The sequence below is a fragment of the Rana temporaria genome, chromosome 7 (genome assembly GCF_905171775.1).
Source record: "Rana temporaria chromosome 7, aRanTem1.1, whole genome shotgun sequence".
Classification (NCBI taxonomy): domain Eukaryota; kingdom Metazoa; phylum Chordata; class Amphibia; order Anura; family Ranidae; genus Rana; species Rana temporaria.
In genome coordinates this window covers 171,196,978-171,265,495 of record NC_053495.1, presented here as the reverse complement: position 1 = coordinate 171,265,495, position 68,518 = coordinate 171,196,978, and the positions used below count along the sequence as shown (strand labels likewise).

The following is a 68,518-nucleotide window of genomic DNA, read 5'->3' as shown; positions in this document are numbered from 1 at the left end:
ATTGGGGCTAATACCGTTATAGGCATCTTGATCTGAACCCTATTGGGGAAAGGAAACATCCCTGGCGGATATCGTTACAGGCATTAATTACATCTTGGTCTAGTGAGCGCATATTTTGTAAAAAGGTGTGAAAAGTCACAAATATTTGATTGATCTTCCTATGGATATTCTAGTGGAATTTGCATCTAATTTTATCTAAAGAGAAATGGACTGTTTTTTTGGCACTTTTATTTATTGATTGAAATAATACCGTTTATGGGCTGGATCACATTGTTTGAGCACATTGGTTATTTATTTATTCACTTATTATTGATTAATTTACTTATAAGAGCTGTAGGTGTATTGCATCATATATATTTTTTCACGGAATTAGCGCAGTAATATGTGTATATACATATAAAAACAATTTTTCACTAAGTGAAGGAAAACAGAGAAATAAAATAACAAAATGACATGCAATAAAAATTGTATCTAATTGGTTGCTGTTAGAAAGATTACATATTTATTTTTGCTTTGGGTTTTATAAATGACTACCAAAGAACCTTATGATGGAGTGTACAAAGCACAGAAAGCATCTGTTTCCAGGGTGGCTTCATTTTGTCAGGAGGGTCCCGTCATCTCCCCCTTTCTGATGATTCACTTGTAGCACATTTGATTTTACAAATATTTTCCGCTATAAAGTTTTCTCAGAAAACGAATTTGATTTCCAAACAATGGGGTTGGTCCAGCACTGCAAGCGTCACGCTAATAATGTCATAGTCTTTCAGGGCAGGTCATTCAGGGACAGACAGGAAACAGCTGATGACTGAATGACAGGATGGTTTGCTGTGAAAGTAACGCCAACACATATATACATTCAATGAACATTTTATTTGGTGCAACTGGTCACTAACACAAATGACACATAACACATCCAACCGTGAAGAGGAAGGGCTGTAGCAACAGAGCTCAATGCCAAGTTCTGAACTAAGGAGGCTACACTGAGATCATTAAAACTAAAGACTGAGGTATTGGGGAATTGTTGCCTGAATTTCTTATAACAGTAAATAACAGTAAATTTGTGAAAAAATATATATATACCGTATTTGCCGGCGTATAAGACGACTGGGCGTATAAGACGACCACCTAATTTTCCAGGAAAAATGTTGGTTTTGGGATATACTCGCCGTATAAGACGACCCCCTTCCTTCTAGTCTTTCTGGAAGCTGAGGGTTAGCCGGAACAACCACTGACAGGAACAACCGCTGACAGAAACAGGCTTTTTTCCAATCTCACTGATCCATTACATGCCTCACTGTGCCATTACATTACATGCCTCCACTGTGCCATCACTTGCCTCCACTGTGCCATCACTTGCCTCCACTGTGCCATCACTTGCCTCTACTGTGCCATCACTTTCCCCCACTGTGCCATCATTTGCCCCCACTGTGCCATCATTTGCCCCCACTGTGCCATCACTTGCCCCCACTGTGCCATCACTTGCCCCCACTGTGCCATCACTTGCCCCCACTGTGCCATCACTTGCCCCCACTGTGCCATCACTTGCCCCCACTGTGCCGGCCAAGACGATCTCCCTACCTTATGTTTTTGCAGATTCTGTCTTCCAGGCTGCGGGCATCCATGATTCAAAAGCCGCGCCTTCTCCTCAGACTGTTCCGTGATAGGCGGAACACAAATTTTCCCAGCAGGGCCTCTGTTCAGTGTTCCGCCTATCACGGATGTCCTCTCGTCCGAGGATGAGAAGGCATCCGAGATAGGCGGAACAATAAACAGAGGCCCCGCTGGGAAAATTTGTGTTCCGCCTATCACGGAACAGTCTGAGGAGGAGGCGTGGCTTTTAAATCATGGATGCCTGCAGCCTGACGGAGACTGTCCTTGGCGTATAAGATGACCCCCCACTTTGGATGCATTTTTTTGCATCCAAAAAGACGTCTTATACGCCGGAAAAAACAATATACTGTGTATATATATATTTATTGTGTATATATATTTTGTGTTTATCCCTGAAGAAGTCACTGAAAATTGATTCCCATGACTCTGGATGCCAGCGACCTTCCAGGCAATGCCACACCCTCTCTCCCACCAAGGCTGGAAACGGTTCATTTATTTTTGCAACACATGGTAAATCAATGACCAAAAATGAAAATACACTATGAAGGGGTATACTTATGCCCCGTACACACGATCGGATCTTTGTCCGACCAAATTCACATCGGAATTCCCACGGAAATTCCATCGGAGGAAAAGAGAACATGTTCTCTATGTAAACTCTGATGAAATTCATCGGAATTTCCGATTGAATTGCTCCGATGGGGCATACACACGGTCAGAATTTCCATCTGACTTTTTCCATTGGAAATTCCGATCGCGTGTACGGGGCTTAAGGGGTTTCCTAACAAAAGGGAGATGCAAAGAATAGAGGTTTGTAAGTCTCTGTCAAACCTCCTCCCACTGGCCACTGCGTTGGTGTACGTTGGGACCCAAATTTCCAGAGTTGGAGCGCTCAACTTGCGTGAGTCCCACAAAACCAGGCTTAGGTGCCCAAAATGTATTCAAAACAGGTAATAATATTTCTTTAAATAGTGGGTAGAAGGTTGTGGCCAGCGGCCTCTTACCACTGAATCATGACTCACCTTACCACCTCTCTGTGTGGAATCCGTGACGTCAATTATGTCACAACTTGGTTATGATCTCTCAGCAGACCAGGTGGCAGCACTGGACTGAACCACACAACTGCCTCAAGGAACTTATCCCCTTTTCCTCCACTGCAGATCCCTGCTCTACTGGGACTGGTTGTTCCAAAATAGCTCTACAGCAGTAGGCTTAGTCTCTCTGGGAACTACATCCCCCACAAGTCCTTGCTCCTCCCAGCAGGCTTTGTCCTCTCCCAAGGTGCACAGCATTCCATTAGAGCAGGGGTCTCCATACTTTTAAAGCAAAGGGCCAGTTTACGGTCTTTCAGACTTCAGGGGGGCCAGATCGGGTATAAAAAATGCCCCAGGGCCGAGCATCGGTGAGAATAAACATACCCCCACTGTTGGTGGGCAGTAGGAGGAGGAATAGTGCTCCATCATTGCTATTAGTCTAAGAAATAGTGCCCCATTGTTGGTGCCATTGGGAGGAATAGTGCCTCATATCATTGGAAGCAATACTGCCCCAAGGGCCGGATGAAGGCCAGCAAAGGGCCACATCCGGCCCTCGGGCCGCAGTTTGGAGACCCTTGCATTAGAGCTTCCTCTACTGTCTCCTTCTCTCTGCTCCTCTTTTTGGTGGCATTGGCAGCCAGGCCTAGCCGTGTGTGTGGTGGCTGCAGCATCAGTGACAGCTTGGTCTACCTACACAGACACACCCACACCTTTCTCAACCTTTTTACCCCCGAGAAACCCTTGATATACTCTCATCTTTCTGTACCACGACACACTGGTAATTAAAGTATAAACATAGGGAAAAAATAATTCCCCTGTTGTCCATGGCATGTGACTCATTCACATGAATTGGGCCACACCACAACTGCTCTGCAATCATATGTCAAACACCCTCTGAAGAGCTACCCACTGCAGATTGCTCTGCAGAGGGCACCAATGTTGAAAGGAACCCTAAGGGCATTGGAGAGGTGGAAAAAAAAACATGCAAAGTGGCGGGAGAGGAAGTGGCGGGAGAGCAGACCACACAAGGCTGACATGTCCATTCTTGCATTCTTGCCCCCTGGGACTTGGTCATCTAAAAGGATATTCTAATATGCATGCAGGCCAGTGCAGACTACTTTCTCCACTGCAGGCGGTACTATCCGCAGGGGCACTGCAGATGGAGAGGAGGTCAGGAGGAACATGGTTCTTCTCTGGTTTCCTGGGTCACCGGGGAAACGATCCGAGTGAATGTTGCCACCCCATATGACTCTGACGACTATCTTGGGTCAGGCAGGGCTTTTTTAAGGCCCTGGCTTTCGGGTTTGCCATGCTTTTGGTGGGTTGGTAGAGTAGGGACAGGTCAGGAGGGAAAACGTAGGGTTGCATCTCTTCTGCACACCTTTCTGACTGGGCACGAGATGACTGACCAGAATGCATTCTGCCCCCCCTCAACAGATTCCGTCAGTCCAGCTGGAATCTGCTCCTACACGTTGTTGGAAACTGTGAGTGCACCCGGGTGGGTAGCTTGCCAGCAGCTTTGTTGTGAACTGTTACTACTGTATATTACTTCAATACAAGTTTTATGTTGCACCTGCCTGTGTCAGGTGTCAGTTATTGCTGCCGCACACGCTGCCCCCCCCCCCCCCCCCCACACCTACAGCAAGTTTTATTGTCAGGGGGTAAAAGGTCCTCATTTCTATTGCTATTAACATCTGCCTATACATGCTAAGTTATAGGCATATGTGATTGTATGCTTCTTGTGTTCTGCTATTGATAATTGTTCAAACTATTTGTGTGAATTTGTGTGGTGTTAGCTCTTATTTCTAGGAATTATAGCACTTGGCTGAAAGAACAAATCTTACCCAGAGATTGGCTGACCAGGGGTATCAGCAGATGTTGCATACGATTATATCCTCATCTGACAGTAATCTGTTGAACTGGATAACATTCAGCTTATATTTTGCAGGGATCTTTACACTTTCCAAAAGTGGCAGGTGGTTTATCTTGAGCATGAAAGACAACTATCCCAGGTATATACAGCTTCTTGATCTTTATTTGCAGTTCCATTATGTTTTAGAACTTATGATAATCACATATCTTTTATTTTTCATCTTAAAGTGGATGTAAACCCACTCTCATCCTTTCTAAACTACTGCCATAGTGCTGATGTAAAAGGATATAGATGCCTCCTGCATGTATCCTTACCTGTCAAATGTCTCCCCACTGTCTGTTATAAGAACTGTAAAAAACAAAGATTCTGTGGGTGGATCTGTTGTCTGGAGCTCGGTAGGTGGAGTCATGTAGACTCCCCGCCCACATCTACACTCCCCTTACACTGCTATGATCACTAACATCCAGTCAAAATCCAGAAAAGTAACCACATGACTTCAGAAAAGGAGTGGGGGTGGGAATTAAAAAAATAATGCCTGTCTCCAAGCTAGTGCATGAGATATGTAAATAACCTGTCACTCACAGCAAGGGGGCGGAACAGACTAAGGCCCCGTACACACGACCGGGTTTCTCGGCAGAATTCAGCAAGAAACTCGATGGGAGACCTATTCTGCCGAGAAAACCGGTCGTGTGTACACTTTTCGCCGAGAAACCCGTCGAGGAACTCGTCGAGTCAAATAGAGAGCATGTTCTCTATTTCCTCGTTGGGCAATGGGAAAATTTGGCTCGCCGAGATCCTCGGCGGCTTCACAAGGAACTCGACGAGCAAAACTATGTGTTTTGCCCGTCGAGTTTCTCGGACGTGTGTACGGGGCCTTTGGTTTTTCTCTGTAAATCCGTTTTATTTCACTGAACAATAAAAGAGAATTGCTCAGAGCTGGATTAACTCTGTGTGGCAAGACTGGGCACAGATGATAGGAAATCGTATACTGTACATTGTGACAGCAAAGGAAAGAATTTATTTTTGGGGTTTACATCCATTAGCTGAACTCCATGCAGATACAAATTATTGCAGCTCTGCATTCCTTAATGCAATATTACATGTTTTCTTTTTAAATGCAACTAGTTTAATACTAGGGCTGGGGAAATTAAAGATTAATTCCTCGATTAATCTTTAATTTTTTTGATCGATCAAAATTCTTGACGTCACCGGACAGCCTGGACAGTGAGACTTACTCTGCTGGATGCGAGCAAACTGCACCCATTAGATTGAGGTACCTTTGTATCTGTGGAGCAGGAGGATGCATCAGGCTCCATCAGGGGAAGGGGGCAAAAATAATAATTGTTTTCCTGTCCTAAGCAGTTTTGTGCAGACTATTCTTTGTGTATCTGCAACATCTGTTCCGTGCGAAAGACTGTTCAGTTCTTCAGGGTATACTGTCAATAAAATGCGATCATGTCTGCTTCCAGAAAATGTAAACACTCAGGTATGTCTGCGTGATTGGCTAAAGTGATGCCTACTTGCCTACTATAAAGTGACTGACAGTCAATATACTAGATACGTTTTATAATTAAAGTTAAACTAACTTTCTACGTTTTTCTTAAAGTTTAATAAGAAGAAATTTCTTACGTCAGTGCTACAGTTTGAATTTAAAACGTATTTGTGTGAACTGTGAAGTTAAGTCATGGAATATGGAAACTAACTAGTGTCGGGTGATTGTATATAGTGTATACCACATTTACCACTGACTAATGCAGAGCTGCAATGCAAGGAGGTCAGCTAAAAGTAGTTGGATCTGTATGTGCAATATAATTAATCAAAATTAGTCGATTAATCGAACACGAAAATTTTAATCAGTAACAGCCCTATTTAATACCTAACTTTGACTTTAAATTAGTAACTTAAGTGCCCCAGAATAGAAGCATTCAGATTGGGAGAGAGACTGCATGTAAATGTGCTGGTAAGGACATCCTGATAGGTGGAGAGAGCAGAATTTGCAGGAGGATGATGTTATGGGGTTGATTTGCTAAAGGCAAATAGACTATGGGGGTTATTTACAAAAGGCAAAGCCACTTTGCACTACAAGTTCAAACTACAAGTGCAAAGTGCACTTGAAATTGCACTTGGAAGTGCAGTCGCTGTAGATCCACGGGGGACATGCAAGGAAAATAAAAAACAGCATTTTAGCTTGCACATGATTGGATATTAAAATCATCAGAACTTCCCCTCATTTCAGATCTAGCCCTCAGATTTACAGCGACTGCACTTCCAAGTGCACTTTCAGTGCAATTTCAAGTGCACTTTGCACTTGTAGTTTGCACTACTAGTGCAAAGTGGGTTTGCCGTTCGTAAATAACCCCCTATGCCCTTTGCAAAGTACAGTTGCTCCAGAGACTAGAAAATGAGCAGAAGCTCTGCTGACTACCCTCATCCAATCATGTGCGAGCAAAAATAAAAAAAATTCCTGCATGTGAATGTGTACGCTTTGCAAAGTGAAACTACCTAATTTACTAAGTTCTGGAGCAACTGCACTTTGCAAAGAGCACAGTCTATTTGCCTTTAGTAAATCCACCCTTATCTGTCTGCTGATGCTCTTTCTTGGTTTAGTCAGCAGGTTGATGGCGGGATGATATCACCACTGTAACCCTTAATTAAAGTCCAACTCCAGGAAAGTTGAAAAGTCTCCCTTGCAGTAGGGCTGCACCAGCACTTCAAGGGGTAACTGCTTTTTTATTCTTGGGGAGCGTAAAAGCACCTTTACTTATCCGATCCTCCATTCCCCTGGCAGATGGTGCTCCTCCATGCTCTGGCGGTGGACCCTGTATTGGTCCTAAGGACGCCAGGCACTGCCCACATCAATTGTCCCCACTGTGCCCACATCAATTGTCCCCACTGTGCCCACATCAATTGTCACCACTGTGCCCACATCAATTGTCACCACTGTGCCCACATCAATTGTCCCCACTGTGCCCACATCAATTGTACCCACTGTGCCCTGTAAAATGCTGCCAGTCAGATCAGATTACCTCCCCGCCCGTCCATGCTCTGGCGGTGGACCCTGTATTGGTCCTAAGGACGCCAGGCACTGCCCACATGAATTGTCCCCACTGTGCCCACATCAATTGTCCCCACTGTGCCCACATCAATTGTCCCCACTGTGCCCACATCAATTGTCCCCACTGTGCCCTGTAAAATGCTGCCAGTCAGATCAGATTACCCCCCCGCCCCGGCACTTACCTTTCTGGGGTTCGCCATCCTCCTTCCACGGTCCCTCGATGTCTTCTGCCGCCCTCAATGACGCTTCAGCCAATCAGGTTACTGATAACCAGAATCAGTGAACCTGATTGGCTGAGATGGCTGTCAGTCTTATCCAAGGGACGTAGCCCCCCTACGTTCCCTGGAGACACCTGGGAGCCGAAGGGCCACTGGCTCTGATAGGCACTTCCGCACAGCCAACCAGCTGCCGTTATTCAGATAGCCGGCGCCCTATGTCCGGTTTTCTGAATAGACCAGCGTCAGCTGGCCACAATAACATACACTCATGCAATGCATGAGTGTATGTTATTTGCGCGGCGCTGCAGAATGACATTTTAAAAGCCTTAAAGGGCCCTTTTTTTTTAAATGACTACAGGGGGGGGGGGGCGGCACCCGGGACGGGCCGCCACTACCAGGACCTTAGACCACTGGAGCATGGGGGAGAAGCAACACAGAGGATCAGGCAACGAAATCCTGTTTTCTGTGCCCCCCTAGACCTAAATAAGCAGTTAACCCTTGCTGTGAAAACGCAATCCCCATTGCAAGGGAGAAGTTTCCTTGAGTTGGTGACATCTACCTGGCTGTACTGTCTCATGGGACTGGATAGACAGAAACACAAATCCTTTGGAAATATTATATATTCAGCTTTAATGTTCACTCCCTTAGTTAAAATTTAATTTATAAAATAGTAATAAAGATATTTTTGTAAAAAAAGAATCATAAGCAAGTGCTTGGGCTGAGGTATAAGGTCCAATTTTAGTCCTTGTCAATGAAGTTCAAAGATAAAACAGAGCATAGTGACCACATACTTACCTATCCATACCACATTTTGTATGATAACCACATAATTCTGTGTGTTGTTTTACTGGCTAAGCATTGTTAGAGGCAAAATAACTATACAAATAATTTATGTCATGCTTGGAAGTAAGGTCTCTACCATGTAATATAATATCTGAAATGAAAAGATCTTGTTATTACAGACTGGAAGATTACCTTGTCTATGGATTTACTTCTTAACATGTAATATAATATAAAAATATAACAAAAGCCAGCTTTTGCAAGGTCCATAAAGATCACATTTCTTATGCAGATTCATTCTGATCCCTCATTTTGAATGGCCCGGGACAACCACTGTGCACACAAATGAAGGCAGAGGGTGCAAATCACACTAGATAGGTCATTAGAACGAAGATGGTGTTGTATGACAGTCTTTATCTGTTCACTAGACACCTGAAAAGGAAAAACCTTTATTAGGTGTTACTGTCACGGAAGAAAAAATACAAAATTAGTGTTAGCAAGCCATTTTAAATAAGCAGCCGTCTCCTTCCTAGCTGTATTTTTGGAAAGCCATGTAGGGAAGAGCTGTAGCCTGTGAATCTTCACAGCTATCTTTGGGGGCATAAACCCCTCTTAATTTTGGTGATGAATATGAGACTTTAGATCTCTTTTAATAAGGCTCTACTGTAAAATCTACAGGGTTCACCCTAGTGTAGTAAAAGGCTTTTTGGTTCATTTTGGCCCAATATAATCTGGTTAAACTGTTTTATTGAACGTACATGAAGTACAGGTTTTATCTTTATCTGTCTTCCTCCTCCTCCTCTTCCTCTTCATCATCATAATTTTCTGTTTCTTTTTCCTTTTTCTGCTTGGTCACCTTTGGTAAGGCTAAATGACTTTCAATGTCCAGAACTTGCAATTTATCCAGTCCATGGAATGCACTTTCTTTTACGGCTTCTGGAGTTAGCAGGTTGAACCTAAGAAAGACAGAACAAAAACACAATGTTGAGAATTCCAAAATGTTGCCAGTTTTATTCATGCTCCTAAGGCCTCATGGCCTTAAAGCGGGGTTCCACCCAAAAATGGAACTTCCACTTTTTGGAATCCTCTCCACCTCCGGAGCCATTTGGCACCTTTCAGGGGGAGGAGGGAGCAGATACCTGTGTAATCCAGGTATTTGCTCCCACTTCCGGGCATAGATCACTGGCGCCTACTCCGTCCTTCCCGCTGTCTTCTGGGAGACACACTGGTCCCAGAAGGCAACAGGGACCATTGGGATCACTCAGCGCGACTTGTGCATGCGCAGTAGGGAACCAGGGAGTGAAGCCGCAAGGCTTCACTTTCTGATTCCCTTACCGAAGATGGCGGAGTCCTGTTGTACGTGAGATTACAGAAAGCTAGCATAAAAACATCGGGGCGCTCATTCTAGCTCAGTTGCTCTCAACCTGCTAGTGCCGTGACCCCTTGATAAAATTTCCCAATTTGTGGGGACCCCTAACAGTAAAATTATTTTCGTAGCGTGGGTTGTCAGCACCCAAGGCAAGACAAGTAATTTGCACCCCTAACCCACGGACATTTAGCGCTCCCTGAGTCCCTTCCACTCGCACAGTATTAAAATCCCTTATGGTACATTTTAGGATGTACCACTCTTTCTCTTTGTTCTCCTTTCTTTCCCTTTTATCTCTCTCTATCCTAATTTCTTGTTCCCCCCCAATCCCTCTTTCTAGCCATTTTTCTTGTTCTTTCTCTTATTCTTTCTCTCCTTTTTTCTTTGTTCCTTCCCCTCTTTTCCTCTTCCTTCCATGTATTCTCAATTTGTATTCCTTCTCTTACTCTTTGGTGGGGAGAATGGGATGAGTGGCAGTGCTGGTGGGAATTCTGATCAGCCAACTTAGGTGTTCTTGATTAAGGTTATCTGCTGATCTGACAACTGTAGTGGGGATTTTTAATGACAACTCTAATCACAGGCAGTGTTACTCAAAGTGTCTCTAGCTTCATTGTGTCTCCAGCTCTGTGGTGTCTTGCAGCAGGGACACCTATGCCGAAATCAGGACATAGGGGCTCCTCAGCCCCTCCCACTTCACATTCCTCACCAATCAGCTGACCTCTAGTCTCTGCCCCCCACCCAGTCCGTGAACTGAATGGGCAGCTGTGAAAAGGCTGAGTGGGCAGCCACGGGCTCCAGGGACAGCCCTGCTTGGCAGCTACGAAAAGGCTGGGAGAGCGGTGTGGGCTTCAGGAACAGCCCAGGATTTGGTGACCCCTGGCACATCATCATTCGACCCCCGAGGGCAGGAATGGACTGGCCATTGGGACTACAGGGAGTTTCCCGGTGGGTTGATGGCTCAGTGGACAGGCTTCAGTGACAGCGCACCGCTGCCCCCCTCCGCTCTTCTGTCTCTCCCTTCCTGCAGCGCTCACCTCCTCTCCCTCCCCACAGCGCTCACCTGGGGGGAACAGAGAAGCAGGGGGAGGACCAAAGGAGCAGGGACGACGACAGAGGAGCATGGGGGAGGGGACAGACAGCTGACTCAACAGCTATGGCCTCACTTCTGCCTAATCTTGTCCCATAAGGGGGAGCACCGAACTGATTCCTTGCCCCAGGTTAAATAATGTCTAGCTTCCCCACTGGTACTGCCTATAAGAGTACCAGTACCAGCCGTTCTACTCTAATAAAGTAGAACGGCTAGTGAAGGGGGAGAGGGGGTGCAGGAGTTGTCCGGCCGCCATGGGAGAGACCTGTCAAAGTGGGCCAGTCTGGATGAAGTCCAGGGCCAAATTTTTGTCCCAGTCCAGCCCAGCCCGAGGGGGTCCCGACCCCCATGTTGAGAACCACTGTTCTAGCTGCACAACAGCTGTATTTTTCTATAACATGACTGGATTAAACATAATGTTTTATAATTTCATTGCATTCAATTTTAAATATACAAAATATTACATGGCAGCATATATACAATATTAATGTTGGTTTCTGTTACCTGAGGAAGATCCCTTTTATATTAGGAATGGATTCAAAGGCGCTGTCAAACAATGTGGCAATCCTGTTGCTCTGAAGGTACAGGTACTCAAGGCTCTCAGGTAAGTCCGATGGGACGTAAGACAGCTGATTTGTTGACAGATCAAGCAGCTGCAAGACACGTGGTATGCATATATCAGCCTTGGCTACATTTTCAACTTCAGATAAAAAATAATTCTAGATTAACTGTTTTTACATTTGGATCATTCATACACTGCACAAATGAAAGGAAAATTCTAACATTTTAATTCTGGGTGAGAAACAGTGCTCTACTACAAAGATGGAGGCAAATTTTCCCAGATTTAGTTCTCATGGGTTTTTCAGCTGGGTCCCCAAGTTTTTTTTATTTCTATATTATGGGGAATCCATTGCAGCAGTGTCATACCATAATTTGACTTGTAACCCTTTCATGACCAGGGTTATTGAAACCTGGATGCCCAGGCCAAATTTAGCAGTTTTTGTATGCATTAGGTAAACTCACAATACCCCATGTGACTGTTTTGATTAACAAATAACCATGGTACTTTATATTAACCTCTTACCACCCATGTAACTTGTGTGAGGGTGGGCTTTAATGCCCACATAACACACATATAATTTCATGGACACCCAAGATATCTGTCTTGAGAGTGTACAGTGACTGAATTGTCATAGGCAGCGCTTGGTCTCTGTTTATGATTGGGAGAAAGGGGGACAGGTTCCTGATCATGTGACCACTGTAACAGCCAATTACAATGGCCACATGATGGGTCAGTCTATTTAGGCCCCTGCATGTAAAGACCCACATAAAGGGATGCCGGGACTGGATGGCAAGTGGTTATTAATGAGTGTTTTTAAAAATACAGCAGCGTCCCCAGGATGCGACCAATAATCACATAAAACCGAGCTGCCTTACCTGGAGACTGCTGAGCTCTGCCCAGGCCCCTGTATAAATAGAGCTGATCTTAAGTTTATTGAAGCTTAGGTACAGTTCTTTTAGCTTTGACATCCCAGCCAGTGTGTCTTGTGGTATAGAGCTAATTTCATTTTCTTTCAATTTAAGGATCTCCAAGTTCTTTGGAAGCCCATATGGAACAGATTTTAATTTATTGCCTGACATGTCCAACGTTTTTAGGAGCCTCAGTTTGCGGAACGCCTCTTTATGTACTGAGCTACTCATAATTTTGTTATAGCTCAGATTCAGGTCCTCAATAAAATATGTGGTGTTAAAGTCATCCTTGGAAAGGCCAGTGATTTGGTTGTGAAGAAGCATCAGTGTCTTGACTCTACGAGGAAGTCCTCCAGGTACCTTCTCCAGCAAGTTGTTGTACATGTGAAGAGTGTGCAGCTTCTTTAAACCTTGAAAAGCTGATGGATGAATGCCCCGAGCCCTCAGTCTGTTGTTATGGAGCAAAAGATACTCCAGGTTTTTAATCTGCATTAAAACATCAACCGCTATAGACCGAATGTTATTTTTTTCCAAATGAAGTATGACAATGTTACGCGGTAGCCCACTGGGAACATGAGTCAGGCCATTGCTCGATAGATCTAGGTACTCAAGTCTGGTCAGCTTCCTGAAGAAGAGAAAGATTTAAAGGGTAAAAAAAGAGCACATGTCACTGCAAGCAAAGATTAGCTTGTGCCAAGTACAAGGATATATTAATTGGAACTTTGGCCAAACAGCTATACTCATAATATACATTAGACATGTGCATTAATTTTTGTCCGAATGCATTTTCGTCTGAATTTTAGGTATATTCGTTATCGTTTTGACAAAAGAAAACGAACGCACAGAATCCGAAATCTGAAAGATCCGACATAAAAAAATGCTTTATTTTAGTTTTCGTTGCTACAACAGTTCGATATAGATAGGAGATTCGACGTGACGCTCACAATAGCAATCTGTGTCTATCGAACCTGTGGTCGAATGTGCCTAACCTTAACTATATTAGTCCAAGATTATTCTACATAGAGAGGAAAGATTTGACATTATAGAGACAGTGTTGGGGTAGACGATTCGACATGAACGATGAAGATTCGCTGACAAACGTTGAATCTGTCATTGAAGGCTTTTGGTGTCTGTTGAAAGTTCTAAGAAGATTCGACAAGCAGCTAAACTGTACGACGTCGCAATGGTACATTTCCGGGCCATAGGCTATAGAAGAATTTGAATGTTGGTTGACTAGTAATAATAATTTATAAATATAATTATTACTAGTGTCATACAACATTAGAATGCTTCTATAGCTTTTAGGCTGAACATTCGACTGGAAATATACGATTGCGGCATCGTACAGTTTAGCTGCTCCGTCGAATCTTCTTAGAACATTCGACAGACACCATAAGCTTTCAATGACAGATTCGACCTTAATTCATTTGGATTTTCGGACAAATTTATTTTTTAACGAAACAAACTAAAAACTAATTTCGGGAGTAACTAAATAAATTTATTTTTCGGACAAAAACTAAATTATGAAACAAAATATTTCATTGTGCACATGTCTATTATACATACATATATGTGAACTTTGAATGGAACTGGCTTTCTATTCTTAACTACGTAGGCACCTTTAGTGCCTATAGTAGCTTCTTTCTGTTGGGGTCACACAACATTTCCTTGTTTTATTGGTATTGACATACAAAACTAAGGGGCTCATTTATTACATGGAGCAGATCCTCCATACTTTGTAGCAATTTGTGGCCAGTTAAAAAAAAAAGGCAGGCCATGGTTTATAGTCTGCAGTGTCCTACGGAGTCCTCCAATTTCTCTCTGATTGTCATCAGATCAGTCATATGACTTTGATAGGTCCCACCTTTTTATTCTTATTCATTTTTATTGTGCTCCTTAAGGCCTCGTACACACGATAGGTTAACCAGAGGACAACGGTCTGAAGGACCGTTTTCATCGGTCAAAACCGATCGTGTGTGGGCCCCATAGGTTATTTAACCATAGGTTAAAAAAAAGCCAACTTGCTTTAAAATTAACCTATGGATTGGTAACCGATAGGTCAAAACTGATCGTTAGTAGGCACGACCATCGGTTAAAAACCGACGCATGCTCAGAATCAAGCATTGAACTTCGTTTTTTTCAGCACGTTGTTGTGTTTTACGTCACCGCGTTCTGACCCGATCGGTTATTTAACCTATGGTGTGTAGGCGTGACGGACCATCAGTCAGCTTCATTGGTTAACCTAAGACAACGGTCCTTTAGACCGCTGTCCTCTGGTTAACCTATCATGTGTACAAGGCTTTAGAGTCCCAAATACATAAACAGTCAGGCTGCACCACTGTTGCCTATTTTAGTTTTCCTCTTTCACTTGTCTGTTCATTGGACAATCAAAAAGCACTGTGATGATGCCGACTGATTGTTCATTGACAGGACTGAAGCAGAAGAGGTGACATCTGTAAAGCAGGAGTAAGAAATAAGGCTATCGAACTGTGCACAGTGATGTCAAATGTAGGGATATTAGTAAAAGTAAAACATTTTGCAATCAGAGAAATTTCCAACAATTTCGCTCACCATAAAAGTGTTTATTAATTTAGTGTACTTTGTATTTCATTTTTTTCCCTACTATTGTGTATGTGATCGATATTAGACTGTAGATCTACATTTTTTCCACTGTTTATTTTTTTGACCTTAAAGACATTAAAATGGTGGTTGCCATACAGTGTTTCGAAATAAAAAAATCATATTTGAAAAATAAAACAGACAGTAAAAAAGCACATTCTGAAGGAAGCAGGATTGCCTCCTGAGAGCCTAGAGGGGGGAGTATAAACTGCCACCAAGGGGAAACAGGGCTAACACCAGTTTGGAGACTGCTGATTAGGATATTTGATCTCTTTACGAGCTTTTGCTGTTAAAGAATTTTCATTATGCAAAACACTTCATATGCCAATCCTCTGCTGCAATCTGTGGTTCTATCTGTTGTCTCCTTCCTACAACACTCTTAGGTAAAGGCTTCAGTGGCGGCTGGTGCTCAATTTTTTTTGGGGGGGGGCAAAGAAAAAATTGCAGCCTCACTGTGCCCATAAAATGCAGCCACTGTGCCATCAATTGCACCACTGTGCCATGCCATCAAACGCAGCCACTGTGCCCATCAATTGTCGCCACTGTGCCAATTGTCACCACTGTGCTCTTTAATTATCGCCACTGTGCCAATTGTCGCCACTGTGCCCATTGTCGCCACTGTGTCCATGGGCGTCTGCGTAAATTTTTTCAGGGGGGGCGCGCTTCGGCAGCGGCGATACAGTCTCATTTTACCCTTTCTTCTACTGCTAGCAGGGGTTAAAAACGCACTTCCCCCCACGTTACAATGTAAAAACACTCCACTGTGCCCCCTTTCAATATGTTTGTCCCTTCTGTGTACCCCCTCTCTACAACTGCACCTCTGGACCCCTTTACATTACACAGCACCTCACAGCTCTGGACCCCTTTACATTACACAGCACCCCACAGCTCTGGACCCCTTTACATTACACAGCACCCTGCATCACTGGCCCCCTTTACATTACACAGCTCCCTGCATCACTGAACCCCTTTACATTACACAGCACCCTGCATCACTGGACCCCTTTACATTACACAGCACCCTGCATCACTGAACCCCTTTACATTACACAGCACCCCTTTCCATTGACTGAAACACTACACTATATTGACAGTATATTTATTTCAGGTCTAAAAGAGGAACCTTTTGGAATGAGGGACAGATGGATTTGATTCCAGAAGAGGGACAGGCACTCTAAATAAGGGACAACTAGAAACTATGCCGTAGGCTACAACACTGTTTGGTTTGCTCTGCGTTTCCAGACTTGCTAAAAACACATCAGAAAATAGTCTAGTGTTACCTGTGGCAACAGATGTTGGCACAAACAAAGCACAGGCCTGGTAAACGATATAAAACGGCGCTCTCTGTCCTCTGGCGCACGTATCGTATGTCACAGAGCTGGGTCTGTGTGCAAGGTCCCGCCCCCCCTAGTTCGGCTCGTGTGATAGGCGGAACACTAGAAGACTATCAGACGAGCCCAACTAGGGGGGCGGGACCTTGCACACAGACCCAGCTCCATGACATATGATACGAGCGCCGGAGGACAGAAGGAGGGGAGCGCTGCAGTCGCTGCTTAAAGCGGCTCCAGGCTCCTGGCTCTCCCTTGCGATTCCAGGGGGGGGGTAAACGACCCCCCTTGCCCTATGGAGCGGACGCCCATGACTGTGTCCATTGATGCCACTGTGCCAATTGTCACCACTGTGCCCTTTAATTGTCACCACTGTACCCATTGTCGCCACTGTGCCCATTGATGTCACTGTGCTCTTTAATTGTCGCCACTGTGCCCATTGTCGCCACTGTGCCAATTGTCGCCACTGTGCCCATTGTCGCCACTGTGCCCATTGATGCCACTGTGCCAATTGTCACCACTGTGCCCTTTAATTGTCACCACTGTACCCATTGTCGCCACTGTGCCCATTGATGTCACTGTGCCCTTTAATTGTCGCCACTGTGCCCATTGTCGCCACTGTGCCAATTGTCGCCACTGTGCCCATTGTCGCCGCTGTGCCCTGTAAAATGCCCCCACCCGGCACTTAGCTTTCTCGGGTCAGCCATCCTCCTTCCACGTCCCTCGATGTCTTCTCCCGCCCTCAATGACGCTTCAGCCAATCAGGTTACTGGTAACCAGAACCGGTGAAACTGATTGTCTGAGACGCCTGTCAGTCTTATCTAAGGAACGCACCGCTGGTACATCCTGAGGATAAGCATCAGGAAGCCGACTACAGCCTGGCCCTGATAGGCACTTCCACACAGCCAACCAGCTGCCATTATTCAGGTGGCCGGCGCTCACCATCCGGCCATCTGAGTAGTCGGCGGCAGCGGCAAAAATACATAGATTCATGCATTGCAGTGGCAGTGCGAGAGCCAGAGGGGGCGGCACCCCCTATGGACGAACCACCACTGAAAGGCTTGTATGTTAAATGACAGAGCACAACAGAGGATGGGGCTTCCTAATATGCCAGTTATGCCTCATTTGTACCCAAGGATACCTTATATTCATAACTCCTGAAATATAAAAATGTTCTATTGAAGAGTGATTGTCATTGTCGTTGTCTCACCCAAATGTCTCATTGTTCATCCCGTCATTTGTCAAGAGATTGTGCTGCAGGTAGAGCTCTCGCAAACCAAATAGATGACTAAATGCGCCCTCTGGAATCTTTTCCAGCTTATTGTTCTGCAAGATAGAAGAATATTATGCTTTGGTGTTGCATGCTAATCGAACAAATGAACCAAACAATTTTTTATATAATATACTTATAAATATTGTATATATATATATATATATATATATATATATATATATATAAAACTAAAGGCAAAACTTTTTCCTTTGTTTGGACAGAGTGGTCCCCAGGTTAAGGAGATTTACGCTCTTTATTTGTCCTGTTGACTGTTATCACAGAATGTGAAAGAGAAAGAAAATATCAAATGTTGGGTTGTCCCTAGAACAGTAATCAAATTAAAATATTCCAATATTGGTCTGGTGACAACCAGAGATTCCCTCACTTTGAAGGGATATCCCCTCACTTACCTCTTTTGGCTATGGGGCAGTAAGTGAAGGGAAATCTCCCCAATGGGGATGGCAAAAAAAATGAATAGGGTGTCCCACTTCTCTCCTCACTTGTCCTTATTTTTGGTGTATTTTATATTTAGACCTCAATAAAAAATGCTAAACTACACTAAACGCTTCTACCAACTTGTCTAATGTTGCATCTATTATTTTGAAATCAAAATATAAAAGAAAATCATTGGTGGTAAAAAAAAATCCTTGTTGGTTTAACCAATAATTTTTTGTGCATTAATTATTTATGGTCCTGATAAACTGGGGTGTGGCAGGGGTGTGTCCTTTGCATCCACATTTTATGCTAAAAGATGTCCCTCTTTCTCAGCTCATAAAGGTGGTATGTCTACTTCCTCTATTAGGCAGCCAAACACACAGGGCCAGATTCTCGTAGTTTGGCGTATTTTTGTGCGGGCGTAACGTAACCTATTTACGTTACGCCTCCGCAACTTAGACGGGCAAGTGCTGTATTCTCAAAGCACTTTCTCCGTAAGTTGCGGCGGCGTAGCGTAAATAGGCCGGCGTAAGCCCGCCTAATTCAAATTTGAAACAGGGGGGCGTGTTTTATGTAAATAACTTGTGACCCGATGTGATTGACGTTTTTCACGAATGGCGCATGCGCCGTCCGTGGAATATCCCAGTGTGCATTGCTCTAAAGTACGCCGCAAGGACGTATTGGTTTCAACGTGAACGTAAATGACGTCCAGCCCCATTCACGCCCCCCAGCGGCCAGCGTAAATATGCAGTTACGATCCGACGGCGTAACAGACTTACGCCGTTCGCATCTAATAGAAATCTATGCGTAACTGATTCTAAGAATCAGGCGCATAGATACGACCTCCCAGACTCTGGAGATACACTGTCGTATCTCTTTTGAGAATCTGGCCCACAATGTTTTATTGCTGAGTTGCTGACCATAACTTTCTTTCTCGATGATGTCCGCACCCCCTTTTTTTTTTTTACACATGACACAGGGAAAGATATCAAGGGAAAAAAAGTTAAAGACAGAAATTTTACCTGTTCCATACTTAATCTAAAACAAATGGCTGGAATTTGGCTTTAAGATTGGTCCCATCTTCATATATTGTATAGGTTTGTTGACTAAACATACTCAGTGTTGCAAGACTACAATTTGCCAATGATTTATATACATTTTTGGAACATTTCAGAATTCCAACAGGATTGTACTGAATTTTTTGTACCCTCAAATGCAGCTTGTATAATGCAGCAGGCAGGTTCCTGGGAACATACTTCAGGAAGTTGCTGGACATGATAAGGGTCTCCACGTTGTTTGATTGGTTGAACATGTTGTCCGGTAGACCAGCATCTGTCAATTTATTGTTGTGCAGATATACAGACCTGGTAAGAGAGACATTGCCATCATTTTGAAGGGCATTCTGCTATACGATACAATACAAAGGTATACATTATTTGTTCTTAATAGATTTTCCATTAGCCAATCTAAAATGGTTTATTGGCAAAGAGGCATTCCAAGATTTAAACCTTTAGAGACCTGTCAGGGTCCCTTCGAAAATTATATTTTAGAGATTGGGTTTATATAAAGTCTATATTTAAGTGGATGTAAAATTTAGGTAATTCATACTAAATACAGTCAGGTCCATAAATATTGGAACATCGACACAATTCTAATCTTTTTGGCTCTATACACCACCGCAATGGATTTGAAATGAAACAAGATGTGCTTTAACTGCAGACTTTCAGCTTTAATTTTAGGGTATTTACATCCAAATCAGGTGAATGGTGTAGGAATTACAACAGTTTGTATATGTGCCTCTCACTTTTTAAGGGACCAAAAGTAATGGGACAATTGGCTGCTCAGCTGTTCCATGGCCAGGTGTGTGTTATTCCCTCATTATCCTATTTACAAGGATCAGATAAATGGTCCAGAGTTCATTTCAAGTGTGCTATTTGCATTTGGATCTGTGGATCTGTTGCTGTCAACTCTCAATATGAGATCCAAAGAGCTGTCACTATCAGTGAAGCAAGCCATCATTAGGCTGAAAAAACAAAACAAACCCATCAGAGAGATAGCAACAACATTAGGTGTGGCCGAATCAACTGTTTGGAACATCCTTAAAAAGAAAGAATGCACCAGTGAGCTCAGCAAACACCAAAAGACCAGGAAGACCATGGAAAACAACTGTGGTCGATGACAAAAGAATTATTTCCCTGTTGAAGAAAACACCCTTCACAACAGTTGGTCAGATAAATAACACTCTCCAGGAGGTAGGTGTATGTGTGTCAAAGTCAACAATCAAGAGAAGACTTCACCAGAGTGATTAAACAAAAGTGTAGCCGAGGAACAAGCCAAAGGTCGGTAACAAATGGTTGTAGGTTGGGATTACCGTATTTATCGGCGTACACCGCGCATTTTTTTCCCCTTAAAATAAGGGGAAATCGTGGGTGCGCGATATACGCCGATACCCGCTTCCCGCTCTCAGTTTGAACGCCTCCGCCGACATATACCGAGCGCAGTACACTCGGGTACATTCGGGCAGGCTCGGCTTCGCTCGTGGTCACGCTCTGTGACGTTTGTTGATGCGTGAGAAGCCGAGCGTGGCCGAACGTTCCCAAGTGTACTGCGCTCGGTATATGTCGGCGGAGGCGTTCAAACTGAGCGCGGGAAGCGGGGATTCGACTCGGAGACAGCGCGGGAGAAGCCGGGAGGACACAACCGAGGCCGCAGACGGACGCCGGACCGGACAAGGCCGCCGATGGACGCCGGGCAAGACACCAAAACTGTAAGTAGTAAAAACATTTTTTACAGGAATTTTGGTTCTACATTAGGGGTGCGCGCTATACGCCGGAGCACGCAATACCCCGATAAATACGGTAAGTAGAAGCTTAGTCGAGGAACAAGCCAAAGGTCGCTAATGAATGGTAGCGAAGATACATACGGCAGCAGGAGAGGCGAAAGCAAGATATTGCCTGGAGGGAGCACAGTAATCTGGCAACCAGGAAGTGCAGAGACATGGCTTAAATCAGGAAGTTCATGTGAGGAACAAAGAGCTCAATGTTCAAGACAAACAAGATTCAAGGCAGGATCATTCAAGAAATTTTCCAGGGAACTGTCTAACATTCCAGGTAGCTCAGCAAGCAGAGTCGTTGACAGACACAGCAGAGGTCCCAGGTTTAAGTTCAGGCCCTGACAGTGCCTTTGAGCTTGCTATAAAATGTCACCACTTCAGGAAGAGTCAATTTCATAGCCCTTCCTGCACATCACAGCCCCCTTTTATTCTGGTGCTGTCTACTAACTGTCTGCCCTGCCCAACTCCTCCACCTCTCCCCTCATTTCTACATAACTGTTTATGTAGCAGCAGGGGAAGGAGCAATGAGGAATACTATAAAGTGTCAATTGACTGAGTCTGCTGGGGCTGTTGACATTACATTCAAGATGGCCAAGTTCAGCAGCAGTCTCACTGCTTTTGGATACCTAAACACTGGAGGATTTCTGGGTAAATAACTTGCCTAAAATCTGATATTGGCACATATAATCTTATGGGAAAATTGTTGTTAGAAGTACAACAGGGTTTCTTTAAAAGACCAACTCTCCCACAGGCAGGGGTCAAGTCCTGGGGAAAAAAGTGTGGGAACTCCCACCCAAGATCCACTGCCCCACCAAAAAAAATAAATGATACGCTCATATGCATAATTACTAAACCGCATGGTTTTTTTTTTTCGATCCACTGTACCTTAGTAATCCTTTGTTACTGGCCGCGTCCTGTATATGGATTCATCGGGTAGTGTGCGGGTATTCCGTCACTTCCTCGATGCCGCAATGTCTCCTGGGAGTTTTTGTCATTGTTCCCAGGAGACATTGCGGAGGTCTGCCGCAAATTAACGCGGGATTTAGAAAGAACTTTAAGCAAGTGACTCGAGCTGGGCATCGCCGCTTAGTGAAGGATTGGCTCGGGCGGCTCGGCTGCTCTCAGCTGCTCTAGTCCTGCAAAGGGAACTGAGTACCTGCTGTGAAAAAAAGTGCAGGAACTCCGTTCCCACACGTTCCCGCACGACTTGAGCCCTGCCCACAGGGGAACCTAGGTGTCTCCTGTTTAGAAAAAGTATTCTGACCTTATAAAAAGAGATTATGGAATACAGTCTTATTTAGGATTAGCATGGCAGCCAAGCATATTTCTTACATGACCAATTCTCTTTATGCCGCGTACACACGATCGGAATTTATGATGGAAAAAGTCTGATGAACTTTGTCCATCGAATTTTCCGATCGTGTGTAGCCCCATCTGAGTTTTTTCATTGGAAATTCCGATGAATTCCATCAGAGTTTAGATATAGAACATGTTCTATTTTTTTCCGATGGAATTCCGTCGGAATTCCGATGTGATTTGGCCGGGCAAAAGCCTGATCGTGTGTACGCGGCATTAGACTGTATTTAATTTTCTCATTTACATATAAAAAATGCTTCCTGTTATAAACCCACCCATATGCTTTCCAGCACATTTACAGGGAATTGCTGTTATTAATAAAAAAAAATGCATATTTTCAATAATGCAAGTCTTTGGCACTGCTGTTGTTAATCGCATACGTTTATATCAGGTCACAATGTAAGCCTAAATCAATGTGTTCAGTAGTTATAAAATCACTATAGCTACATAAAGCAGAACTGCATAGTTTTGGGTCCCCATGACTGTATTCTCTAACAAACCTGTCCCCTGAAGAAAAAGGACCTATAAACTAGACCAAAAGAATTCCCTCACATGAGGCTAAACTCAGTTCTAGGCCTCTAATACAAAAGTGGAGAGCATACCTCCCAACATTTTGAGATGGGAATGAGGGACACCTACTAGCAAATGTATGTTGGCATGGAACACGCCCCTTGCCAGACCCCCTAAAGGAGAATGAATCCAAAAAAGGTTAAATAAATCCACAAGGGTTTTTTTTTTTACCGCTACTATTCCTTTATATTGGCTTTTAAAATTTACAAATGCAGCAATTTAGAATTTGGATGAAAGGTTTAGCACTAGGAAACACTTTTTGAAAGATAAAAAGTGCATTTTATATACAACTATATAGATCAAACCAAAATTAGGGGAAAGAGGGACAGAGGGACAGAGGGACATTCCCTCGAAATCAGGGACAGTTGGGAGCTATAGGAGAGCCAGATGGCTCCTGGTCCAGTGTGTGAAGTTATCAAAAAGCAAAAGCACTCTGTAGCATGGCACATAAATCTCTGAAGGGATGGGAACATTAGTTGTCTTGATGCCCAAAAAAAGCCAGAAAGTCTTCCAGGTAAAGGGAGGCAATGCAAAATTTGTATATTTCTATGTAAGACTTTCATCTGAATCCAGCCTCCTAGAGCATTGGTCTCTAAACTCCGGCCCGGGGGCCAGATGTGGCCCTATGCTTGATGTTATCTGGCCCATGGGGTGCTTTTTTATTCATTGGCACCAATGATGGGGCAGAATTCCTCCCAATGACCCCAATGATGGGGCAGAATTCCTCCCAATGATGGGGCAGAATTTCTCCCAATGATGGGGCAGAATTCCTCCCAATGATGGGGCAGAATTCCTCCCAATGATGGGGCAGAATTCCTCCCAATGACACCAATGATGGGGCAGAATTCCTCCCAATGACACCAATGATGGGGTAGAATTCCTCCCAATTACACCAATGATGGGGCAGAATTCCTCCCAATGACGGGGCAGAATTCCTTCCAATGATGGGGCAGAATTCCTCCCAGTGATGGGGCAGAATTTCTCCCAATGACACCAATGATGGGGGATTTTGTTCTCCTGATGGCCACAGTCCGGCCTCCTTAAAGTCTGGGGGACAGTAATCCGGCCCTTTGTTTAGAAAGTTTGGAGACCCCTGTCCTAGAGCTTTGAGATGTAGAACAGGTAATAACACAGACTTTACAATAGTGAACTTTTTACCACCAGAACTGGGGCAAAAGACCTTGACCCAGACACAGAGCTGCTGTTAGAAACCATGGGGCCCCATACAACCAACCTGACAGCCCCCCCCCCCCACCCCCCATCCTGATAGGGCATCAACACTTTATAGCTTTGCACTGATCCTGTGGTCTTGCTACCATGTTGGTGCCAGGAAAATACGTTTTGGGCTTAGCAAACACATTTTAAACTAAATTTATGAGGGAAAAATAATATTTTCTGCCCATTTAAGGTAATGATAAGAAATTTAGAGTGCTAATTTTTTTACATTTAAAAAAGTAATACAAAGTTCCGTAAGGAACTATTTTCTCCTGTGTTCTGAGTAAATAGAACAATGCTTGATACGTTTTTTTTTGCTTTCTTCTGGGTCAATTGTTGGTGTTGGGTTCAATTTATAATTTTTTTTTACTTTTTTTATTCATTGGTTGAACTCAATGGACTTTTGTCTTCTCAAGGTAACTAATGAATTCACTAACTAAATCAATACTGTATAGATCACTTTAAGTATGTCTTATGTATATGCACAAATATAGCGATCTTACATTCCTTGTTTCTCACCGTAAACCTGGTTTATGCCCAAAAGTCATTCCGTAGATTCTGGTTATATAATTGGCTGCAAAGTCCGCACTCATCAGTGAGCTTGGGAGGAAGCGGGGTGCCAGAGTTAACTAAAAATGAAAAAAAGGAATAGTTACAAAAAGTAAAAAAAAAAAAAAATTACAAGCATTCAAATGTTTGGTTATTCACATCAGTGAAGGCTGGTGTTTTTACCCCATCTAGGTCGCGGGAGGGCGGGCAGCGCTCCTACGGGTGGCGTCTCCTCTACCTCTGCATCACTGTGGCTTCCTCCCTCCTCCTCCTAGACGTCCAATAGGATCTCCTGTCCTTTCAGCCAACCAGGTGACGGGTCTCACGACTCGCTTCCTGATTGGCTGGGAGGAGAATTAGTGTGACAATTGCAAATTGTCACACAACTGAGTGGGCTCACCCTTTTTTGAAGCCTATTAGAGCATGTTATGAGGAAGGCTCCGGCCGAAACGCATTGGCATTATAGATGTAGCACTGCTGTTAGTGCTCAATAAAGATTTGTAAGAAGAAGCAATCGTGTTGCCAGCATTTCTTGCTATTTTGATGTTCATGGGACACAACAAGCCTGAGCACCGATATTCAGCTCATTACTTTACAGTTGTGCGGTAAAGCTTGGGTGAGTCTTTTAGGCAGATTCAGAAAGATTTAGGCTGGCGTATCAGTAGATACGCCAGCCTAAGTCTGAATCTGCGCCAAAGCAAATTTAAGCGTATTCTGGTAACCAGATACGCTTAAATTAGGCTAAGATACGAGTGGCGTAAGTGTCTTACACCGTCGTATCTTAAAGTGTAATTTTTATGCTGGCCGCTAGGTGGCGCTTCCATTGCGGTCGGCGTAGAATATGTAAATCACTAGATACGCCTATTCACGAACGTACGCCCGGCCGACGCAGTAAAGATACGCCGTTTCCGTAAGAGATAGGCCGCCTAAAGATAAACATGCCCCCTAGGTGGCGTAGCCAATGTTAAGTATGGCCGTTGTTCCCGCGTCGAAATTTGAAGATTTTACGTCGTTTGCGTAAGTCGTCCGTGAATAGGGCTGGACGTAATTTACGTCCACGTCAAAACCAATACGTCCTTGTGGCATACTTTGCCGCAATGCACAGTGGGATATGTACACGGACGGTGCATGCGCGGTTAGTAAATAACGTCAATCACATTAGGTCACCCCCCATTAACATAAAACACGCCCCCTCAGCCAAATTTTAATTAGGCGCGCTTACGCCCGCCGCATTTATGCTACGCCGCCGTAACTTAGCAGGCAAGTACTTTGTGAATACAGTACTTGCCTTGCTAACTTACGGCAGCGTAGTGTAAATACGATACACTACGCCGCCGCCAGGATGCGCCCGCATACGTGAATCCAGCTATTTGTCTACATTACTATTAGAGCCTCAGGCTCTAATCACGTTCTTAAAAACAAAATCAAAAAACCCCATTGGAATTCATGCGTCCGGTGCCCTGCATGTAGATTAGGGGGCGGACGCATGGATAGGGGAGGTGCCCCTGCGCTCCTTATGGACGGACCGCTGCTGATTCACATTCAGATAAAACTTTTAGAGAGAAGTGTAATGCCGTGTACACACGATCCGAAATTCTGACAAGAAAAGTCAGATGTGAGCTTTTGGTCCGAAATTCCGACCGTGTGTATGCTCCATCTGACTTTTGCTGTCGGAATTTCCGCCAACAAAAGATTGAAAGCTGGTTCTCAAATTTTTCGAAAAAATCTGATCGTTTGTAGCAATTCCGACGTGCAAAATTCCGACGCATGCTTGGAAACAATTCGACGCATGCTCGGAAACATTGAACTTCATTTTCTCGGCTCGTCGTAGTGTTGTACGTCACCGCGTTCTTGGCGGTCGAAAGTTCAGAGAACTTTTGTGTGACCGTGTGTAGGCAAGCCAAGCTTGAGCGGAATTCCGTCTGAAAAACCATCCAAGGTTTTTCCAACGTAAAATCTGATCGTGTGTACGCGACATAACACTTTCACTGGACAAAATCGTTGTCCTGTATTTATGGTAAATTCTGAAATTTTGATTATATTTTCAGGTGTTTACATGTTTTTAAATATAGGTACAGGAGATGGCTTGCCTAGGTACATGATGCGTTAAACAAGCTACAAGTGCAGTCAGATACTTATACACTCATAGCTAGATTCAGGTAGAGATACGCCGACCTAACTCAGAATCTGCGCCGACCTATGTTTAAGTGTATTCTCAAACAGAGATACGCTTAAACATATCTAAGATACGACGGTTTGCGCCGTCCTATCTTAGGTTGCAATATTTAGGCTGGCCACTAGGTGGCGCTTCCATTGCGGTCGGCGTAGAATATGTAAATCAGTAGATACGCCTATTCACGAACGTACGCCCGGCCGACGCAGTACATTTACGCCGTTTACGTAACGCATTAGCAGGCCTAAAGTTATTCCATCAAATAGATGGAATAGTAATGTTAAGTATGGCCGCCGTTCCCGCGTCGAAATTCAAAATTTTTACGTTGTTTGCGTAAGTCGTCCGTGAATAGGGATTTACGTCATTTACGTCCACGTCGAAATCAATAGGCCCGTGCGGCGTACGTTGCCGCAATGCACACTGGGAAATGTAGGGGGACGACGCATGCGCAGTTCCCAAAAAACGTCAAAAACTTCAGGTCAACCAAAATTAACATAAAACACGCCCCCTCAGCCTATTTTGAATTAGGCACACTTACGCCCGCCCGCTTTAGGCTACGCCACCGTAACTTAGCAGGCAAGTACATTGTGAATCATGTACTTGCCTCGCTAACTTACGGCGGCGTAGCCTAAATGCCATAAGCTACGCCGCCGCAAGTATGCGCTCTCCATCCTGAATCTAGCTATCAGTGCTTACAAGCTGTAGAGTAAGGGACAAATCCAGGCCCCACTGCTGCTAATCGTGAGCTTCCGCCTGGAACTCATTTTGGCCAAACATAACATGGGTTGGAAGAGGGACTTGTTGGAAGGCACTGCAGTAACAAAAAAATGCCATGCACATCCCAACTTGATATTTGGCCTCAATCTTTGCATCCATGTGGAGCCAGGCGTCTGAATTGTTAATTCACTAGAAAACCTCGGACTCTTAGCTTTCTGTAACTCAGCTCATTCTTTACAACCTCAGCACAGAACTGAAGGCTGACAATATAATCAGTACAACGGGTTACATTACCAACATTTCTCTTGGAGAGAACTTATCACTGGATAATTAATTTCAAATAAACTTTTCCCATATGATTATTTGTGCATTTAGTGTACTTTATGCATGTTATCTACGCTTGGGATTGCTGCTGGGCTCGGCCATCTTGGATGTGATGTAGGGAGGCCCATGCTGGACAAAGTTCCCAGGGACCCAAGCAGTGGCGGCCGGTCCACAAGGGGCGCAGGAAACTCTGCCTGTAGTTGGTCAAAAGATTTGAACACCAAACCATCAAATAGTTGTGAGAGGTACCTAACCCCAGTATCTATCCAGGAGGAATAGTTTAAAAGTTTGTCCATCATAAAATCGATTGCAGCAAATAGGTGTAGTAAGTGAGAAAGCCTACAAGGCCAACCATGTTTAGTTTTAGTCCAGAGCTTCATAAGATGTTGGACTGTAGGGCAGTAAGACAGAGCAGTGGGAAAGCCCATCTCCATCTTCCATGTTTTAGAGCATGGAATGGTTACAACCCCTGTCTTTTTTTTTTCTGTCTGTGTTAAAATACCTAGCACAGCCTGATTTCCAAGGAACTGAAAGTGAATCTGTCCAGAGTGAGGAGCAGTGGCGGTGCGCCCATAATGGGCACAGGAGCGCCGCCCCCTCTCTCCTGCACCCATTAATCAACAATACATAGCTTCATGCATTGCATGAAGTTATGTATTGTTGCCGCTGCCTCCAATTATTCAGATGTCCGGCCCCCTGTTGAGCGCCTGCCATCTGAATAACAGCGATGGACGTGTTTTGCAAGTGCCTGATTAGAGCGAGATGCTCTAATAGGCTTCCCGATTACAGCCTGCGGGCTCTAATCTTCTTCCAAATGGTTAACCAGAGGGAGCACAGGCTGTGCGTTCTCTGGTCAAACAGTGCTGTGTTAGGGAATCACTTCCAACACTGTCCTGCCTCTCAGTCAATCAGGTGCACCGGGTCTGGTTACCGGTCACCTAATTGGCTGAAGCGACATCGAGGGTGGCAGAAGACATCAAGGGAGCTTGGAGAGGACGGCGCTGACCCGAAGAAAGGTAAGTGCCGGGCTGGGGGGAAACTGGCTGCATTTGGGGGCACTAACTGGTGGCAATTGGGTGCACAAACTGTCTGCAATTGAGGGCCAAACTGGAAGCAATTGGGGTCACAAACTGCCGGCAATTGGGGGCACATACTGGCGGCAATTGGGGGGAACAAACTGTCTGCAATTGAGGGCCAAACTGGCAGCAATTGGGGTCACAAACTGGCGGCAATTGGGGGCACAAACTGGCGGCAATTGGGGGCACAAACTGTCTGTAATTGGGGGGACAAACTAGCTGCATTTGAGGGGGCAAACTGGCGACGTTTGATGGGCACATTGGCTGCATTTAATGGGTACAGTGGCGGCAATCAATGTTTTTTTTTCAGTTTGTTTGCACCTTTCCCCCCCCCCCCCCAAAGATTTTGAGCACCAACCGCCACTGGTGAGGAGTGAGGGTTATTCCCCCTTTGGATAGTTGTCACTGGAACCTGACAAGGGTTCTTACACTTTTCTACTCTTTCCAAAAATAAAAAAAGATTGGGGCATATATATGATTTCAGATTGCTCAGTTTGTCCTTTTTCAGTTGGAATGTGACCTGCTAGTGAACAAACAACTGGTTTGAGAAACAGGAAAATTTGAAATTTAAATCGCTGACATGTTTTATTCTAAGCCATGAGGAAAACTGCCAACTTCTCTCTCATCAACCGGGACTCAACACATTCTAAAAATATGTCACGTGATGCCAATTTAAACTAAACCTGTAATAGAGTTATGCCAGGAAAACCAAGATTGGCAGTGTACAGGACCTCCTCAGTCTGATTTGTCCCAGTGTACTGGACCCCCCCAGAAAATGCTACGTATATATCTGAAAGGGAGCCATGTACTTGTGTGTCCCCATTGGGTAGATTTCCTTTTCACCGAAGCAGAAAGAGAGGGAAACCTTCCTAATGAATTTTTAGAGCGCTCCAGCAGTGGATAGGGAGGTAGGTGATATTGTCCAAGGTGGAACAGAAACTTTCTGTACAGCTTCACTTTTAATCTGCCTGCCACATACCTGCCAAGACCCACTAGAAAAAATAGAAACATAGAAGGATGATGGCAGAAAAAGATCAAGTAGTCCATCGAATCTGCCCATTTTTTTGGGGGGGGGGGGCTTCTTTTTTAATTCTTTAACCACTTGAGGACCCCTTCACGCCGATATACGTCAACAGAAGGGCACGGCTGGGCACAGGCACGTACAGGTACGTGATATACGTCAACAGAAGGGCACGGCTGGGCACAGGCACGTACAGGTACCTGATATACATTGGCAGAAGGGCACGACTGGGCACAGGCACGTACAGGTACGTCGCCTTTAAGAGCCTAGCCGTGGGTCACACACGCTCGCGACCTAGTCATGAGCTCCGTGACTGCGCCCGCGATCGCCGCCAGTGTCCCGTGATCAGGTCACAGGAGCTGAAGAACGGGGAGAGGTGAGTGTAAACAAACCTTCCCCGTTCTTCTCTGTGGCTTGTCACTGATCGTCTGTTCCCTGTCATAGGGAACGACAATCAGTGATGTCACACGTCCAGCTACCCCCCCTACAGTAAAAAAAACACAATAGGACACACTTAACCCCTTTAGCGCCCCCTAGTGGTTAACCCCTTCACTGCCTTTGTCATTTTCACAGTAACAGTGCATTTTTATAGCACTTTTCGCTGAAATGAAAATAACAATGGTTCCAAAAATGTGTCAAAAGTGTCCGATGTGTCCGCCATAATGTCGCAGTCACTAAAAAATCGCTGATCGCCGCCATTACTAGTAAAAAAAAAATTATTAATAAAAATACCATAAAACTATCGCCTATTTTGTAAACACTATAACTTTCGCGCAAACCAATCAATAAACGCTTATTGCGATTCTTTTACCAAAAATATGTAGAAAAATACGTATCGGCCTAAACTGAGGAAAACATTTTTTTTATATGTTTTTTGGGAATATTTATTATAGCAAAAAGTTAAAAATATAGAATTTTTTTTAAATTGTCGCTCTATTTTTGTTTATAGCGCAAAAAATAAAAACCGCAGAGGTGATCAAATACCACCAAAACGAAGCTCTATTTGTGGGGAAAAAAGGACACCAATTTTGTTTGGGAGCCACGTCGCACGGCCGCGCAATTGTCAGTTTAAGCGACGCAGTGCCGAATCGGAAAAAGGGGCCAGGTCCTTTACCTGCATAATGGTCTGGGTCTTAAGTGGTTAATTTTGTTTTATTGTTTTATTTTTTTTCCCTGTTAACTTTGTTGTTTGAACAGTGGAGACCCGTCCATACAGGGCACAGGGGCGGCGCCCCCCTAATCCATACGTCCTGGCCCCTAATCTAAATAAAAAAAAACATACAAAAGCATACTTGGGGGGGGGGGGGGGGGCACACCCTGAAAATGCTTTACATCTAAGATGGTGCTGCTATAAGACCAAAGACAACACAAAAGAGATTACAGCGTACACATGCAAAAATTTAATATATCCTGCAGGGCTAGTTAAAAGCACCTGAACATATTCAAAAATACAGGGGTTTGGTCACACTATATGCAGGGCGCCGGACGCATGGATTTTAATGGGAGTTTTTTTTTGTAAGAAGCACATGATTAGAGCCTGGGGCTCTAATTGGCTTAAAAAAAAGGTGGGCTGGGGGTGCGCATCAAAGCATATTCATGTGTTAGAATGGCCCAGTCAAAGTTCAGACCTAAATCCAATTGAGAATCTGTGGCAAGACTTGAAAATTGCTGTTCACAGATACTCTCCATCCAATCTGACAGAGCTTGAGCTATTTTGCAAAGAAGAATGGGCAGAAATGTCTCTCTCTAGATGAGCAAAGCTGGTAGAGACATCCCCAAAAAGACTTGCAGCTGTAATTACAGAGAAAGGAGGTTCTACAAAGTATTGACTCGGGGAAGGCTAAATACAAATGTACGTCACACTTTTCACATATTTATTTGTAAAAAAAAAATGTGAAAACCATTTATCACTTTTCATCCACTTCACAATTATGTGCCACTTTGTGTTGGTCTATCACATAAAATCCCAATAAAATACATTTATGTTTTTGATTGTAACATGACAAAATGGAGAAAATTTCAAGGGGTATGAATACTTTCCCAAGGCACTGTAGGTACGAGTGACAATCATCATTAACACATTGTACACTACATAACCCCTTAGCAGAGACCTCAGGTCTAAAGAGGCAATATATAATGGCCAAAAGCACTATGAGCAAGAGTTTTTTCCTGCAAAAACAATAGTGCTTTCAAGCTTAGACATCATACATGAATTATTAACCACTTAAGGACCGGACCAATATGCTGCTAAATGACCCAATGGGTTTTTACGATTCGGCACTGCGTCGCTTTAACAGACAATTGCGCGGTCGTGCGACGTGGCTCCCAAACAAAATTGGCGTCCTTTTTTCCCCACAAATAGAGCTTTCTTTTGGTGGTATTTGATCACCTCTGCGGTTTATATTTTTTGCTCTATAAACAAAAATAGAGCGACAATTTTGAAAAAAATGCAATATTTTTTACTTTTTGCTATAATAAATATCCCCCAAAAACATATATACATTTTTTTTCCTCAGTTTAGGCCGATACGTATTCTTCTACCTATTTTTGGTAAAAAAAAAAGCAATAATCGTTTATCGGTTGGTTTGCGCAAAATTTATAGCGTTTAGAAAATAGGGGATAGTTTTATTGCATTTTTATTATTTATTTTTTTTACTACTAATGGCGGCGATCATCGTTTTTTTTCATGACTGAGACATTATGGCGGACACTTCAGGCAATTTTGACACATTTTTGGGACAATTGTCATTTTCACAGCAAAAAATGAATTTAAATTGCATTGTTTATTGTGAAAATGACAGTTGCAGTTTGGGAGTTAACCACAGGGGGCGCTGTAGGAGTTAGTGTTCACTTAGTGTGTGTTTACAACTGTAGGGGGGTGTGGCTGTAGGACTGACATCATCGATCGAGTCTCCCTATAAAAGGGATCACTCGATCGATACGCCGCCACAGTGAATCACGGGGAAGCCGTGTTTACACACGGCTCTCCCCGTTCTTCAGCTGCGGGGAGCGATCGCGACAGAGCGGCTATAAACGAATAGCCGCGTTGTCGTCCCGGATCGCTCCCCGAGGGAATCCGACCGACGCATGTAGCGGGGGGGGGGGGGTCCAGATCGGACCCCCGACCCGCGGAAAGGCAGGGACGAACAGGTACGCCAATGTGCCTGTACGTGCCATTCTGCCGACGTAAATCTACATGCGGTGGTCGGGAAGCGGTTAAAAAACAAAATAAATAATGTTATAGGGACCTACAATCAAGTGATTTTGGCTACCCCAACATTTGGGGGTGAAAAACATTCATCCGGGCACTTCTGGAAATTTTTTCTTCAAACAGCGGTTTGTAATATTGATAAGCACCCTTATGCCGCGTACACACGACCGTTTTTCCTGTCATGCAAAAAAACAATGGTTCGTCGTGATTCCTCTCAAGCCTGCCTTGCATACACACGTTCATGAAAAAAAAACGTTCGAGCAAAGCACGGTGACGTACAACACGTACAACGGCACTATAAAGGGGAAGTTCCATTCGAATGGCGCCACCTTTTGAGCCGCTTTTGCTAATTACTGAGCAGCTCATTTTTTTTCCCCCTCGGAAAAGCATACACACGAGCGGTTTTCGCGACGAGAAAAAAAACGGCGGGAAAAACGACGAGAAAAAATAGAGCAGGTTCTAATATTTTTGCGGGCAGTTTCTCGTTGAGAAAATTGCTATGGAGCATACACACGACCTGTTTTCACGACCAATCTAAAAAATTACAGTTTTCTCGTCATGAAAAATGGTCGTGTGTACGGGGCATTATATGCTAGATATTATGAAATCCTTACGTACGAATGAGACCGCTACTAGAGAATGTTTTATTGTCTTTGTTGGAGACATTGCCTCTTATTCCCGTCCCCAGTGACAGTGTATGCGCTCTTTCAGACAGGCAAATGAGCAATGGTTTTATAACCCCCTCCCCGCCGCCCACCCGAATTCAAACATTGCCGCTCAACTGGGCATGCCACTACAGCATACAGCATGCCATGGGTTTGAAGTTTTGCTTCGTGGCTATGGAATATTTTACTTGGGCTGCAGAGTTTGACAGGTGGCACCGCCTAAACCGCAACCAAATGCTTGGCTCGCAGTTGCGGCGCAGTCCCGCAAAGCAAAACTGACATTCGGCAACATGAAAACGTGAGAATTTTTTTTTACAAAAACATGCATAAGGAGGTGACTGCAGCACCTTCTGAAAGTCTATCAAAATCTGCAATACAGGCCTTTTAAACGCAATTCACCACAGATCACTTTTCAGAGGGTGGCAAGTTTACTGCATGCCTTAAAGCTGCATTCCAGGAATTCAGCTCCGTTGTAAAAAATGAAGGCATGCTATGCATAACACCTCCTGGGCTTAGCGCTATTACTTATAAATGGCAGCTTTATAGTACTCCCAGAAGAGCTATTGATGTAGTTCCTGAATACCGACTATGATCTTTCTGACCTCTGCCACTTGAACAGGAGAGTTGCTGCAGTTTCTAAACAACACAAAATACACATTCACAAAGTACAAAGGCTTCTATGAATGGGCAACAGGGGTGCATAGCTGCTCTAGATGTTTCTCTCCTCCCGTATCATGGATTGCCTCTTTGGCAAAGCAATAAACCCGTCAAATGTAAATGATAGAAAGAAGTCCAGGAGATGTCATGCAGCATCTTGGACTTAAAGTGGAGTTTCACTCAAAAATGGAACTTCCGCTTTTCCGGTTTCTCCCCCCCCTCTGGTGTCACATTTGGCACCTTTCAGGGGGGAGAGGAGAGCGGATACCTGTCTAATACAGATATTTGCTCCCACTTCCAGCGATAGATCGCTGCACATTCCGTGGCTATCTACGCCATGTCCGACCCCTCCCCTGTCCCCTCTCGCTGTCTTCTGGGAGACACACCGGTCCCAGAAGACAGCAGGGACCAGTGAGGACACGCAGAGCTACTCACGCATGTGCAGTAGGGAACCAGGCTGTGAAGCTGCAAGGCTTTACTTCCTGATTCTCGTGAAGATGCCGGTGCCTGCACCCGGGAGCCAAGGGACAGATCGGCTTTGGGTGAGGACATCGCGGGCACCATGGACAGGTAAGTATCCTAATATTAAAAGTCAGCAGCTGCAGTATTTGAAGCTGCTGACTTTAAAAAAAAAAAATTGTCGGAACTCAAAGTGTGCCTTCTCTTTTTACAAAGTGGCTGAATTCCTGGAATTCAACTTTAAAGAAGCCTGTCAGCTTTAACTACTTGAGCCCCGGGCCATAGCCAAATGACGACGGCAAGGTGGCTCTATAAATCCCGGCCGCCGTCTTTTGACGTCTTCGTGTTCTCCGGCGCCTCCTCGAGATGCCGATGCGCGTGCCTGGCGGCCACGATGTCCGCTAGGTACCCGCGATCGGCAATGACAGAGCAGTCTAGTAAAAAAATAAAAATAAAAAAATGTCAGAATTCTATCCCCTATTTGTAGCCACTATAACTTGTGCACAAACCAAACACTATACGCTTATTGCGATTTTTTTTTTTTACCAAAAATATGTAGAATACATATCGGCCAAAACTCAGAAAAAAAAATGTTTTTTAAAAAACAAATTGTGTTTTTTATTTAAAATTGTCGCTCTTTTTTTGTTTATATTGCAAAAAATAAAAACCGCAGAGGTGATCAAATACCACCAAAAGAAAGCTCTATTTGTGGGAAAAAAAGGACGTCAAGTTTGTTTGGGAGGCACGTCGCACGACCGCGCAATTTTAATTTAAAGCGACGCAGTGCTGAAAGCTGAAATTTCGCCTGGGCAGGAAGGGGGTATATGTGCCCAGTAAGCAAGTGGTTAAACTTGCTTTTACAAATCTCAAAAACATTCACTATAGCATAAATGAACTCTGAACCTCACTTACAGTTTCGCACTTGACATCACCCGGGCTCTGCCCTACGCGTTACGTCACGAGTCATGTGACTTCAGAAAAGTTTTATTATTTATTTATGTGTAGGTAATTATATCATTCAAGAAATAGTGGCATGTTTGTACTTTATTCACTTTATACATAGACAATACATTGGTTTGTTTTGCTTTTGTTGTTTTTTTCTCTTTTTATGCAGCAGCATCTGATTTTCCTATTAATCTATAATAGTTTTTGCGGCGGGTGGGTAGTACAGGAGTATACATATAATTTTAATTTCAGAAATAAACCCTTGCAGTGCAGGTTTCTATACCGTCACACCATCTGTGATTTAAAAAAAGGTTTTACTGACTTTGGGCTTCAGCGTTTTCACCAAACACCACACTGTGTGCTGAGACATTCAGGCTATACTGATGTAAGTGCAACATGTGTAACAAGTAGGTTAGCCAGTCAGCTTTTCTATTATAACACATAGCACAACTGTTCCAAAACTAATAATGTTTTTTGGGCTGTCATTTTACATGCATGCTCATTGTTTCCATTTTCCTTCCAAGAACATGTACAGTGCCAGGTCTGGGTTGTAACAGCAAATTTTAAGAGGGCTAAAGCTTGCTAATTCAAGTTAACATTGCCAAGCTGTAAACCCAGCCAGTTCACATGGAAATGCGCCCAGTGCTTTTTCTTGCTAGAAATGTCCACTAGCGGGGCTTGCTCGGGTTCACACTTCTTCTGGTCTCAAAAACTTCAGTCAAAGGGAATGTATTAAAACGGCTGCCATGTGAATGTACTGCCAATCTGGAAAACGCGTACCTCTTTTATCCCAACTAACGCATTTTAAAAATAAATTGTGATGGTTTTCTTCCATTTAGGACCAGCACACTACATGGGGTCTCGGTTCAGGAAAATCAGGCATGTGTGGGCACTATGGGCCAGATTCACAAAAGGGATACGACGGCGTATCTCCTGATACGCCGTCGTATCTCTGTTTCTAACTATGCGACTGATTCATAGAATCAGTTACGCATAGCTAGCCCTAAGATCCGACAGGTGTAATTGTTTTACACTGTCGGATCTTACGATGCAATACCGCGGCCGCCGCTGGGTGGAGTTCGCATCGTATTCCAGCGTCGGGTATGCAAATTAGCAGTTACGGCGGATCCACGACGGATTTTCGCGTTCGCTACGTCGTCCGTAGTCAAGTTTCCCGTCGCAATTTTAGTCGTTATTTGACCTGCCCTAACTTTACACAGCAATCGTATTGCTGTATAAAGTATGGCCGTCTTTCCCGCGTCAAAATTTAAAAATTAACGTTGTTTGCGTAAGCCGTACGGGAATACGGAATTACGCTACGCGTGTCGGCGTTCGAAAAAATTACGCCACTGCGCGCAAAGCATGGCGGGAATTCCAAAACGGAGCATGCGCAGTAGGTCCAGCGCGGGAGCGCGCCTAATTTAAATGCACACGCCCATTTAAATTACGGCGTAGTTTTCATCGCAAGTACAATCAGGCACTTGCGATGAAAACTTGCGGCGGTGTAACGTATCTACGATACGTTACGCCGCCGCACTTCTACCTGAATCTGGCCCTATATTTGTCAGATCTTCAGGTATTTTGCTCTTTGAAATTGTGTAGCGCTTTCTTTTGTTATAATCGTTATGTACAGTTTTCCAATACAAATACATCAATGATATAAAATACATATAAATAAAGAACACAGACTCAAACATAACCCCCCCCAAATAAGACAATCCCATTTCTACCACACAGGATAATCCTCACCATTCCTCCCCACTCAACCTGTATAAAATATTTACACCTTAGGCCCCATACACACGGGAGGATTTATCCGCGGATACGGTCCAGCGGACCGTTTCCGCGGATAAATCCTCTCGAGGATTTCAGCAGATTTTAATGCGATGGAGTGTACTCACCATCGCATTGAAATCCGCGCCGAAATCCTCTGGCGATGACGTGTCGCGCCGTCGCCGCGATTATGACGCGGCGACGTGCGCGACGCTGTCATATAAGGAATTCCACGCATGCCTCGAATCATTACGACGCATGCGGGGGATCCCTTCGGACGGATGGATCCGGTAAATCTATACAGACCAGCGGATCCATCCGTTGGGATGGATTCCAGCAGATGGATTTGTTTGGCATGTCAGCAAATATCCGATCTGCTGGAATCCATCCCAGGGGAGATATATCCGCGGAAACAAATCCGCTGGAGTGTACACACCATAGGATCTATCCGCTGAAACCCATTTGCTGGGATTTTTCAGCGGATGGATTCTATCGTGTGTACGGGGCCTTAAAGCGGGGTTCCAACCACAATTAGCATTTTTTAAATGTATGTCCTTTCATCATGCTTTTTTATAATATCAATCCGGTCACTTACTATTTTACAATCCGCCGCCGCTCCGCATAGTTATTCAAAAAAGATAGGCCCGGATTTACGTAGAAGAGCGCATCTTTGTGCGGGCGTAACGTATCCTATTTACGTTACGCCTCCGCAATTTTGACAGGCAAGTGCAGTATTCACAAACCAAAGCTGCGGCGGCGTAGCGTAAATAGGCCGGCGTAAGCCCACCTAATTCAAATGTGGAAGATGTGGGCGTGTGTTATGTATTTATTGTGACCCCACATAAATGACGCTTTTTACGAACGGCACATGCGCCGTCCGTGAAAGTATCCCAGTGCGCATGCTCCAAATTAACCCGCAAGAAGCCATTGCTTTCGACGTGAACGTAAATGACGCCCAGCCCTATTCGCGAACGACTTACGCAAACAACGTAAAACGTGAAAAATTCTACGCTGTTCCGACGTCCATACCTAACATTGCTACGCCTCATAGAGCAGGGGTAACTTTACGCCGGAAAAATCTTTATGTAAACGGTGTATCTGTACTGCGACGGCTGGGTGTACGTTCGTGAATATGCGTATCTAGCTGATTTACATATTTCTAGGCGTAAATCAGCGTGCACGCCCCTAGCGGCCAGCGTAAATATGCAGTTAAGATACAACGGCGTAGGAGACTTACGCTGGTCGTATCTTATACAAATTCTGGCATATCTGATTCTTTGAATCAGGCGCCAAGATACGATGGCGTATCTGGAGATACGCTGTCGTATCTCCTACGTGAATCTGGGCCATAGTTTATAAACTGTCCACACCGTTGTCATTTTGCTTGTGGGCATTGTGAAGCCTACAGGCACTTACTTCCTGGAAGTCTTGGATGGGGAGTGATAATTGGGTAGCGCACTGCATCCTGGGAAATGATGACACACATTTCCCAGGAGCATTAGAGGGAGATGATGTCAGAATCCTAGGTGATTCCAAAGGCATATTTCGTGGGACCGCATTGCAACAGGCATTTCCAGATGAGTAAAAAACATATTTTTTTCTTTTTTAGGTCTAATGACCACAATAATGAAAAACATTTTTGGGATGGAAACTCCACTTTAAATACTTCAGCCCCGGAAGGATTTATCCCCTTAATGACCAGGCCATTTTTTGTGATACGGCACTGTGTTATTTTATCTGACAATTGCGCGGTTGTGCGACGATGTACCCAAATAAAATTGATGTCTTTTTTTCTCCCCACAAATAGAACTTTCTTTTGGTGGTATTTGATCACCTCTGCTAATTTCTGCTATAAAACAAATTTTAAAATTCTAAAAATCGAATTTCTTCATCAATTTAGACAAATTTGTATTCTGTTACATATTTTTGGTAAAAACAATAAGCGTATATTGATTGGGTTATGCAAAAGTTACAAAATAGAGCTGGGATTTTTAGCAGGACTGCGACATTGCGGCGGACAGATCGGACACCTAATTGACATTTTTGACACTTTCTTTGGGAACCAGTGACATTATTACAGTGATCAGTGCTTAAAATATGCACTGACATTGTACTAATAACACTGGCAGGAAGGAGGGGTTGTAAACATAAAAATAACAAACATCTCTATACCTACCTGCTCAGCCTCTGTGCAATGGAATTGCAGAGAGCGACTCTGAACCTCCTCTTCTCAGGTCCCCCGCCGTCGCTCTTGTCCCCTCCTCTCTGTCCAGTGCCCCAGTGACTGCAATTCACGGGGCCCTATAGCAAAATGGTAATAGGGTCCCTGAGCAACCCCTCTCTGTGACACCTTACCATGTCAGTTGGGTCACTAGTGTAAATATACTGTATCCAGTGTATGCGGTGCAACAGCTTTTTGAACCCTTTTCCACTGCATACAGCTGCTCATTGTAATCAGTTACAGGATGCCACATGGGTAACATGCACACACATTGATGTACAAACTTGGATGGAGAATACGACTTTTTTCAGGATTACAGACCTCAAATATCATTTCTTTCTAACTGAGAAGACATTCTGGGATTTTTTTTATCCCAGGGAATACTGTTTTAGGCCTACAGGGTTAATATCAAAGTTATGGCCAGGGTGTCCAAAAGCTCTAAAGGCAACAAATCTACTCACTGATAGAGGAGATGCAAAGGAGGCCTGCGACCAGGGCCGTCTTAATAGCATCATGGGCCCCTGGACAAAGTAATGCTCTGGGGCCCCTACAATGATGACGGTGCAGGTAAACAGACATCAAGTAGGTAGGAGGCACACTGCCTCCCCTGTGTATCTATCACTCTCAGTGCCATCATGGGCCCCCCAATTTTGGGGCAGCGTGGGCTCAAAGACCAGCTGCTTTGGGGAAAGTGCAGGGGCCCCTCATGCAGCTGGGGCGCCTGGGCAGTGCCCAGGTGTGCCCTCTCATTAAGACAGCCCTGCCTGCGACTAGCAACATTATGGCACCAAAGCATGATACTGTGTTTCCAATGTCAGCTCTTCTGGAATGGTGACATCAAAAATGCTCTTTCGTGGGTCGTCCCTTTCCCAACCTTCAGGTCCAATAGCAGCCTCTTGGACTGCTATGACTATAGTTACACCACCAGCTGTGCTTGGACTCAAAAGGCTTTAGTACATATAAACTTTTGCGCTTATTGCACTGTTTATGAACCTGTTCTATTATTTGACCTTTCAATTTGTAAGAATGCTGACTTTTTTTTGGAACATGCACACTATATTCAACTCTATTGTAAGATAAAGAAGAACAGGCTTCAACTCAAATCCCTGCCCATCAGCCATGTCCCTGTGACATTATTCACCCACATTGGGCTTAGAGCCAGTCCACACCAGAACGCATATTTCCCGCACCACATTTAAAATGCCCTGCAGTTGCGGTCTGCAGCGGGTTTCAATGTTAACCTAATGACACTCAAAATTAAAGTGGCAAACACTGTGCATTTGCCTGTACTGGATCGCATGGTACAGTATTACCATATGATCTGGTACCAGGGGCGGACTGACCATTGAGTCACTCGGGCACTGCCCGAGGGCCCCATGCCACTAGGGGGCCCCATCAGGGTTGTCAGGCTCAGTAAAACCAGGGACAGTATGTCAAAAATCTATGTTTTTTTTAGATCTGTCCCTGATATGTCCGAAACCGACATGCTTTTCATGTGAAAATCCCAAGATTTTAGTTGCCCCACCTCTGCACTGCCTCCTGGCGTGGTGGCCATCTGTAAGCCCAGGGGCCCCATAATCTTCTATTGCCCGGGGGCCCCATGAGTTGTCAGTCCGCCCCTGTCTGGTACCTGCACGTTTTTAAAGTAGTGCATGTACCACTTTTGGTGTGGTCTGCCGAAATTTCAACTCATTCAAAGGAATGGGCTGATATCACACTGCACCCGGATTGCATGTCCATTGCATAGAAACATGCAGTGCCTTTCCTGTGCAATAGGGAGAGTCTTTTGCCTGGTGCACTTTGTTGATATTGAACTGATAAGCAGCAAGATCTATAGCTCTTCATTCACGTGTCTATTGTAGATATATCATTGGGTGTTGAGGCCAAATAATTACGTTTTAGTCTGATCTGACCACCTTAAACACACCTTGAAGATTTTGAGGCCACACTGAAAAAGGTATTGTGGTCAGATGAGACTAAAAATTTATTATTTGGCCTCAATACCAAACAATACATTTGTCTGAAATCCAAAACAGCTCAACATTTTCAAACGTTGCACCTTTTCTCTTTTTTACTTCCTTATCCAGCTTGTATTTCTCATCTACTTCTCTCCTACTTAGACCCTACTCTATTATTAACTATACTTACAACAATATCCTAATAGCTTTCTTAAAACCATATAATAAAACTATTACAAATTTGAAATAAAACAATTTAAATCAATGTCAATATTTAATCCATTTGGGACCAAAGCACATAGGCCCAGATTCACAAAAGAAATACGACGGCGTATCTCCTGATACGCCGTCGTATCTCTGTTTTAGGGTCTTCCTAACTATGCGACTGATTCATAGAATCAGTTACGCATAGATAGCCCTAAGATCCGACAGGTGTAATTGTTTTACACTGTTGGATCTTAGGATGCAATACCTCAGCCGCCGCTGGGGGGAGTTTGCGTCGTAAACAAGCGTCGGGTATGCAAATTAGTAGTTATGGCTATCCACGTCTAGTTTCCCGTCGCAAAGTTGGTTGTCATTTTTGCGATGCCCTAACTTTACACAGCACACGTATGTGCTGTATAAAGTATGGCCGTTGTTCCCGCGTCGAAATGTGAACATTTTTGGTCCTTGCGTAAGACGTCCGGGAATACGAAAGTACGCTACGCACGTCGCCGTTCGAAAAAATTACGTCACTTCACGCAAAGCACGGCGCAGTAGGTCCAGTGCGGGAGCGCGCCTAATTTAAATGGCACACGCCCCTTTGAATTACGCGGGCTTACGCCGGAGGCCGCCAGTGTAAGTTTTCATGCAAGTGCTTTGAGAATCAGGCACTTGCGATGAAAACTTGCGGCGGTGTAACGTATCTACATTACACCGCCGCGATTCTACGTGAATCTGGGCCTTAGTTTGTGTATCCATTTAGTTTGAGGCACTTTTTTCATATCTATACCCCTTCAGTGTTTCACGACTTTATCTTATCTGTGAAAACCTAGCCCACTGGGATCCTCGTCATGTACTTCTTTAAAATGCCTTGATAAAAATAACATAAGGATAAGAAAGGGTTAAAGATGGTATAAGTGTAGTGGAATGAACGGTGCCTGTACCGCTACCTGAAAATGTCATATGACGAAATGTGTAGGAACAGCACTAACCGTCACTGACTTAAAAAAGATTTTATGTAATGTAGGCATTTTCTATTTCTTCCTGTGGCCAATCTGAATTGTGAGCATTGTGATCTAAGCTCAACAAGAGTTTAAAGGAGCAAGATCCCTTTTAGGAAAAGCGCTATTTGACCACTTTTTTGGCGAAACTTGGGAGTCAGATACTGCAGCATTGGCAGCATTGGAGTGCTGCTGATCCATTATGGTAACCGGTTTGTTGTTATTGGGTACTTTTTGTTACATGGCCTCAATTTCTAGTTTTATGTCAGACCAATTCTTTGAAAAGGGCCCTTAAATGGCCGTACGGCCTTTCTGATAACTTTTAAAACAGAACCCAACAGCAGCAAAGTTTTGACCTGAGTGGGCTTTTAAGACCACTACCTTTTGTCTGACTGTTTATCGTTGAAACAGGTAAAAAAGCCATTATACCTTGTGATTTTCATAGGAAAAATAGATTTCATATTAACAATTTTTTTTCATTTGAGAACTTTTAATACCTTATTGTTGGCCAAGTAGAGATAACTGAGATTTTCCAGCTGTTCAAAAAGGTCATCAGGAATTCCTTAGGTAAAGAAAAAGGAAATGTAATTATTAGAATGATAGCCATTTAAATGTGATTTATACTCCATGAACTCATGATATAGTGTCTTAAGGGAAACCAGTGCTAAAAGTCTGCTGCTGTTGCTGAACTCTTGCAAGTGGAAATATTAGTTGCCTGGCAGCCATGCTAATTTTATGGCTTCAATATTTCCTAAATCATTGACTAAAGCCCTGTACACACGATCTGTCTATCCGATGAAAACGGTCTGATGGACCGTTTTCATTGGTTATCCGATGAAGCTGACTGATGGTCAGTCGTGCCTACACACCATCGGTTAAAAAAACGATCGTATCAGAACGCGGTGACGTAAAACACAACGACGTGCTGAAAAAAATGAAGTCCAATCCTCCCAAGCATGCGTCGACTTAATTCTGAGCATGCGTGGATTTTTAACCGATGGACGTGCCTACAAACGATCGCTTTTTTTCTATCAGTTAGGTATCCATCGGTATCCATACATAACATTGAGTACGCCTCATAACAGTAGCTTTAACTATACACCGGAAAAAGCCGAATGCAAACGACGTAAAAAAATTCGCCGGCCGGACGTACGTTCATGGATCCCAGTAACTAGCTAATTTGCATACTCGGAATTCGACGGAAACGCCACCTATCGGCCGGCGGAAATAATGCATCTACGATCAGACGGCGTACTAAGATGTACGCCTGTCGGATCCATCCGAGATGCCGTCGTATCTTGTTTTGTAGATACAAAACAAAGAACCGACGCGCAAAATTTGAAATTACGCAGCGTATCAATAGATATGCCGGCGTAATTGTTCTGTGGATCTGCCCTGATGAGTTTAGCTTTATTTGGATATAACCATCCCTGTCAAATATCTTTACTGTATCTTTTTCATAACTTTACTGATCTGCTGTAGGCTAGGTACTTGATAACCTCACATGTATAGTAACTGTTCCTAGACAGTGGTGACAATAATGTGCGCTAATTTAACTGCTTGCCAACCAGCGAACGACTATATACGTCGAGAGCATGGCACGGACAAGCTGAAAGACGTATAAATATGTCCCCTTTAAGAAGTGGCATTGTGGATGCGCGCGCCTGCCGGGAGCTCCGTGACTCCAACCACGGGTCTCACGGACTCGATGTCCGCAGACATACCCGCGATCGTGTCACGGTGAGGAAGAACGGGGAAATGCTTATGTAAACAAGCATTTCCCCAGTCTTCCTAGTGACAGGACAGTGTACACAGCTTCCTGTAATCGGAAGCTGTGATCACTGTACCCCATCCCCCCTACAGTTAGAACACATCCCTAGGCACACTTAACCCCTTCAGTGCCACCTAGTGGTTAACCCCTTCACTGCCAGTGTCATTTTCACAGTAATCAGTGCATCTTTATAGCACTGATCGCTGTAAAAATGACAATGGTCCCAAAAATGTGTCAAAAATGTTCGATGTGTCTGCCATAAAGTCGCAGTCACAATAAAAATCACAGATTGCTGCCATTACTAGTAAAAAAATAAAATAATAATAATAAAAATGCCATAATTCTATTCCCTATTTTGTAGACGCTATAACTTTTGCGCAAACCAATCAATATACGCTTTTTGTGATTTTTTTTTTTTTACCAAAAATAAGTAGAAGAATACGTATCGGCCTAAACTGAGGAAAACATTTTTTTATCAATTTTTTGGGGATATTTATTATAGCAAAAAGTAAAAAATATTGATTTTTTTTCAAAATTGTCGCTTTATTTTTGTTTATAGCGCAAAAAAAAAAAACCGCTCAAAAAAACGCTCAAAAAAAAAATCAAGCTCTATTTGTGGAAAAAAAAAAGAAAAACTATTTTGTTTGGGAGCCATGTCGCACGACCGCGCAATTGTCAGTTAAAGCAAAGCAGTGCCGAATCGCCAAAAGTGGCCTGGTCTTTGACCAGCAAAATGGTCCGGGGCTTAAGTGGTTAATTTTTTTACTGTTCTTACCTCTAGAAGTCAGGCGATTGTTCTGCAAGTTGAGGGTCTCTAATTTGTAAAGTCTGCTCAGATCCTCAGGAGGAATCTCTTCTATTTGGTTATTCTATATAACTTACAAGAAAGAAAGTCAGCACAAAGCATAGGAGTGCAGGGAGAGTGCAAACATACAAACATGAGAATAATTTAAAATGTATTAGGAGATTTTTATGGTGCCACAAATATGACAACAATTTAATAAAAAATATTAAATATTTTATTAATAGAAAGATATAAAAAAAGAGTGAAGATATGTTGACTCTCATTAACAGACAATATAACAGACAATATATATATTAACAGACAATATATATAAAATTATCACAACATGATAACAAATAATATACTAAAATCCCTAAAACTGCTGCTAGGCGCCAATATCTTGGACTGGATCTCAGCAGCCCCAGCAGGCTTGCCGTTGTCTCTCAATTTACACTGTATAGTAAAATAATTCTCTTTTATTACGGTGTTTAAGAGGGTACCTGGGGTGTAGGCTAGCTTCAGTATTTTCCTTTGTTCCTCCCCAGCAGCAGCATACAAATTTACATAGGGAAGTGAAGGGAGGGGCAGAGGAGCTGGGTCAGCATAGAAAGTACTTAACAATTCCATAAGGGGAAAGGGCTATGACGTGCAAAAAGGAGGAGGCTGTGCTAGGGAATTTTCTAGGCAGTTCAAAAGCACATTGCTTGAAAAAAAAAAATAACAATTTAAGGGATAAATACTGCAAGTAAGCATTTAATATACCGGTACTTGGTTTTCCTGTGTTTTTAATTGCAATTTTTAAGGTGGGGACAAGGTCTATTTAACCACTTGCTTACTGGGCACATAAACCCCCTTCGTGCCCAGGCGAAATTTCAGCTTCCGGCACTGCGTCGCTTTAACTGACAATTGCGCGGTCGTGCGACGTGGCTCCCAAACAAAATTGACGTCTTTTTTTCCCCACAAATAGAGCTTGGTGGTATTTGATCACCTCTGCGGTTTTTATTTTTTGCGCTATAAACCAAAAAAGAGCGACAATTTAAAAATATATATATATTTTTTACTTGTTGCTATAATAAATATCCCATTTTTTTTTAAACTATTTTTTTTCTCAGTTAAGGCCGATACGTATTTTTCGACGTATTTTTGTAAAAAAAAAAAAAAAAATCGCAATAAGCGACTGGTTTGCGCAAAAGTTATAGCGCCTACAAAATGGGGGATCATTCACATTTATACAGCGATCAGTGCTATAAAATGCACTAATTACTGTATAAATGTGACTGGCAGTGAAGGGGTTAACACTAGGGGGTGAGGAAGGGGTTAAATGTATTCCCTCATTGTGTTCTTACTGTGTGGGGGGAGGGGACTGACTGGGGGAGGTGACCGATCTATGTCCCTATGTACAAGAGACACAAATCGGTCTCCTCTCTCCCTCACAGCACGTGGAGCTCTGTGTTTACACACAGAGCTCCACGTCCTGCTGTGTTACCGACGATCGCGAGTGTCTGGCGGACATCGCGGCCGCCAGGCACTCGCATCGGCTCCCGAGCGATGCGCCGGGCACATTGTTTCCCCGCTGCGCGCCCCCAGGGGCGCGCACAGGGAACAACAACAGCAGGACGTCCATGGACGTCCACCCGGCACTTGAGAGCCGCGCTGTGGACGTCTTTCGACCATAGCGCGGATCTCAAGTGGTAAAAGAAGAGCCCAAGCTTCAAAATTAGAGAGAAATGTCTGGAGCTTTATTAAAGGTTTGAGCAATAGAAAGGAAGGCACACACACACACACACACACACGTCAGACGATGTGCAGAGGATATTGTCCATATTTATTTATTAATTTAATTGGTTTTCTATTATCTCTATTGTTGTTTGTTTAATCTATTTGTAATAAATTTATATTTTTTATATACTTCCGCCTTGCCTTTAAAGTCCGACCATCAATTGCTTTTTTTAGAGCAACTGTTTTCTCTTTTTTGTTTACTTTGGAAGAATAAATCACCTCTAATGTTAGGTGTCCTACGTGTGTCAATGCTACCTCATTATGTAAAACTATTCTAATTTTTTTTTACATTTTAGAATGGGGTCTTGATGGTCTTGAGACTGTCCATAATATTAAAGGGTGCCTCGACTGAAAAAAAAGGTTGAGAATCACTGATCTAAAGAAAGAAGACAATAATATAAGATAGAGACTACACTATACTGAAAATAGTGATCTAGCAAATATAACATATCTCGGTATTGAACTAAAAACAAATAATGCTGCGCTAATGTTATAAAATGTATCCAGACTCTTGGTGTGTCAATATTCCTGTGCAATAAATACCGACATACTCCAGTGCACCAACTGTATACAGCGTATATCAATAGAAAACCACGATGCTGCAGCTACTTTGTGCCTCTCCATGAAAGATACAAGCATCTTGCCAAACAAAACTGCCCGTCCCCTACGCATTACGTCACAGGGTCACGTGACTTATTGTGGTTTTATATTAATATACGCTGTATACAGTTGGTGCACTGTTTTATGCCCATATTTTAATAAATTGATTATAATTTTAAAACGATATAAGCACTATTTGGAGCTCTGTTTTCATATATACTGAGTCACAATGGAGGAACATCAATGGAGCAGCAAGGAGGAAAGCATGATATGTTAGTCCAGGGTGACTAAAAAGCCTATTCTGACCAAACCTAAAGGGGTTGTAAAGATTGTTTTTTTATTTTCTAAATAGGTTCCTTTAAGCTAGTGCATTGTTGGTTCACTTACCTTTTCCTTCGATTCGATAAATGTTTTTTTTTCTTTGTTTTCTTTGCCTGGATTTCTCACTTCCTGTTCCTCTTCAGTAAGCTGTTCTGTCTGACTAACCCCCAGCCAGAACGGCTCAGATGATGGGGGCAAGCTTACTGAGGAGAAACAGGAAGTGAGAAATTCAGACAAAGAAAAAAACATTTAGAAGGGAAATCGAAGGAAAAGGTAAGTGAACCAACAATGCATTAGTCCTAAGCAGGCATGTCCAAAGTCCGGCCCCCGGGCCAATTGCAGCCCCTGTTCCGGTTTAATATGCCCCCCCCCCCCCGGTAATTTGTATATATATATATATATATATATATATCTTTTGTGGCCCCCAGGCTGTCAGATTACCTATAGGAAAATCTCCTGTTTACTCAGTGGCATCTGTAATAAGAAGTCCTCTCTCCTGGGCTGCCATTGGACAACTCTTCTGTCTATCATAGGAGGCTGGACATTGTATTAAAGAGGCTGCTGTGTAAACAGGAGATTCTCCTGTATGTAATCTAATCTGTTGGCGCTTGTCCCGCACTCCCCCCCCCCTCCGAGACTGCAGATGGGCATCGATCAGGCTGCACTGATGGCAATGGTGAGGCTGCACTGAGGGCAATGGTGAGGCTGCATTCATGGCAATGGTGAAGCTGCAGATGGGCACTGATTAGGCTGCATTCATGGGCACTGACCCTTATTTTGCTTCACAGTTCTTTATTTTAAATTACATTTTTTTTCCTGAAACTTCCTTCCTTAAGTGAAGGAGCGTGTTTTACGCCGATAAATACGGTATATCCAAATAACATGCCCAAGCTCATCCTTAGTCCTGAGCGGCGATCAGGGATTCGTTGGAAAGATAGATAGATAGATAGATAGATAGATAGAGATAGATATATATATATATACAAATAACACGCCCCACCTCATCTCTTCACCACACACAGCCACAAAGGCAAGAGAATTCTTGTTGGACCGTGTATGAGGGGTCGGACGAACACACTTGGACCGACTTTTAATAGTTCAAAGAATGTCAGGCAAAAGGGTTGGCCCTCACGCATGTTCACTTCATCAAATCTGGCCCTCTTTAAATAAAAGTTTGGACACCCCTGGCTTAAAGGAACCTATTTAGAAGGAAAAAAAAACGAGCCTTTACAACCCCTTTAAATGTAAGGTCACGCTCTGTGAGGTGGGCGCATTTCTAATGGGGGAGCACTGAGGTGAATTCACCTAACGCACGGCTTTTGAGGATCTGTGAAGTTTAAAGCGGGGGTTCACCCTAAAAAAAATTTTTTTCTAGCATGCCATCAAACATACTAGCGCGAGCTACAGTATGCCTTTATTTTATTTTTTGGCGCCGTACTCACAGTTTAATCCCGTAGTGAAGTTTCAGACTCCCCGCGGGGAATTGGCGTTCCTATGCAGAGGGAAGATGATTGACGGCCGGCTATGGCGCGTCACACTTCCCGAAAATAGCCGAAATAGGACTTGGCTCTTCACGGCGCCTGCGCAGACAGCTCCTAGTCTGTGCGCAGGCGCCGTATAGCGCCGTGAAGAGTCGAGACCTACTCCGGCTATTTTCGGGAAGCGTGATGCGCCATAGCCGGCCGTCAATCATCTTCCCTCTGCATAGGAACGCCCATTCCCCGCGGGGAGTCTGAAACTTCACTACGGGATTAAACTGTGAGTACGGCGCCAAAAAAATAAATAAAGGCATACTGTAGCTCACGCTAGTATGCTGGATTTAATAGTAGAAACTTGTTATTTAGGGTGAACCACCGCTTTAAATACGTTTCATCTTTATCCTGACACCATTAATCAATTACTAGATTACACTCAAGCACGGGATATATATTGGAACTATCATAAGAGGAATTATGTGAATACTGTATATCACATTATTGTGTATTGGCACATTCTGTATTTATGTTGGCACATGAAAATTGATACACCAAGAGGTTGGATACAGATTATATCACATCATTGTTTATTTGCACATTTTGTATATAGTATGTTGGTATTTATTGCACAGGAATATTGACACACCAAGCGTCTGGATCATTAGCGCAGTATTATTTGTTTTTAGTTCAATATCTCACATTTATATTGGGAATGTGTTATTTGCCTCTTGCTCATAGATTACACAATTTTTACCCTTGTTGTTTGCAAGACATTCTATAATTTATAACATATCTCAGTACAATTCCTAGTATTTTCCAGTAAATAAAAAAAAAAAAAGTGGACAAACACAAAAACACAAAAACATTTATCTCGGATATAAACAGAGGGTAATAATTATGATATAATATGCTGCAAGAATTGAAACTTATATATTATTCAGACTGCATGACTCTTAACCGTTCAGACCTGCAGAGATAGGTGATTTGTAAATTCTGGAAGGTCTATAGGAAACTCCTTCAGATCCACTCCTGCACAGTCCACTACCCCTTCCTGCGTGCAGGTACAGTCCTTGGGACACAGCAATGATTTGGAGGTTGGTTTTATGTCCTGCAGTACGCTCTCTGATGGGTTATCATAGTCTTCTTCTTCTTCTTCCTCTTGTCCATAACCTCCATTAGAGGAGACCAACAGCAGCGTAAAGAATAGAGTGGGAACACAGGGCCACATTTCCCTACACTGTAGGAGGAAGAACAATAGAACATTTTCATATGGGCCAAAATGGCTTGGAAATAAGTGCAATAATACTGTATATAAATTACAAAAAGTAATACGCATTACAATCATAAATTGCACTGGCTTTGATCTTGTGGTGTGATAATTTTAATGGGGTAGATCCACATACAAATGGATGGGCGCAGCGTATGTGAGATACGCTACGCCGCTGTAACTTACATTTGGCAGGTTCGAATCCCCAAAGAATTTGCGCCGTAAGTTACGGCAGCGTAGTCTATCTCTGGCGGCGTAAGGGCGCGGAATTCAAATCGGACGATTAGGGGGCGTGTTTCATTTAAATGAAGCGCGTCCCCGCGCCGAATGAACTGCGCATGCGCCGTCCCTAAATTTCCCACCGTGCATTGCGCTAAATGACGTCGCAAGGACGTCATTTTTTTTAAAGGAGTTCTCTGACCTAAAACTTTTAACCGCCGCTGTGCCCGGGCTGTAAAACTATACAAAATAAACTTTCACTTACCTGCCTACGATCCCCCGTTGTTCCGATATCGCCGTCCCGTTCTCCGGTCCCGGACTCTTCCACTTCCTGCGGGTCGGTGACTCACAGTGCGCTCAGCCTATCAGCGGCCGCAGCAATGTCCCGTCGCGGCCGCTGATAGGCTGAGCGCACTGTGAGTCACCGACCCGCAGGAAGTGGAAGAGACCGGGACCGGAGAACGGGACGGCGATATCGGAACAACGGGGGATCGTAGGCAGGTAAGTGAAAGTTTATTTTGTATAGTTTTACAGCCCGGGCACAGCGGGGGTTAAAAGTTTTAGGTCAGAGAACTCCTTTAACATAGACGTGAATTATGTCCATCCCGATTCACGAAAGACTTACGCAAAATAATAAAATAAAATAAAATTAAACGCGGGAACGACGGCCATACTTAACATGGCAATTTTAACTATACGCGACGAAATACCAGCTTTAACTATACGTTGAAAAAAGCCGATTAGAGACGCCGTAAAAAAATGCGACGGCCGCTCGTACGTTCGTGGATCATCGGAAATAGCTAATTTGCATACCCGACGCGGAAAACAACGTGAACGCCACCCAGCGGACGCCAAAGAATTGCAGCTTAGATCCGAAGGCGTACGAAGACTACACCTGTCGGATCTAACCCAGAAGTCGTCGTATCTTGTTTTGAGGATTCAAAGCAACGATACGACGCAGGAAATTTGAAAGTACGCCGGCGTATCAGTAGATACGCCGGCGTACTCTCTCTGTGGATCTGCCCCAATGTCTTTCTGTACTTCTTGGCCATTCTGGAAATCTCTATCCCACCCTGCATTTGTTTACTTATGTGGTCAGTCATGCCTTCTCCATGCCTCTGTCATATGTGGTCTTATGTCTGTAACAAGCACTCTTCCCACCAGCTAGAACTGGTATATCATCTGGGCTTGGTTTGAATGTACATGAGTAGTCTTTTTCTGACTTGACCTCAACCAGGGAAGGACTGGCCATAGGGACTACAGGGAGTTTCCCGGTGGGCCGATGGCTCAGTGGGCCGGCTTCAGTGACAGCGGACCGCTGCCACCCTCTGCTCCTCTGTCTCCCCCTTCCTGCAGCGCTCACCTCCTCTCCCTGCCCACAGTGCTCACCTGGGGGGAACAAAGAAGCAGGGAGAGGACCAGAGGAGACGACAGACAGCTGACTCAACAGCTATGGCCTGGGGGTTTCTCACTTCTGCTTAATCTTGTCCCATAAGGGGGGGGGGGGGCACCAAACTGATTCTTTGCCCCGGGTGAAATAATGTCTAGCTTCCCCACTGGTACTGCCTATAAGAGTACCAGTACCAGCCGTTCCACTCTAATAAAGTAAAACGGCTAGTGGCTAGTGAAGGGGGAGGGGGGCTTTGGTGGCCGGGGGGGGGTGCAGGAGTTGTCCGGGCCGCTGTGGGAGAGACCTGTCAAACTGGGCCAGTATGGATGAAGTCCAGGGCCAAATTTTTGTCACAGTCCAGCCCTGACCCCAACCAAGACTCACTTGCAGCGCTGATGAGCTTGTTTTGTTGCTTCACAGACTGCAATTAACATGGATTGTTTGAGGATTTGCATCATTTAATTTACAGAACATGCCCACAACTTTGAAGATGTTTTTTTTTTTATTTTATTGTGAAGCAAACTACAAATAGGACAAAATAACAGAAAAAGTCAATGTGCATAACTATTCACCCCCCTAAAGTCAATACTTTATAGAGCCACCATTTGCGGCTATTACAGCTCCAAGTCGCTTTGGATAAGTCTCTATGAGCTTACCACATCTTACCACTGGGATTTTTGCCCATTCCTCCTTGCAAAACTGCTCCAGCTCCTTCAAGTTGGATGGTTTGTACTTGTGAACAGCAATCTTTAAGTCTGACCACAGATTTTCTATTGGATTGAGGTCTGGGCTTTGACTAGGCCATTCCTACACATTTACATGCTTCCCCTTAAACCACTCAAGTGTTGCTTTAGCAGTGTGTTTGGGGTCATTGTCCTGCTGGAAGGTGAACCTCCGTCCTAGCCTCAAATCACACACAGATTGGTACAGGTTTTGCTCAAGAACATCCTTGTAATTAGCACCATCTATCATTCCCTCAACTCTGACCAGTTTCCCAGTCTGACTGCTGAAAAAAATCCCCATGGGATAGTGTTCTTTGGGTAATGTGATGTGTTGGGTTTACGCCAGACAGCACTTTCTTTGATGGCCAAAAAGTAAAATTTTAGTCTCATCAGACCAGAGCACCCGCCTCCATACATTTTGTGAGTCTCCCACATGCCTTTTCGCAAACTCAAAATGTGCCATTTTGTTTTTTGCTGAAAGTAATGGCTTTCTTCTGGCCACTCTGCCATAAAGCCCAACTCTATGGAGCGTACAGCTTATTGTCGTCCTATGTACAGATAATCCAGTCTCTGCTGTGGAACGCTGCAGCTCCTCCAGGGTTATCTTAGGTCTCTATGCTGCCTCTCTGGTTAATGCCCTCCTTGCCCGGTCCATGAGTTTTGGTGTGCGTCTCTTGGCAGGTTTGCTGTTGTGCCATGTTCTTTCCATTTGGCTATGATAGATTTGATGGTGCTCCTAAGGATCGTCAAAGATTTGGATTTTTTTTTTTAACCTAACCCTGATTTGTACTTCTCAACAACATTGTCCCTTACTTGTTTGGAGAGTTCCTTGGTCTTCATGGCAGTGTTTGGTTAGTGGTGCCTCTTGCTTAGGTTTTTGCAGCCTCTGGGGCCTTTCAAAAAGGTGTGTATATGTGATGACAGATCATGTGACACTCAGGCCCAGATTCTTAAAGGACTCACGACGGCGCAGCGCCATGTACGCCGTCGTAAGTCCTAATCTGACCCATCGTGTCTATGCGACTGATTCTTAGAATAAGTTACTGTACGCATAGATATCCATTAGATCCGACAGGCGTAAGTCTCTTACGCCGTCGGATCTTAAGTGCATTTTTTTTTGCCCGCTAGGTGGCGCTTCCGTCGAAATCAGCGTTGAGTATGCCAATTAGCTAGATACGCGAATTCAAGAACGTACGCGCGGCCGACGTAGTAAAGTTACGACGTTTACGTTAGGCTTTTCCCGGCGTAAAGTTGCCCCTGCTATATGAGGGGCAGCCAATGTTAAGTATGGCCGTCGTTCCCGCGTCGAAAATTTAAAAAGTTACGTCGCTTGCGTAAGTCGTCCGTGAATGGGGCTGGACGTCATTTACGTTCACGTCGAAACCAATGACGTCCTTGCGACGTCATTTAGAGCAATGCACACTGGGAGATTTGACGGACAGCGCATGCGCAGTTCGTTGGGCGCGGGGACGCGCTTCATTTAAATGATACACGCCCCCTACCCGCCGAATTTGAATTCCGCCGGGTGATTTACGCCGCCGCAACTTACGGAGCAAGTGCTTTGAGAATACAGCACTTGCCCGTGTAAGTTGCGGAGGCGTAGCGTAAATGAGATACGTTACGCCCGCAAATTTTTGCGCCGATCTACATGAATCTGGGCCTTAGATTGCACACAGGTGGACATCATTTCACTAATCATGTGACTTCTGAAGGCAATTGGTTGCACCAGAGCTTTTTATGGGCTTCATAACAAAGGGGGTGAATACATACGCACATGCCAATTATAATTTTTTTATGTCTGAAAAATTGTTTTATGTATATATTTTTCTAATTTTACTTCACCAACCTAGACTAGTGTGTTCTGAATACTTTTGCAAGGCACTGTATTTCACCTGTGTATTTAGCTGTTTGCCTTGACCTTGGCCAGCTTTTTAATATAGAGGTTCATAGCCATCCTTGAATTTTTTTACGGTACCTACAGTACAGATCCAATTATTATTACAATTTTAATTATAATCAACAGGTCAAATCCCACAAAATGTAAAGAAGAATGGTAGTTTCTATCAGGCACAGTTGCAGTATATCCACGTATGTTGCTATGATTTGCTTTGAATGTTCCCAGCTGTTTTACTAATCACAATTTCTAACTTTCTTGGCAACAGTTCAGGAGGAAAAGTAGAAAAAAAAAAAAATTGGCTAGCAGTGCTTCACATTGTCCTGATGTTTGACAGACTCAGTGTGTGAGCTGTGCTGGTGGCTCCACCGCATGCTGCGACCTCTAAGAGACATGAAAAATACACCAACTATTCCGACTTTTGCATATCTTCGTCACTGCACTATAATCACAGTGACAGATCAGAAAACAACAAGCGTGTTAATGAGGGCCCTAAAAGAATGAACAGCATGGCGGAAAGAATCCTAGTATGAACCAGCGTGGATTTACACAACGGTGCTTTGATGTATTTTGAATACAATAATTAAAGTTTTTATCTAAAGTCTTTGAAGTCAGTGGGTAATATATGGCTATCTCAAAAAAACACAGATGACATCCACATTAAAGCGGGAGTTCACCCATTTGTTAAATTTTTTTTTTTCTCCCCTTAGATTCCTGCTCGTTCGGTCTAGGGGAATCGGCTATTTGTATTAAAATATGAGCAGTACTTACCCGTTTTCGAGCTGCATCTTCTTCCGTCGCTTCCGGGTATGGGTCTTCGGGAGCGGGCGTTCCTTCTTGATTGACATTCTTCCGAGAGGCTTCCGACGGTCGCATCCATCGCGTCACTCGTAGCCGAAAGAAGCCGAACGTCGGTGCGGCTCTATACTGCGCCTGCGCACCGACGTTCGGCTTCTTTCGGAAAATCGTGACGCGATGGATGCGACCGTCGGAAGCCTCTCAGAAGACTGTCAATCAAGAAGGAACGCCCATTCCCGAAGCCCATACCCGGAAGCGACGGAGAGGATGCATCTCGTAAACGGGTAAGTACTGCACATATTTTAAAACAAATAGCCGATTCCCCTAGAGAAAACGAGCAGGAATCTAAGGGGAAAAAGTGCCCTCTAAGGGTGAACCCCCGCTTTAACAACATTTATTATACAAGCTTCCCAGACACAATGCTGAAGCAAACCATAGATGATGCCATTTTCTTTCCTGCAACCACTAGTTCAATTCGCGCAATTCCCCCATCAACACAAATCCTTCCTACGCACTATTGTGTTCTGTCGACGGGGAGAACGCAATAAAGTGGTTGTACTGAAGTCAATTGATGGATCAACTTCAGTACAAACAGCCTGCCAATAGATGGATCGAATTTCAACTGGTGCTGATGCTGAATCGGCAGAGATACAATCCATCTATCTATCTCCATCTTAATAATCAAATAAACTCTCAAGAAAAGTTGAGTTGTATTGTGGAGTCTTGTTATTTTAAATATGCACAGAGAGAAAGGAGAATGGTAAAATAGATGGAATCAATGCTTTTCCTTTACTTCCTGTGCTAGAGTACATTAGGGGCGCAAGGGCGCCGCCCCCATCCATGTGTCAGTCCCCCTATACTTTTCCAAATATTTTATTGATAGAAAAGTAGACACAACAGATTCATTAGATAAAGAAAATTCCTGGACTGCCGCACTCCTTGAAACGATGTCTTTATTCAACAAAAAAAAAAAAAAAAAACACAAAACAACCAAAAACAGTGCAGTCAAAAAGGAGAGGTGGACAAAAGGAAAAGGGTGGCTGACATGTTTCACATCTTTCGATGCTTAGTCAACAGATTAGTGCAATAGTGTGACGGATACATCAAACATATGATGAAGGGGAGAATCCCGATAACGGGGTACTATACACAAACTACGACATTCAATAATACAATGATACAGTACCGGCCCCCTATTCTACATGCAGGGGGCCGGATACATGGATTCCAATGGAGGGGTGTTTTAATTTTTAGCATGTGATTAGAACCTGAGGCTCTAATAGACTTCAAAAAGGGTGGGCTATGAGTGCAGAGCACTGCGCCCTGAGCCCACCCAGTTGTGTGACAATAGTGAATGATTATTCGCTGTTGTCACAGTGATTCTCCTCCCAGTAAATCAGGAAGCAGGTCTTGAGACCCGTCACCTGATTGGCTGAAAGGACAGGCGATCCTATTGGATGCCTAGGAGGAGGAGGAAGGAGACGCACAGCGGAAGCCGCCGTAATGCAGAGGAGGAGGAGACGCGATAGAAGCTGCCACCCGTAGGAGCGCTCCCTGCCCGCGACCTAGAGGTAAGTGCAGGGCTGGATGACCGACGGCCCACGGGTGGGGGGAGTGGGTGCGGGTGATACAACCGACCAACAGCGCGGGGGTGATTGTTTGCTGCCCCCCCCCCCCCAAAAAAAACATCAGCCGCCACTGCTAGAGACGCAACAGGAATTGGGAGGAAGACTTTCCTAAGTAAAGGAAAGTCCTTTTATAATTGCCACCAAAACAGGTTTCTCCATTGGAAGATGTCCCCTAACTTCCTGTTCCACTGACAACTACAATAATCCAATAGCCAATTATTTTCTCTTCTGGTAACACTGGTCGCCAGGACAAACAGATAGAGTGGAAGACAGACATATACAACAACAAACCTGATGTGTACACATCTTTCCCATTCTACCCAAAACCAAAATGTTTGGCTTTAGATAAACCTTAATATTTAAGAGTGTTGTTTTGTCTTAGTATAGCCAACGTCCAGATATAAAATGTACAGTTCCTAAATCAGTAAGTAATTCTATTTGGAAACAATTTTGGTGATTCCTCATTACCAGAGCTGGAGAACAAATAGGAAAACACTGTTTTAAATAACTTTTAGGCCCCGTACACACGACAGAAACTCGATCGGAGCTGTATTCTGCCGAGAAACCCGGCCGTGTGTACACTTTCGACCGAGGAAACCGACAAGAATCTCGTCGTGCCAAATAGAGAACATGTTCTCTATTTCCTCGTTAGCCAAAGGGGAAACTTGGCTCGCCGAGATCCTCGGCGGCTTCACAAGGAACCCGACGAGCAAAACAATTGTGTTTTGCTTGTCGAGTTTCTCGGCCGTGTGTACGGGGCCTGATTCTCAGCACCTAAGAGCAAATGTCCCTGTGGAAACCACTAACTTTTGGAGAATTCCATAAACACATTGCTAACTAAAATAATCCAATGGACAATTATCTTCACCAGACAAACAGAGCAGGAGACATACCAAAAACAAAACAAAAAAAAAACTGCAAAACTCCACCCCTCTCTGCCAATCCCTCCATTGGCTTCCACTCACCCAACGAAAAAAAAAACAAAGTACTAACAATAATTTACAAAGCCATCTATAACTCTGCCCCCAGCTACATCACTAGCCTAGTCTCAAGATACCAACCAAGTCGCTCTCTTCGGTCCTCCCAAGACCTCCTGCTCTCTAGCTCCCTTTTCCCCTCTTCCCATGCTCGCCTACAGGATTTCTCCAGAGCTTTTGCCTGACTGTCCCCTAATCTATCCATCTTTAGAGGATCCCTGAAAACCCTTCTCTTTAAAGAAGCCTATCCTAGCCTATAACTAATACACTGTTTTACTTCCTCCATCAGCTCATCCCCCACATATTACCTTTTGTATCAATTGACCCTCCCTCTTTTTAATGTAATCTTAATGTATATAGAAGTTCACTTTTTATGACATAACAATCAAAAAAAGAAGACAAAACAAAATTCAAAACAGAACAAAGGCACGAAAAATGAGAAACAGCAGTACAGAGCTGCTTACTCGTGTATCTGAACAATATACAAAATATTAGGCCCGATTGGCCGTCCAACATAGAGGTCATAAGAGATGGAGGCGTCAGCTTCGTGGATGTGAGAACATATGAATCATATCACTATGAAATTGTGTCTAGCCCTTCTACCAGACATAAGCGGTATTCGTGAACAGACACCACCGAGTCGGACAAATGAGCAAAGCCAGGTGGCCAATGTATTCAGGCAACACTGATCTCCAGGATCAACCCCCCCCCCCCCCAAAAAAAAAGGAAATAACAAGAAAATAAACAGAAAAGAGTGCACTCATATAGGTTTTGTGAGCAGACCTGCAGAAAATATTTCAGATGAACAGTTCAGATCAATAGTCATTCTGATAATTATTTTCCTTCTGTCGGGGTGGGGTCACTTGGTTGTGTATCAGTACCAGCCCCCTCAACATAGAGAATCCATGTAGCCCATATTCCATACCATTTATCGTGTTTGTCCTTGCACTTCGCCATCCACTCCTCTGCAGCCCTGATATCGTTCACAAAACGGATCCAGTCCAAGCGGCTTGGGATTTGGCTATTTTTTCCAGTAAATGGGGATCAATCTCCTAGCCGCATTTAGAAGATGAGGCAGTACCAACTTTTGATAAAGGCTGAGAGGAATGAGTGAGTAAGTGACTGAGTGAGTAACTTGTATAGCGCAACAAATGCGAACTTAATCGCCTCAAGGCGCTTTTGGCTGGGACATGCAGAAGAAAGCCCATTGGAGAGCCAGAGAGGTCTAAGTCCAATATAGAGTTTATTTGGGTTCTGATGTCTTGCCAAAAAGGACTTAGCTTAGGGCAGTCCCACCACATGTGCAGAAGGGAGCCCCTTTGTCCACACTCCCGCCAACAAGCATCTGAGGAGGTCGGGTACATTTTTTTGAGTTTGGTTGGGACCCTGTATCACCTAGTCCAGGGGTGTCCAAATTTTTTTCAAAGGGGATTTGATGAAGTGAACATGCGTGAGGGCCGACCATTTTGCCTGACATTCTTTGAACCATTAATATTTGGTCCAAGTGTGTTCGTCCGAGCACTAATACACTGCCCAACAAGAATTCTCTTGCCTTTGTGGCTGTGTGTGAGTAAAGAGATGAGCTCAGGCGTATTATTTAAGAGGGAAGTTTCAGCAAAAAATAAATGCATTTAAATAAAGAACTATGAAGCAAAATAAGGGTCAGTGCCCATCTGCAGCCTCACCATTGCCAGGAATGCACCCACCATTGCCAGGAATGCACTTTCGTATCAACAGAGCTAGAATGAGTAAGGCGATATAAATGGTCAAGTTGTGTGTCAGTAAACTCATGTTGCATATCTCTCTCCCACTCTCGAATGTATATAGGTTTCCCCAGGGACCCCTGAATCAATTACAGCTTGTAGAGGACAGATATAGAGTGCGGGATTGGATTGACAGACATGCACAGCTTCTCGAAAGGGGTGGAAAAGGTCGGGGAGTGTATTGGCTTGGTGTAAGCCCCGCGCAAAGTCTTAAAGCTTCCCATGTCTCCATCCATTCATTGGGAATCCACCATATTGGGCTCTAAGTTCCTCCAACGGGATCAATCCCTGATCTTGGAAGAACCTGCCGCATCTCACCTCACCATCTGCTGTCCAGTTGCGGAAGAAAGACGGGTGCTCCCCCGGGGGAAGCCTCCTAGGGGCACCAGTGGGGAGAATTGAGGGGCAAGCTGTCCTGAGTTATTTTGACCCTCCCTTTTAAATTGTAACCTCAAATGAGCAGGACCCTCTGATTCCTCTTGTACCAAATTGTAATGTGACTGTACTATCTGCCTTAACTTTTTAAGCGCTGCGCAAACTGTTGGCGCTATATAAATCCTGCAGGGCTTTTTTTCTGAAACAATAGGTGCTGGAACTTAACCACGACCAAACAAACCCCCTCCCTCTACACACACCCTCCAAATCAAATAGTTGGTGTGGTCAGTAAGATTTCACGAACGGTAGGAGGGTCTTAAAGGGGCATTAAATACCAGGATTGCATTACACACAGAGTGGAGAGCTGTCACTTGTAAACACAGAAACCAGACTTCTGTGTTTACAAGTGATTGTGGTGAGCAGGCACCAAAGGGTCTGAGCTGGAGGTGGTGGAACTGAGTTCCACCAAGTTCCACCTGAAAAAAAAGCCCTGAAATCCTGTATAATAATAATAATAATAATAATAATAATTAGGGTTGTCCCGATACCACTTTTTTAGGACCGAGTACAAGTACCGATACTTTTTTTCATGTAGTCGCCGATACCGAATACCGATACTTTTTTTAAATGTCATGTGACAGTTTTCAAACCACAATACAGACTAAGGATATTTTCTTTAGAATTATGAAGAACTCTAACTCAAGACATTATAAAAGAATAAAAATTAGTAAAAATGAATAAAAAAAATGTATTTGCTTGTCACGCAGTAGTAAAAAACTCAAAGAATTTTCATAGAACATGTTGATAAATACAAAAAATGTATTCTATTTAGGTATCGGGAGCATTTGCGCGAGTACGAGTACTCCCGCAAATACTCGGTATCGGTCCCGATACCGATACTAGTATCGGTATCTGGACAACCCTAATAATAATAATAATAATAATCAGGGCTTTTTTTCAGCAGGAACGCGGGGGAACGCAGTTCCGGCACCTCCGGATCTGAATGTAATGGTGCTCGGAGGTGGTTAGAGGGTGGAACCAAGGAACGGTGCTCGGAGGTGGGTAAGCAGTGGAACCAAGGAATGGTGCTCAGAGGTGGGTAGGGGGTAAAACCAATGAATGGTGCTTGGAGGTGGGTAGGGGGTGGAACCAAGGAATAGTACTCGGAGGTGGGTAGGTGGTGGAATCAAGTAACGGTACTCGGAGATGGGTAGGGAGTGGAACCAAGGAATGGTGTTCGGAGGTGGGTAGGGGCAGAGAAAAGGAATGGTGCTCGGAGGTGGGGAGGGCTGGAACCAAAGAATGGTGCTCAGAGGTGGGTAGGGGGTGGAACCAAGAAATGGTGCTCAGAGGTGGGTAGGGGGTGAAACCAATGAATGGTGCTCAGAGGTGGGTAGGGGGTGGAACCAAGGAATAGTGCTGGGAGGTGGAACCAAGGAATAGTGCTCTGAGGTGGGTAGGGGGTGGAACCAAGGAACTGTACTCAAAGATGGGTAGGGAGTGGAATCAAGGAATGGTGCTTGGAGGTGGGTAGGGGGTGGAACCAAGAAACTGTACTCAGAGATGGGTAGGGAGTGGAACCATGGTGCTTGGAGGTGGGTAGGGTGGTGGACACAAGAGGTGACAGAAGGAGGGAGTTCCTGCACCTATTCTCTGAGAAAAAAAGCCCTGATAATAATAATAATAATAATAATAATAATAATAATAATAATAATAATAATAATAATAACTACAATTGATTAGATCTGTGAAATCTGGAGCAGATGTTCAGCTGTGTATACACATTTAGTTTCACTTTAAAACTCTTGGCTGATCAGCTACGGTCAACACATCACAATCTGCTTCTAAAACAACACTACTGAAAGATTTAGGTTGGTTTTACTTTAACATCTTGGCATTATATAAAGACATTGCCTTTGCCTGTTTACATATGGTAATACTTCTGTCTCTTGGAACCGGCCAGATCTTAATCATTCCTTCATATGCCGCAGGATGAAATATCGGATTGACTATGAAGCTCAACTGTAATCTTTGTTTAAAAGAGGAAATCAGTACTTCTGCCTGCCAGATTAGCTAACAGTTCATGCACAATTCACATTATTAGATAAGAATTATAACATTGGGTTTTATGTATGTTGCTGGAAAGTGGATGGATTTTACGAACAAGAATAACCCTTAAAATGAAAAAATGCAAAAAGAAAATCACAGTTCTCTATCATCCTCTGATGTATATTATTATTAATATTTCAGGTACTTATCGCGCCGTTGATTTATGCAGAGCTTTACATATACATTGTACATTCACATAAAGGAGCTTATATATATGCATTATTAATACATGATGTATACATTTTCTGATTATTATATATTCACCCTATATTTGATTATCTATTCTAATCACATATTAACTATAATATTGTTATTACATGTCATAAAATAAGAAAAGACAGAGTTAAGCTTGGTTATGATCTGCAAATGTATATCAGCTGTACATATGTTTGAAATTGGAATCACGATTATCATTGAATTTATACTTTAATCACCTGTTAGTGTGAAGGAACTCACACATGCGTATGCTCAGTTCCCCATTAACATTCCTCTAACTCTGATGATCAACTTTCTTCTGACTCCCCATCCTCTACAATCCCCCCTTTTATTCTCCCCTCTCCCCTTATCATTGTCTCCTATATACCACTCCCACTACCCCCTCACCTTGCAGAGACAGAGATGCAGGAGCATTCAGAGAATCACTTTATGCCATTTCAAGGAGCCTTCTAATTGCAGCCTCCCAGTAAACAGGCTCCAGCCCAGATGTGGGATGGGGGGGAACGTCCTGCCTTCCCTGGCAGATGTGAAGGGTTTATGGAAATGTCATGAAGCCTGCAAAGGGGGAGGAGGGGAGTCCAGCGTCAAAGCCAGATCCACTCATTACTGATTTTTGGATGTGATTTTATACAAGGGGAGATCTGAAGGACGTAACGTTGAACGGGGCCTCATATTTCTGTGTTCATCTAAAGCTGTTTCCCAATACATCTGTGTAATATGCACAAAAACCGAGATTTCACCAACCTGTACTGTGTTTGGAAATAATGGCAAAGGCATGGAGATTATAATGCTGCACCTGTTCAAGGCAATGTCATGACAGGATAACCTTAAAGTGGAGTTCCAACCACAATTAGCATTTTTTAAATGTATGTCCTTTCATCCTGCGTTTTTATAATATAAATCTGGTCACTTACTATTTTACAATCCCCCACCGATCCGCATAGATATTGAAAAAAGATAGTTTATAAAACTATGTCTACACCATTGTCATTTTGCTTGTGGGCATTGTGAAGCCTATAAGCACTTAGGGCCAGATCCACAGCCAGCCGCCGTAACTTAAAAATTCCCATTTAAGTTACACTGGCTGAAAATTTCTACCTAAGTGCCCGATCCACAAAGCACTTACCTAGAAATTTTCGACTGTGTAACTTAAATCCGGCTGGCGTAAGGCGTTCCCAATTCAAATGGGCGAGTCCCATTTAAATTAGGCGCGCTCCCGCGCCGGACGTACTGCGCATGCTCGTGACGTCATTTTCCCGATGTGCATAGCGCGAAATTACGTTACGCCGAGCTTCGTGAATTGAATGCAAAAGTCTGCTTTAACTAGTAAAACATATTTCCCTAAAAGCCTACTTTTTGCCAAAGATGTGTACGATACTGATAATAATCTATCATCTATTTGATCATTTAATGAATCCCCTTTAGGAAAAGACAGCTGATGAATTATTCTACATGAATTATTTTCTTTTTTGGGAACTAAAACCAAGGGGGGTATTCTAAAATGAATAAAAGGAGGTGTATCAAAAGAATCCGCAATTCTGCCTTTGTCTAACTCTTGAAATTTTTTCTCTAACTGTAACAGGTATGCAATTTACAAAATGTATATTCTTAACAATTGTGCAGCCAGTAACATCTAAGGCCTCGTACACACGACCGAGGAACTCACCGGAAAAGACACATCGTTTTCCTCGATGAGTTCCTTGTTAGGCTTATCAAAGAACTCGACAAGCTTGCTTTGCGTACACACGGTCAAGACAAAATCTCCTCATTCTGCAGATACTACCCCGCGCGGCAGGAAGATCAGGTCCCTCACACTACAGACCGGGAATGGAGAACCGACAGAGGGGACGTGGACGGAGGAGACAGCGAGCCCCCTCAGGAGAGGAACGCCGTGAGTAGGCCTTGGGCCACGATTCCCTGACCCCCCCCAGACTCCCACCTAATCCGTTCTCCCGGTCCCTCCGGTACCCTTCAGTAGATGTCCCGGTAACTCTCCCACGATGGTGTGATGCGAGCTCCAGAACACTGGACACCGCTCTTTGCGGCTCCCCCGGGACTAGGCAACCACTAGCCACTCAGATCCCTGTTGAGGCCCCCCCCGGCCCGTACCCTGCCCCGAGCACTCTAAACTATGTCACCTACACTACTGGGGACCCATGGTTTATATCCGGGCCTTGGGGGTATACTGCAATAATGGGGCTCCCGCGCTGTTAGAGCGCGCCCCGATCTACCCTATAGATGCATAAGTGCCCCCCACGAGAGAGAGAACCCCCCTGCACCAATGAAGACTTTGCCATGCCAAGGATATTCACACGGGACAAACGGGGCTCGTCTACCCTCCTTTGACTGTGTTCTTAAATCACCTGATCTGTTTTTCACTTTTTATTTTCTTTGCTCTGCCCGGGCATGATCTTTTTGTTCCCCCTTTTTTTTTATTATGCCTACCCAACCGTTGGCAAGGCGGACCACTGGGGGAAACTTTGAAATCGGGGGAGGGAGACTGCCCCACTGGCCAATGCTCATGTTGAGAACGAGAGACCATTGCTGGGATATGAGCACGTGTGTTGTGATGAGATGCAGGAGGGGAGGTGATGCGGCTTCCCCGGGGGGAGGCGGGTAGGGGGGAGAGGAGACTGGCCCTTTACCATCCTGAGGAGAGATATGAAGTTGGGAGACGCCATGAGTTATTGGGGCGTTATGAGGGAGAGGACGGGAGGAGGGATCTGACATTACGCGGGAGGGGTGCCAGGGGAGATGGGTCATATATATCCCTTACTGAGCCCACTGATCGGTCCCCCTACCGGTTGTGCCCCCTCGATGTTGAGTGGGGTCCCCCGGAAGGGTGCCTTACGGGATACGGGCTCCTTATGTTATATGTCACTGTTTGCCACTTAAATGCTGTTATATGTATATATGGTTTAAGATTGATTGCATTGCCATACTTATGTTATCTTATTTACGTTGGCTGGGGGGGGGGGGGGGGGTTGGATAGAGTCGGGGGCTCGCAGTGCTGGCTCTGTCCAACCACCGACCCACATAGGCCTGCGCTCGAACTCCGGACTAGCTCTGGTGAGCGCTCTAGCTAGTTAAGCTAATTTAGATTTCTCTACCAGCCGCACTCTCTGGTGTCGGCCTTTCTTACTACACTCTATATCTTCTCTATTCTCTTCTTTTTCTGTACCCTATAACTTTTCCATCCCTGGACTCATCCGGGACACCTCCCACTACCTTCCCTTGACCCTCCCTGACTGCCCTACCCCCCCCCCCCCACTTAACACCCTCCCCCCCCCCGCCCGCCCACGAGCATGGAGGCACTGACAATTGTTTCGTTGAACACTAAGGGCCTAAACACCCCCGAGAAACGCAGGATGCTGCTACAGGAGATGCGCAGCCTGAGAGCAGACGTGGTAATGCTACAGGAGACGCACTTCAGGGAAGACAGGCTTCCAATCTTAAAAAATAGATATTATCCGACGGTTTACCACTCCTCCTTCTCCGAGGCAAAATCCCGAGGTGTCTCTATTCTGATTGCGGCCGGTGTACCTTGGACACTAGACGACATACAGAGAGACACCGGGGGACGCTTCCTGTTTCTAAAAGGACGGATAGGGTCGACAGGCGTTACCCTGGCGAGCTTCTACGTTCCTAATGACAACCAAGACACCTTCCTGACGAAACACCTAGACCGACTGACGAGATTTGCCACCGGGCAGGTGATAGTAGGGGGCGATTTTAATGTTCCACTATCTCCCTTGGAGGACACATCCTCGGGGACATCCTCCACCTCGGGGAAAATGCGCGGACGCATACAAGCAGCACTTCATGCATGCCAACTGGTGGACACATGGCGTCTATTGCACCCGGGGGAGAAAGATTTTACCTTTTTCTCTAGACCCCACCAGGTATACTCCCGGATAGACTATTTTTTGGTCCATCATAGGAACCTGATGGCGGTCAAAGAGGCTAAGATAGGCTCGATAACATGGTCAGACCACGCCCCGGTAATATTAGTATATGCCCTGACAGATAGAGAGACGGAGAGAAGACACCCATGGCGGCTAAACGAATCCCTTTTGCAGGACCCCGAAACACTAGCAGACGTGGTTAAAGAATTGGGACACTATTTTTCCGCCAACACAGTCCCAGACAGTAGTCCGGAGGTGGTCTGGGAGGCCCACAAGGCGGTCGTCCGCGGTATTTTTATTAAGCACGGGGCCAGACGGAAAAGACTTAGGACAGAACAACTAACAACATTAATGGCTAAACTAACATCCTTAGAGACGCAACACAAAAAATCACCGACGAAACAACTGGGCTTGGACCTGGACACAGTACGACGACAGGTGACGGACGTCCTTACGTACAAGGCCAAGGCGACCATCCAGATCTGTAGACGCAAGGTTTATGAGTCAGGGGACAAATGTGGGAAGATGTTAGCCCGCTCACTGAGGACACAAACTAGTGCAGCATATATACCCCACATTGCTACAGCCGGCGGGCAGAGGGTGTCGATGCCACAAGAGATCGCCAGAGAATTCAGGGACTTCTATGACACGTTATATAATATACCCTCAGCGACTCTGAACCCCGATGGAGACCCTTCCCGAGACTATTTGACCACTTCAACCATGCCAACACTCCCAGTCGAAGCCAGAGAGGTATTAGAGGAACCCATTACCCTGCAGGAGCTTCAAGCCGCCCTTGGTAACACCAAACCAGGCAAGGCTCCGGGCCCTGACGGCCTGACAGTGGCGTACTACAAAGCATTGCTCCCTACCCTGGGCACGCATCTGGTTGAGTTATTTAACGGTCTAGGCCTAGGGGGGAGGCTACATGTATCCACCCTACAGGCGCAGATAGCTATCATCCCTAAAGAAGGGAAAGACCCCAGTCAGTGCGGTAGCTACCGCCCTATCTCGCTCCTTAATGTGGACCTTAAACTCCTTACCAAAATCGTGGCGACTAGAATCCAACAACACCTGACGAGCCTTATCCACCTGGACCAAGTGGGATTTGTTCCTACTAGGGAAGCTAGGGACAACACTGTCAAAGTCCTCAATCTATTGCACGCGGTGAACACCTCAAAGACGCCATGCGTCTTGGTGAGTACGGACGCCGAAAAGGCGTTCGATCGTGTTAACTGGCGATTCATGTTTGACACTCTAAGACACATCGGCCTGGGACATAGGATGATGAACTGGATTTCGGCGATGTACACAGAACCGACGGCGCGGGTCAGGGCCAACGGGGTGGTGTCAGAGTCCTTCCAGATTAGGAACGGAACGAGACAGGGATGTCCCCTGTCGCCACTATTATTTGCGTTGACCCTCGAGCCATTCCTGAGACATGTGAGACT

General features: G+C 44.3%; 1 protein-coding gene across 1 annotated transcript; it reads right to left on the bottom strand.

Annotated features, from left to right (window-relative positions):
• Positions 1-8,402: 8,402 nt before the first annotated feature.
• PODN (podocan) lies at positions 8,403-63,681 on the bottom strand. Its single transcript, XM_040360456.1, has 10 exons — positions 63,550-63,681; positions 50,772-51,041; positions 45,621-45,714; positions 43,572-43,636; positions 24,643-24,752; positions 19,357-19,513; positions 17,652-17,767; positions 12,462-13,119; positions 11,529-11,677; positions 8,403-9,527 (listed from the first exon to the last, which is right to left on the bottom strand). Exons 1-10 carry the CDS (start codon positions 63,574-63,576, stop codon positions 9,350-9,352), a joined length of 1,824 nt encoding a protein of 607 aa, XP_040216390.1. The 5' UTR covers positions 63,577-63,681; the 3' UTR covers positions 8,403-9,349.
• Positions 63,682-68,518: the final 4,837 nt, after the last annotated feature.

Excerpts from the sequence above, each read along its gene's own strand:
- PODN (XM_040360456.1), bottom strand. The coding sequence starts at position 63,576 with ATGCTCCTGCATCTCTGTCTCTGCAAG. Across the intron at positions 19,514-24,642 it reads GGGCATAAACCAGGTTTACG|GTCTGTATATCTGCACAACA; the intron begins GTGAGAAACAAG and ends CTCTCTTACCAG. Across the intron at positions 9,528-11,528 it reads ATAAAAGGGATCTTCCTCAG|GTTCAACCTGCTAACTCCAG; the intron begins GTAACAGAAACC and ends TGTCTTTCTTAG.